Raw genomic sequence first — 70,789 nt, forward strand, 5'->3', positions numbered from 1 at the left:
TCGGGCTGCGGGCTGGGTCATAAGTACAAAGAATCTTTTTGCTTTGTGTTTCTAGACTTTGTTTTTGGGCCAGGATCTTGCCGTCTGGAGCCCGTTGGCCTCGAACTCCTGATCCTGCGGTGTCAGCCTATAGAGTGGCGCTGTCCCGTCCACTCAGCCATCCTCCCCAGCCACTGTCGTGTCTGGTGCCGGCTGTGTGTGAATGAATGCACGAACGACTGCTCGTTCTGGAGATCTCACACGCGCACACACACACGCACACGCACGCGCACATCGCCGCTGGCTGGAGAGGCTGATGGATGGGAAAGTCACTGATGCGCACGTTGTCATACGACACAGGGGGCTCTGAGGCCGGGGTGGTGTGGGGGAACCGGACCCTTTCACTGGGGCCCCAGCGGCCTCTCCCTGCGGCCCACGATCCCCGCCGGGCGCTCAGCCACGCGGGACGAGCGTCTGGTGCAACCGCCCGCGTGCCTTGCGTGGAGGGAAAAGGCGGGCTGAACCCAGAGCCTCGGGAGCCGCGACTGCTCCCGGCACCTCGTGAGCACGACCAATGGGGAAGCGAGCCCCGTGAACACGACCAATGGGGAAAGCGAGCCCCGTGATGACACCCAATCACCGCCGGGCCCGCGGGGTGGGCCAATAGGGCGCCGGCTGGGCGCTGGGAGGGGCGGGGCGGGGGCGGAGCCGGCCGGGCCTCGCTCCGCCGCGGGGGACGCGGGCCGCCACGCGCCCGTCCTCCCTCGCCGGCTGTCCGCGTCCGCGCCGCGCCGCGCCGCCATGGACGTCCTGAAGCAGGTGGTCAACTTCGGGCCGGGGCCCGCCAAGCTTCCGCGCTCGGTGAGTCCCCGGGGCCCGGCGGCGGCACGGGCACGGGCACGGGGCACGGCGGGCTCGCATCCCGCTCGGCTGGGCTGCCGGGACCCCGGCCGGAGAAGGGAGCCCGGCGGCGGGGCTGCGGGGCGCGCGTGCGGGGGGCGCGGGCCGGGGCGGCGGGGCGCGCGTGCGGGGGGCGCGGGCCGGGGCGGCGGGGCGCGCGTGCGGGGGGCGCGGGCCGGGGCGGCGGGGCGCGGGCCGGGGCGGCGGGGCGCGGGCCGGGGCGGCGGGGCGCGCGTGCGGGGGGCGCGGGCCGGGGCGGCGGGGCGCGCGTGCGGGGGGCGCGGGCCGGGGCGGCGGGGCGCGCGTGCGGGGGGCGCGGGCCGGGGCGGCGGGGCGCGCGTGCGGGGGGCGCGGGCCGGGGCGGCGGGGCGCGCGTGCGGGGGGCGCGGGCCGGGGCGGCGGGGCTGCGGGGGGCGCGGGCCGGGGCGCGCGTGCGGGGGGCCGGGCGGCGGGGCGCGCGTGCGGGGGGCGCGGGCCGGGGCGGCGGGGCTGCGGGGGGAGGCGCCCTCGTGAGTCCGGCTGGGGGCGCTGCCGCGGGAGGCCCCCGGGGTCCGCACCCCAGCGGGTCTGGGACGCCGCTGGCCCGCAGTCCACACTGGGAAGCTCTGCCGGGTCGCCCGCCCCCCCTAGGCTGGCGGGGACCCGCACTGTGAAGGCCTCGGTCCCAAAGCCAAGTTTGCTGCTTTTGGGGGCGAGGGAGGAGGGCGGAAGGGGTGGAGCTTAAGCCCAGGCCTGAGCACTGTGCCCCCCTCCCCCCACTCAGGCCTGAGCACTGTGCCCCCCTCCCCCCACTCAGGCCTCAGCACTGTGCCCCCCTCCCCCCACTCAGGCCTCAGCACTGTGCCCCCCTCCCCCCACTCAGGCCTCAGCACTGTGCCCACCCCCTCCCCCCCACTCAGGCCTCAGCACTGTGCCCACCCCCTCCCCCACTCAGGCCTCAGCACTGTGCCCCCCTCCCCCCACTCAGGCCTCAGCACTGTGCCCACCCCCTCCCCCCCACTCAGGCCTCAGCACTGTGCCCACCCCCTCCCCCACTCAGGCCTCAGCACTGTGCCCACCCTCCCCCCCACTCAGGCCTCAGCACTGTGCCCACCCCCTCCCCCACTCAGGCCTCAGCACTGTGCCCACCCCTCCCCCACTCAGGCCTCAGCACTGTGCCCTCCCCCCCCACTCGGGGTGGGCACTCTGCCCCCTTGAGCCGCAGCTCCACCCCGGCCTTTTGGGTGGTGAGTTGGAGATGAGAGTTCTCCAGACTTGACGTTCCCTCTGGCGGCCCAGGCTGGGTTTGAACTGTGATCGGGAGAGTAGCCAGTGATAATAGAATTATCGGCGCCCGGCGGAGGCCAAGTTCTCTTCCAGTTGGTTCTGGGACGAAGATAAGGTTCTTCTCTGGGCCACACACAGAGCGAGCACATGCCCTGCTCCTCCCCTCCTCTACACCCAGCTCCCCCAGACCCCCTCCACCTGCCAGGGGACCTGGGCCGCTTCTGGGGTCCCAGGGGCCGCCGAGCAGCTGCTGCTACCAGCAGAGAAGACCCAGGGCTGAGCCAAGAGCTGTACAACTGTCTATTGTCCTGCAGGGGAGATCTCCCCGGGACACCGCCTGCGGGGAGGATGAGGAGTGGGGGACGGCGACGGGGGGGGGGGGGGGGGGGGGGGGGGCGCGGGGAACAGGGCTCTTGACCCTGGAGAGGGAAGGGACTGCTCACCTTTTAGGGCCAGGCCTCCAGGAGCAGAGGACAGGGCTTGTTTTGCTACCACCATGGGAGCTGTTCCTGCAACGCCCCTTCCCTCCTCACTGTAGTGGATTATGATGATAGCTGACACCAATAATACAAGTATAGTATTTTTCTCTGTGGGAGGTTTTTTTTGTTTGCCTTTGGTGCCTTGTGAAGGAAGCTGGCTGGGGGAGTAGGGGGGTGGATGGGTGTTGCTGCTTTTTAGGTATCTGACTTGGTTGAATCCCAAAGACTTAGGGAGACTTTCACAAAGTTTTTTCTTGACGGTCAACTCCAGTGGGAAATGCGTCTTACAGAATCCTGAGGAAATGCAGCTTTAGTTTAATTCTGGATGGCATGCACTGTTTTGTATTCTAGTCTCCTCCAGTCTGTTCTGTTTTGTTAGGCAGATTACTTGTGGCCCACAAAAGCAGTTGCTTTCTGTAGTTTGGGGTAAAGAAAAATCCACTCCTCCAAACAAAACAACACGAAACCCACTGGATTATTAAAGGGGCTGTGGTTTTTAGCTAGAAATCTTTTTTTAAAAACTACAGTGTTTTTAGTTAGAAATTTTTAGGTGCTTTTCAAGGAATGTTGTCTGTATGAAAAAAATGCAGTCCTAAAAGCGGTTTGGATGCTGTGTGGGACTGGGGCTTAGCTTGGCAGTGGAGCGCCTGCCTGGCATTTGCAATTCCAGGCCCTGGGTTTAGTACTCAGTTCCCTCCCCTTCCTTCCTGTCTGCCTGGAAGAAAGAAAGAAAAAAAAGATTCTATCACAGTTTCTTTGACCACAAGAACAGATTTACCAGTGCGCACCAATGCTTACTTTTCTTTTTAAATTTTTGATTGGTGTGTGACACTTGCATATATTTATGGGATTCCTCAACACGGCTCACCGCCTGCACAACCTGCGCCACGGAAGATCAGCCAGTGCTGACAGCAGCCAGCAGTTCAACTAACAGTGACATGTTTTTAAGCTCAGTCGCCAAAGCAGTCCCTCCCTCCCTCCCTCCCTCCCTCCCTCCCTCCCTCCCTCCCTTCCTTCCTTCCTTTCTCTTTCTTTCTTTCTTTCTTTCTTTCTTTCTTTCTTTCTTTCTTTCTTTCTTTCTTTCTTTCTTTCTTTCTTTCTTTCTTTCTTTCTTTCTTTCTTTCGTCTCATGGAGTTTCCTGCCTGGGCTGGCTTGATCCTTAGATCTCAGCCTCCTGAGTAGCTAAGATTAGAGGCTTGAGCCAAATGTTGCTGGCTTAGAGATTTTCTTTCTTTCTTTTTTTTTTTTAATTGTGGAAATTCTGAATTCACAAAGGTAGAAAGAGTTATGTAATGAGCCTTCGGGAACCTGTCAGACTCTATTAACATGATGCCAGTGTTATTTAAGCATCCTGGGATCTTTCTTGATTTCTTGATTTCTTGCTTTTCATTCTTTTGCCCCTTCCTTTCTTCCTCCTCCTTCCCCCTTTTTTTGTCATGAGTTTGAACGCTGGGCCTGGGCACTGTCTCTGAGCTTTTTTGCTCAAGGCTAGTGCTCTACCACTTTAAGACACAGCTCCACTTCCTGTTTTCTGGTAAGAGTCTCCTGGACTTTCCTGTCCAGGCTGGCTTTGAACCATGCACCTCAGATCTTAGCCTCCTGAGTAGCTAGGATTATAGGTGTGAGGCATTGGTGTCTAGCTTTTTTAAATTTAATTTCTTTAGTAGTGTTATTAAGCCCAGAGTTTCTTGCATGCTGAGCAAATGTTATATTATTCAGCTGCACATAGAGCCCCAGGCTCTGGCATTAATCTTTCGCACATTTTTTGAGACAGAGTTTACTTATGTAGTCCAGGCTGGCCTCAAACTGTGATCTTCCTGTCTCATCTGCCTGCGTGCTGGGATTACTGGCACTAGCCCTGACTTGGGATGCATATTAACTCAGCAGGTTTTCCCTTCTCCTCTCTCCACCTGTTGAGATCTAGCACTTTCGACCAAAAAAGACCAGAAAGTTGATTTTCCTGTATAACAGGAGCCTGTTGGTTTTTTGTTGTTCACTGAACTAGGAAGTCTACGCATCCTGTACTTTTAGCTTTAAGCAAGTTTACAATGAGATTTGTGGAGGAGACATTTTCTAGGGAATCAGCAAATTCACGCCTTTGGAACAAGTCTAAGTTATGTTGTCTAAGTTCAGGCTCAGCTTTTGTGTTGGTTGTCTTGGTGAAGGGGAAGGAGTTTTGTGGGAAGGGGAAGGGGGCTGGCTGGGGTGGGGACTGTATTTGGGACTTCCCTCCCCCCAGTCCTTGCCAACCTCCAGTGTTTAAAGAGAAACCTGTGCACAGTGCGTTGAAGCCAACTTCTTTCTTTTCTTTTTTTAGGTGTTGTTAGAGATACAGAAAGAATTATTAGACTACAAAGGAGTTGGCATTAGCGTCCTTGGTAAGATTTGCTTTTGATTCTTGAATGTCCTGGTTTCAAAGTCAACTAATTTAAATGCATCCAGTCTAGAATTTCTACAGGGTCTTCCTGTTGGACTTTGTAGAAACATTTTTAATCTTTAGTAACTTCAGTTACATGTTTGCAAGAAACTTTTTTCTGGTTTTTGTTTTTGTGAAGCTTTATTATTCAGCCAAAGCTACCCTCAAACTCAGAATCTCCTTACCTCTGCCTTCAGAGGGCCGTACAAACTACACCTGACTGCAGAGGATTTCATGATTGTTTCTTCTGAGAGCAGAAGATACTACACGTTTGTATCATAATGCCATTAGGCATGTATTGCTTCACATCTGATAGGTGTGTGTGTGCGCGGGTGCGTGTGCATGCGTGCATGTTAGTAGTGGGGCTTAAACTCAGGACCTGGGTGTTGTTCCTTAGCTTTTTTGCTCAAAGGTGTGTTCTACCACTTGAGTCATAGCTCCATTTCCAGCTTTTTGCCTGTTAGCTGGAGATAAGAGTCTCAGAGGCTCTTGCCCAGGGTGGATTTGAACCACCATCCTCAGATTTCAGTGTTCCAAGTGTGAGCCACCAGCATCAGTGTAACTGCTAGTTTTTATTATGCTTATATAGAAATTTAACTAATGCAGGGTGCTGGTGACTTATGCCTGTAATCCTGGTTACACAGTAAGGAGGCTGAGATCTGAGGACTGGGTGGGCAGGAAAGTCTATGAGACTCCAATTAACCACCAGAAAATTGGAAGTGGCTGAGCTCAAAGTGGTAGAGCACTAGCCTTGAGCAAAAAAAAGTCCAGGGACAGCTCCCAGGCCCTGAGTTCAAGCTCTGTGACTAATAAAAAAAAAAAAGAAAAAAGTATCTTAACTAAAGGTTAAAATATACAATAAGCTTCTATGAAGCCCTTGCACATTAATAACCGTTTATTGTTGAGGAACAGAACCTATGCATTCTGAAGTTCACTTTCTTCTTACAATTCTTTTTTTTTTTTTTTTTTGGGTCCGGTCGTGGGGCCTGAACTCTGGGCCTGGGCGCTGTCCCTCAGCTCTTCAGCTCAAGGCTAGCGCTCTACCACTTGAGCCACAGCGCCACTTCCGGCTTTTTTCTTTTTGCTTATGTGGTGCTGAGGAATCGAACCCAGGGCCTCAGGCATGCAAGGCAAGCGCTCTACCACTGAGCCGTCTTCCCAGCCCCTCTTCTTACAATTCTTAAAAAAAATTGTTGTGGGGTTTGAACTCAGGGCCCGAGCACTGTCCCTCAGCTCTTTCAGTCAAGGCTAGTGCTCTTCCACTGAGCCACTCCTCCACTTCCAGTTTTCTGCTGGTCAATTGGAGGAAAGTCTCACAGACTTTCCTGCCTGGCTGGCTTTGAACTGTGATCCTCAGATCTCAGCCTCCTGAGTAGCTAGAATTAAGATATGAGCTACCAGTGTCCAGCCTATTTGCTTCTTTTCTTGAAAGTTGCAAAGGTTGCGTGGTATCATGGGACTGTAGGGATAGTTATATTGCTCATTTGTATTAACTTCTGTTTTTGAAGGTTTGGGGGCATATACTTAGATTTCTTTTTCCTTCCCTCCCCATCCATCCTCTTCCCTCCATTCCCCTCCCTCCCTCCCTCCCTCCCTCCCTCCCTCCCTCCCTCCCTCCCTCCCTCCCTCCCTCCCTCCCTTTCTCCCTCCCTCCCTCTCTCCCTCCCTCCCTCCCTGCCTCCCTGCCTTCCTGCCTTCCTGCCTTCCGTCCATCTGTTGTGGGGCTTTAATCCAGGGTGGTCTCTCTGAGCTCTTTCACTCAAGGCTAGGGTTCTACCACTTTGAGCCACAGCACCACTTCTGGTTTTCTGGTGGTTAATTGGAGGTAAGAGTCTCATGGACTTTCCTGTTCAGGTTGGCTTTGAACAACAATCCTTAGATACCAACCTCCTGAGCAGTTAGGATTACAGGCATGAGCCACTGGCACCGGCCCTCTCCCTCTCCCTCTCCCTCTCCCTCTCCCTCTCCCTCTCCCTCTCCCTCTCCCTCTCCCTCTCCCTCTCCCTCTCCCTCTCCCTCTCCCTCTCCCTCTCCCTCCCCTCCCCCTCCCCCCTCTCCTCCTCTCCCCCTCCCCCTCCCCCCTCACCCCCCGCCCTCTCCTCCTCTCCCCCTCCCCCTCCCCCCCTCACCCCCCCCACCCTCTCCTCGTAGGTTGTTGGGCTAGAACTCCAGGGCCGGGGTGCTGTTACTGAGCCTCTTTGTGCTCAAGGCAAGTGCTCTACCACTTAAGCCACAGTGCCACTTTCGGCTTTTGAGTGGTTAATTGGAGATACGAGTCTCATGGGGGCTTATCTGCCTGGGTTGGCTTTGAACCGTGATCCTCAGATCCTCCTGAGTAGCTAGGGTTACAGGCACCTGGCTCTTTTGGGGGGGGGTCAGAGCGGATCCAGGCTGTCCTTAACCTACAGATCTTGCTGCCTCACCCTCCTGGGTGCTGGGATTGTAGGTGTATGCTACCATGTCTCGCCTATACTTAGATTTCCGTGAATTGAAATCATAATGTGGAGTTGGGTGCTCTGTCCCCGAGTCCGCATTTGTGCTTGGATTCAGGTTTGTGAGAAAGATATCTTGTGAGGAGTGATGAGAACTTGATAATGAGTTACAAAGTGGCTTGTTAATTGAATGTGATACTTGAAAGCTCATTCTGTAGTGACTGTAAGACTAAAGCGTTCATAATCTGAGAATCAGTTTGACTGACCCTTACACCAAGCCAGGGTGGGCCCAAAAAAATTGACATTTTTTTTTATGTTATAGCTTTGTAAATTGTGTAGATGTTTGGTATTGGACTAAACTTTAAAAAATTTGTTTCTTTCTTTGTACAGAAATGAGCCACAGGTCATCAGATTTCGCTAAAATCATTAACAACACAGAGAATCTTGTGCGGGAATTGTTGTAAGTTTAAAAAAAAAAATTCTATTACTTTGGTCCAGTGCACCATAAATCTGAATGTTTGTTACCTTGTTTGCTCTCCTGTTTGTCCAGAATATTCTATAATTAAAAACCATCTCTTGGAGCCTCTCCCAAATTCACTGTTAGTACAGAAACTCTTAGACTTGGGTCCCGGCCTGCATTTGTGTGTTGTCGTTTTCATTATAAGTTGTATTCCTACAGGTGCTGAGCCATTGTGTGTAGAAGGTGGCTCTCTCCGTGACGTGGCAGGGGAGTTCTTATCTAACTCTGGGGGCTTAAATATGGCCTTCTGTCATCTGTTAGTCATTGGTTGAGGGTAGAGATGAAGAAGTTCAGGCAGGTGCCAGTGGCTCACACCTGTAATCATAGTTACTCAGAAGGCTGAGAATCACAGGCAGGAAAGCCTGTGAGACTTTTATGTCAAGTTAACCAGAAAAAACGCCAGAAGTGGAGCTGTGGTTTAAGTGGTAGAATGCTAGCCTTGAGCAAAAGAACTCAGGGACAGCACCCAGGCCAGGGAGTTCAAGTCCCAGGACTTGAAGGGCCTAGCATCTGAATGAAAGATCATAGCCTTGCCCTCTGGTCCTTTCGGCTGCTAAGAATCTCACGGTGGGAATCCTGTAAGTCCTGCCAGGATGCTTTGCTGTTTTTCTGAGCACCCGGCATAGGCCAGGCACAGTTCAGAGCAAGATATCTTCACAAAAACTTAATTCCCAACACGTTACCACCTTGCTCTGCCCTTCCTTAATTATTTTATTTATATGTCTGTGCGGAATTGTCCCAGTCCATTCTGCTTTCTTAGATCTTAGTGTAGTGGCTCATGTCTGTTAAGTCCAGCTACTCTGGAGGAGTGAGATTCAAGAGCATCTTGGTCAAAAGTTATCAAGACTTTTACCTCAGTAAGCGAAGTGTGGTGGTACATATCTGCGGTTCCAGCTGTGTAGGAGGCCATATGCAGGAATGTGTAGGATCGTGGATGAGGTTGGATTATGGGTGATAGCCTACCTGAAACATAACTAAATACCATTTAAAAGGGCTAGAGGGGCTGGGAAGGTGTCAGTGGTAGAGCGCTTGCCTTACATGCATGAGGCCCTGGGTTCGATTCCTCAGCACCACATAAGCAAAAAAGGGAAAACAAAACAAAACTGGAAGTGGCGCTGCGGCTCAAGTGGTAGAGCGCCAGCCTTGAGCTGAAGAGCTGAGGAACAAGTGCCCAGGCCCAGAGTTCAGGCCCCACGACCGGACCGAAAAAAAAAAAGTGGGGGGGCTAGAGATGGGCTCAATTAGAAGCATGCTTTCTTAGCAAGCCCAGTGCCTTGTGCTCAAATCCCAGAACACTCACACACAAAAGGTTTGCCACACAGCCAACAGGTTTTATAGGATGAGCTCCTACAGGAATAGAAAAAACCCTTCAGAAGAGGCCTTGGAGCCAAGGTCGCAGAACTGAACCCCATTGGCCAGCTTGGGTCAGGTGCTCATCTCCAGCACTTGGGATTGGCTACAGTTGAATTCTGTGACCGAGCAGCAAAAGGATGATTCCTTACAGCAGCGGCAGGGTGTTGCCTGCCACAGGAGGAAGTGCTTCTGTTCACAGGAGTGGTAGCCCCCTCCTCCCCCGCCAGGGCTGTCCCAGGAAGACAGAGCGGGATGGGGACTCTTCTGTGTTTCTGGTGCTAGATCTACGGCAAACCACGACGAGGAGCATCTTCACTGCATGCACTTGTGTATTTATTGTTCCCTGTGCTTCTGCCCAGAGCCGTTCCCGACAACTACAAGGTGATCTTTGTGCAGGGAGGCGGGTCTGGCCAGTTCAGTGCTGTCCCCTTAAACCTGATCGGCCTGAAAGCCGGACGGTGTGCCGACTACGTGGTGACCGGAGCCTGGTCGGCCAAGGCCGCTGAGGAGGCCAAGAAGTTTGGGACTGTGAATATCGTCCACCCCAAACTTGGGAGTTACACGAGTAAGTCTTGGGGGGGCCGAGCTGAGTGGTGAGTGCTGATGGAGGTCACCCTGGCCTGCACGTCTGTGAGCTCTCCCCTCTAGATGGGGTGGTGCTGGCTTGCTTCTGTGGGAAGAGTACCCCGAGGCTGGCTCATTTAGCAGAAAAGCCCGGGGCTTCCACCAGAGAAGCCGGGTTCGAGTCTCTGTTTTTCCTCCGCTGTGGCTTCATGGTTAGGAAGGCAGGCGGTCTCTCTGGCTGCAGCTGCTCCCCTGACCTTTCGTCTCTCAAGTTCTAAGACCTTTGCCAGAATGTTCCCAGCAACCTTCTGCCCCGTCCCCCAGTCTGAATCGGGCCCTGTCTGTGCTGGAGTCACATCCTGCCTCTGGCTCCATTGGAACCACACGGGCTGAGTGAGGGAGAGAGCTGGGGGCCCGGGAAGATGTTTCTAGACAGAAGACACACGTGGGATAGATGGATGCTGGGTCACAGGGGAAGACCCCATCTGTATCCTGCATGTCATCTTTGATGCCCCCCATTCTAAGTGGGTGACTGCCCCGGTGCTGGGCTGCGGGTAGCGATGGCGATGGGTCTGTCAGTGTGAGGTGTCTGGGCTCACCTTTCCCTGACCAGCAGCATCAGTTCTGAATTTCAGTGTCTCCATCTTGATTTCTTGTGATAGAAATTCCCGACCCGACTACCTGGAACCTTAACCCCGACGCGTCCTATGTCTATTTCTGCGCCAACGAGACGGTGCACGGCGTGGAATTCGACTTCATCCCTGACGTCAAGGGGGCAGTGCTGGTCTGCGACATGTCTTCTAACTTCCTGTCCAAACCAGTGGATGTTTCCAAGGTGCTGTATCAAAGAGGGCTGGGTGTGGGGGGGTACCAGGGACTCGGTTTATCCAAGGGGTATTGGTGTACCAATACAGGACAGGCCAAGGGAGTGGGGGGCTGGCAGAGTCCCTGAAGCCCAGGCAAAGCCAGGGAACAGGCTTTGGACCTGCCTTGTAGATGTGATTGCCTCCCCCTCCCAGTCCTCAGGGGAAGTGATCTCCAGGGATCCATAGCGATGACCAAAGTCATTACAACCTTTTATCACTGGAGAGTTAAAGATAGGCCCAGAAATGGAGGGACAACGGGTGAACAAATGCCGCAGTGGCCTGGAGACACTGTGTTCAAAGTGAATCATACACCTTGTAGGTGGGAAACCTGGGGGAGAGCAAGGGAAGGAGTGACACTGTCCCCAGAGGAACAGAGACGCACCCTTCACCTGACTCACGGAACCGTGGCCCCTCTACATCACCTTTCCAATGACAAAAGATAGTTAGAGATATTAAAAATGGCATAAATTGTACAATAGGCTTTCTGTTAGCTTCTGTAGGTTTGGCCTTGGTTGCCAAGAATATCTGGAAGCCTCATTTTGTGAGTTTGTTCTTGGTTTTTGAGATAGGGCGTCACTGTGTATAATAGCGTGTCTTTGAAGTGGAGATCTCCTGCCTCGGCCTCCTGAGGGGTGTACCCCCACGCCTAGTGTTTCTGTTTTACTTACTTTGTGGTGCTGGGGACCAAATCCAAGACCTTGCATGTGCTAAGCAGATGCTGCACCACTGAGCTACACCCACAGCCTAGAGGGGCCATTTTACAGGTTGGTTTGGATGTAGAATGAGGTGCGCCATGGACATGTATCAGGCCTTTCCATTGCTGGGCGTGGCTTGCGGTTCCAGGATCCTAGAGAAGCGTAGGAGGTGGGCCTCTTCTCCACGGAACACCGTGCCTGGGAAAGCGGTTGAGAACTTGCCTTCCACTGCTCATGAATGACTACAAGTGATTCTAAAGTTGCATGTCTTTCTTTCTTCTTAAAGTTTGGTGTGATTTTTGCTGGTGCTCAGAAGAACGTTGGCTCGGCCGGGGTCACGGTGGTGATCATCCGGGATGACCTGCTGGGGTTCTCCCTCAAAGAGTGCCCCTCGGTCCTGGAGTACAAAGTGCAGGCTGGTAACAGCTCACTGTACAACACGCCTCCGTGCTTCAGGTAACCCTGGGAAGTAGCGGATTTCCCTTCTGGGTGGAAGGCCCCCAGCAGCTTCCAGCGGCCCGGTAGCATCCGCTGCGCGGCTCACCTCTTTGCTTGACCCCATGTCCACAGTCTGCTCAATTCTTGTTGCCTTGTATTATTTTTTGTTTGATCCTGGTAATCCGTGACCTGGCCGTTCAACCATTAACCCAAGGCTCTCTGTAGATGAGCTCTCTGTAGATGAGGTCCTGTGTGCTGCTTTTCAAACAAATAGTTCAGGGTCGGGGATGTAGTTCACCAGTAGAGAATGTGGGTTGATCCCTAGCTCTGTGTGTGTGTGTGTGTGTGTGTGTGTGTGTGTGTGTGTGTGTGTGTGTGTGTGTGTGTGTGTGTGTGTGTGTGTGTGTGTGTGTGTGTGTGTGTGTGTGTGTGTGTGTAAATGTCTCCCACACCATTTAAGAAACAAAGGGCTGGTAGGCACTAGTAGCTCATAACTATAATCATAGCTACCCAGGAGGCTGATTGAGGATCTAGGTTCAAAGCCAGCCCAAGCAGAAAAATCCATGAGACACTTATCTGTAATTAACCACCAGATGCTGGAAGTGAAGATGTGGCTCAGTGGTAGCATGCCAGCCTTGAGTGAAAAAGTTAAACAAGAGCCTGAGGTTCTGAGTTCAAGCCCTAGTTCTGGCAGAAAAAAGGAAGAAAGGAAGGAAGGAGAAAAATCGTTTTCAAGGTTAGAAGGGTGATGGACGTTTCCTCTGGGTTTTGTGCAGCCCTCGTGATGCCTGATTTTGTCCTGATTTTGTGCCCCGTCTTTCCCAGGGACGGGGATCCTGGTGCTCATTTGCTCTGATGCTTCTCGCACCCAGACCGACAGAGTTCTGAGTGATACAGGCTGGTGCCTGCATGAAGTCTTTTGAGCTCAGCAGGGTTTGACAGTGGTTCGGTGAAACCTGTCTCACGGGCAGGTGAACAAAGTCCTGTCCCTCCTCTGCGCTGGACTGTAAGGCCCGCAGGAACCAGAGCCCTGCCTGTGTCCTGCACACCGAGCAGGGGAAGCCCCTCTCTGAAGAGATGCTGTGGTGTTCTTTTTCTCTTCTGTTCGGTTTGGTGTCTGGAAAGCTGCAGTCAGGTGTTCTTTTAATTCTTGTATTTTTTTGTTTGGCGTGGTGAGAGCTGGAAGGCCTAGGGCCCTTCCTTGCGTCCTTGTTTAACTGTGCCGGATCAGCCGCGCCACAAATAGCTGCTCTGTTGCCCTGAGAAGTGAACTGGGTTGGAATAAAGGGTCGCAGTGCGACTCTCTTCAGCCCTGTGGTAGAGCACCCTGGGCCAGTTAGTGGGTAGAGATAAAGATGCCTAAACACCCCTGATAGCCCCCAAACGTGTGTGTGTGTGAAGTGGTGCTATGGCTCAAGTGGTAGAGCTCTAGCTTTGAGCACAAAGAGGCTCAGGGATAGCGCCCAAGCCCTGACTTCAACCCATTTTCCCCATTTACATCTGACTGAAGCCCTGATCATGAATTTGTTGTAGCTGCAATATGAAGAAAGGTTACACACTTGTGCTTGTTACTTTTAGTTCAATAAGAATTAGAGGCGAAGGATGTACTGCCCAGTCTGCTGTTCTTACTGGACTGGGGGGAGATGGTGCAAACCCCGCCCCTCTCGGGCTTGTGCAGAAGGCTTAGTGCCTGGCCGGCTGCCTTCTCCAGCGTGGGAGGAGTGAAGCCTGAGTGTACACACAAGGAGTGCCGGGGGGAGGGGGGTGTGGGGAGACCAGCTGTCCTCTGTGCTCGGCTCTGTGACTGACACCTGCTTCCCAGAAAGCAGTTCATCAGCCTCCAGCCAGAAGCTTCTGATCAGCCAGGAAGATGTCCTGGCTGCTGTCCAGGGTGCTTTTCTAAGCCCTTACGTATGCAATCATTTGTATTGCTTGAGAAAGTTTATAAAAGTAACATAGTCTTAGCCAAAGTTTCCAAGTGAAGCTGGGCGCAGTGGCTCGCGCCTGTCATCCCGGCTACTCGGCAGCTGAGATCTGAGCATCACGAGTCAAAATCAGCTTGGGCAAGAAAGTGTGAGACTCCTATCTCTATGCACTAAAATGCCAGAAGTGGAGCTGTGGCTCAAGAGGTAGAGCTCTGACCTTGAGCAAAAAAAAACACCCAACAACTCAGGAACAGACCCTAAGTTCAAGCCCCAGGTCTGGCTCAGGGAAAGAAAAAAAATTGAAGGAAGCAAAGTAACCAGGGCAACTAGTGTAGCTGCTTGCTGTGGATTCTCAAAAGACCCTTCCTGGACATCTGCGAATCTAGCCATCCCCATGGCTACCAGAATTCTCCGTCAACTCCCTTATATAATACAGCATAGTAATTAGAGATGCCCAGGATATGCTCCAGTCATGTCAAGATTACTTAATGACATCTAGGGGAATATAAACCATGTAATGGTTCTTACTCTATTGCATAAGGAGCAGGAGCAAGAACAAGTATGTCCATGTTCATTATAGACTCTTTTCCCTAATTTCGTCCAAGTGGTTTTGGTACTACGTATTTTTTTTTTTTTTGTCAGTTGTGGGGCTTGAACTCTGGGCCTGGGTGCTGGCCCTCAGCTCTTCAGGCTCAAGGCGAGCACTCTACTGCTTGAGCCACAGTGCCATTTCCGGTTTTCTAGTGGTTCAGTGGAGATGTCTCATGGAGTTTCCTGACTGGGGTGGCTTTGAACCATGATCCTCAGATCTCAGCCTCCTGAGTAGCTAGGATGACAATTGTGAGCCACCAACTCACAGCTGGTACCAGGTTTTATGGATGCTGAACCTGCAGACAGTGAGTGAACGCAGTCATATTTAATCATGGAAATGGAATGTGAGCTGAACAATTCAGACTGCATGAATTCTTTTTTTTTTTCCTTCCACCCAGCAATATGCCCTGGTGCAAATTCCTCCCTTAGCTGTTCTTGTAATGCTGTATGGTATTTTGCAGAATCAGACTCACTGCTTTCAAAACTGAAGAGGCAGGCTTAGATGATACAGCCGTGTGTTTGCAGTTGGCTCTTTTAGAAGTGAAGCTGTGACTCAGTGAATGGTGATGCGTGGATGGTGGCAGGAATGGAGAAAGTAGGCATGAGCCTTCGAGACTCCCGGCCTTGTAAGATTTCGGCAGGAGGAAGTGGAGCATAAAGGAGTAGGGATTGCCAACCCCAGGGCTTCTGTGAGTGGAGCCACGGAGTCCGGAGGTCAGTGCCGGACCCCTGTCCAGCTGGCTAGTAAGGCTCAGGAGCTTCCACTCCAGGGTCATCTTTTCCCTGAAGGGCAGCCTGCATCCTTCAGCTCTAGCCACTGCTCGCTCGGAGGGCAGCCCGCGACAGTGGGCATGCTTTCTGCCGATTCTGCCCGCTCCGATCCCGTGATGCAAGTGGGCGAGGGTGAGCGCAGCTCTGCTTGGATCTGTGGCGCGCACGGCTGGTGTGTGGTTTGTGGGTGTAGTGGAGGAACAGTTTGGGGTTGAACGGGACACTACAGAGTGTTGTTTTGGAACGAGGGCAGGCAGCAGCATTTCTAGAACTCACTCATGTATATTTTGCTGCAAGTGTGCTCTGTGCTCCCGGAGTGGCTGGCTTGGCCTCTCTGATTGTGATGCTTGTTGACTGCCCCCAATAGCAGTGGGCTAGACGTGCGACCTGAATCCTGACTTTATCTCCCACTTCGGCTGGCTCTCAGGTATTATCCTCAGAAACAGACCAGAGTGACTGTCAGAAAGCTCACTACGTGTGTGTGTGTGTGTGTGTGTGTGTGTGTGTGTGTGTGTGTGTGTGTGTGTGTGTGTGTGAGAATTCTGGATCATGAACTCAGGGCCTTAGGCTCCAGTTTTGGCTTTTTGCTGTTAATTGGATAAGAGTCTCAGATTTATCTGTGCTGGTTGAAATCTTTAGCTCTCAGTCTTCCGAGTAGTTAGGATTAGAAGCATGAACCCAGTGCGCGTCTGCTCTGGTTAGTTCTGAGATGTGCTCTTGCTTTTTGCCTGGCCTGTCCTGCACAGTGATCCTCCTGTTTTATACTTCCTGCCATAATGGGGTGATGGGGGCCACCATCACAACCAGCCTGCCTCCACCGTTAGGCCATGGAAGGTACTGAGCGTGGACCGTGGGATGGACAAGGTGAACAATGGGAGCTTCTCGCCTTCCAGAGCTATAAGTACACAGAAGAATAAAATAAAGGAACACATGATAGAATGGGTAAGGGGGTTCAGGAAGCCAAGAGTGAGGGGACGGATAATTCTGCCTCAGGGTAGGGAAGGGTGCTACATGTGTGTGTCATGTTTGCGCGGGGTTTAGAGGGACAACTGTAGCATGCATTGAAGGGTCCTCATTAGTCCTCTTTTCCACGGGCCCTGGTGGGCCTAGAACTGGGATGACCCAGCTGGGTGTAGTGACATACCTGTAATCCCAGCACTGGCAGGCTGAGGCAGGAGGATTGCCAATCGGAGGCCAGCATGGCCTGGTGAGACCTGTTTGCCAAAACAGTGACGAGCAAAGGAAGACAGAATCATGTTGATGGGGCCCTGTTTCCTGCCCTTCTTGTTTACAGGCTTTTATCTCACCTGCTTCTAACCATGTCTTCAAGTCCTGTCTGGAGGCAGCTGGAGCAGTTGGCTGTGAACTCAGCTGGATTTTTCTTGTAACCCCTTTCAGCATCTATGTCATGGGCGTGGTCCTGGAGTGGATTAAGAACAACGGCGGGGCGGCCGCCATGGAGAAGCTGAGCGCCATCAAATCTCAAATGATCTACGAGATCATCGACAACTCTCAAGGCTTCTACGTGTAAGTCCCTGGCTTTCTAGCTCACATTTTGCCTCTTGTGAATGGAGACCTGTCGTCCTTTCCCTAGGGCACTGTTGTGAGTGCTGGTGGTCCTGTACCCGGTGGCGGGGGTGATGGCACTGAGTTCTGCCCTTCCCCCATCTCAGGAAGTCCAGGTTTTAGGACCCATGTCTGGGAGGGGGAGAAAGGGTAGTGACATTTCTAACCCCAAACAAATTCCCTGGGAAGAATTCATTTTCTCCCAGGATTAGAGATGTTTGCTTGTCATTAGGGTAAAAGAACCTGGGCTGGGAATTGTTGACTTTATTTATCTACGGCCTCTTTGGGTATAAGCACCCACCTCTGGCCCCTTTCCTTTACAAAAGAGTTTATTGCTTCTCATTCCGACCCGATACTCTGAATGGAGTTGCTTATGGGAGAGCTGATGGCTGGTTCAATGTTTATAGGACAGAATGATTAGTGAACGTGTCTTGACTTGCCCAAGATCCATATAGAGAATGTACGTATCGTGCGTTAATTTCCTAGGGCTGCTGTAATAGAGTAACTCAAACTTGGCAGCTTAGAGCAACAGGAATTGTTACCCTTCTGGGGGCCGGAAGTTGAGAATCAAGGTATCCCTAGGGCTTGTCCCCTCCAAGGACCCCAAGGAAGAAGCCATTTCTTGCCTGTTCAGCTTCTGGTATCCCTAGGTAGTCCTGGCTGGTGGCAGTTTTCTGACTGTTGTCATAACCTCCTTCCAGCTCTGTCTGGTTTTCTGTCTCTTACAAGGACAGATCATTTGATTTAGAGGCTCCCCACACCCCAGGACGGCCCAGGATCCTTTCGGTAATTATGTCTGCAAATAGAATTTTTTCCGTATATATATATATATATATACACATTATTATTTCCATATATATTATTATTTCCATATATATATATACACATTATATACACAATATTATTACACACATACGTGTGTTCTCAGTTACTAAGCCAGGACTCTTCATTCTGAGTGTTCAGTATACTTGGAGGTCTACTCTGTTATGGTAGACATATCTGCCCAACAGCAATGAAGGGAATTGGGTTCCCTTTGAGAATCCCATGCACCGTAGAGAATAGAAGAAAATGAAGCCTTGCTCCTAACTTGGAATTTTTAAGGCCAGTCTTCTAATAGAAGCATGCCTCTGGCTCCCTCACGGGGGTGTGCTCCTTGGACCGCCAGCAGCTGCTGCCAGCACTTTGCCTGCTTCGGTGCGTGCCTGGCCTGCAGTGGCTGCAGCCCCAGGCCCTGAGGGAATGGCCCTGGCTCGAAGCCCTGGCCTTTGGCTTCCTCTCCACATGCCAGCTGGGGGAAGGGGGCTCACTGCACATTCCTGTCTGTGCCGTGCAGTGGAGGGACGTGCCAGCTGGGGGGTGGGGACGGTGGTTGAAGGAAGTTTTCACCCTGGCCCCGATGCCACGCTGAGAGGAGTCGTGGAAACCCCACCGTTGCTTGTTGGGACCGTTCTTTTTTTTTTTTTTTTTAATTTAATTTAATTTTATTTGTGAACATACTGTACAGAGGAGTTACAATTACATGGGCAGGATAATGCGTACATTTCTTACCAAGCATTGCAGCCTCCTCCTTTGTTTACCCTTTGGGACCGTTCATTTTCTAATTGTTATTATAAAGGTATGTACAGAGGGGCTGCAGTTACCTACGTACCTTTTTGGACAGTTCACCCCTTCCCTTGCTCTCCGTTTTTCCCTCCCATCCCCACCCATAAATTGTGTAGTTTGTTTTCAGCATGGCGTCTCGTGAGTATTGCTGCTGCCTTTGTTCACCTTTGTCCCTCCCTTTCTATGCCTCCCTGTGAACAAACAAGAACAAACAAGACAAAAAGAAAGCAAAAACAGCAACAAAGGAAAAAGCTCTTGTTTCCATTTCCTGGAGTTCATTTTGATAAAGATTATTTTATATGCTCAGATGAACATAGGCATTGAACCTTTGTGCTCCTCTCCTCAGAGTATTCCCCTTTGGTCTCATTGTGTGTGACTGTCTAGATGTATAATTCACCATGTTCTAGAGTATATTGGTTCTAGCTTCCATATATGAGAGAAAACATGCACCATTTGCATCTCTGAGCTTGGCTTACCTCACGTAGCGTGATTTGTTCTAGGTCCATCCATTTCCCCTAGGTGACATGCTGTTATTCTTTCTAATGGCTGTGTAAAATTCCATTGTGAAGAGGCACCACATCTACTGGAACCATTTTAACACGTAAGATTAGGAGTAGTTGGTCCCAGGATCAGAGCCAAGTGCTAAAAAACGTGACATGGCCTTGAACTGGGCTGTTGCTATTGGGAAGGCTTTTGGAAGTCCCTTTGGGGTGAGAAGAATGAGAGGGCAGCAATACTTCTGGGCACTTCTCAGAAGGCAGGGACAGCCCACATAGGCCTAGAGAGAAGAAAGCACAGTGTGTTTGGAGAGCAGACAGCATGTTGCCTGGTGTGGGTGGTGGATGCTGGCATTGGAAGGAAGGTATGGAGAGCACTGAGGTCATCTCTGTTCATCTCTCCACCCACTTACACCCGTCCGTCCGTCTGTCCATCCATCCATCCATCCATCCATCCATCCATCCATCCATCCATCCATCCATCCATCCATCTGTTCATCCGCCCTGTCAGCCACCCAGTCAACAAATGGCTCCTGAGCACCCACTCTGGGCTAGCCTTGTTCTAGACTCCCGGGGCTCCTAGAATAACTAGTCGTCCATGGCTCCCCCCCAGAGTACCCAGAACCTGAGAGTAAGTAAAGCACCTGGTGGTTATTGTAGAAGAGAGACCGGTTTTTACTGTTGGTGGGCTTCCATGTATTTCTCAGAAGGTGAATTAGACACAAAATTAACAGGATGGAGGGATGGTTACCTCTGGAGAAAAATCTGGGGAACTTGAAACACAAGAAGGGTAGAGAGAAGGCTGGGGATCTGCTGAAGTCGGTGGGGGTTGGGGAATCGGGTCACCCTCAGGCCCAGAGCTCCTCCCTCACGCAGGAGCAGCCCCGACCTCCCCCGCCGCCTCTTCACAATCAGCCTCTATCTGGGAACTCCTGTTCGCCCTGTTGGCTGCCTGCCTAGAAAGTCTCATTACCAGAGTCAGGAGCAAATGTTAGTCTCCCTCTGTTCACCGCTGAGTTCTCAGGAAGTTCTTCACTTTTGTTTTTTTTAACAAAGCCCCCACAGGGGGATGGGCAGTTGTGGAGGGGGCGCTGAGGCCTCCATTAGTCTTAATGACGTCGTACTTACTGCCTGTGCTGCTTGGGTTTTGTTTCTGATGTCTGCCCCCTCCCGCGCCCGCCTTGTGTTCTGGAGGGCAGCATTTTTCCTACGCAGGTTCTAGCTGGTTGCTAGGCCTCCAGCAGCCCCGTCACTAATCCCCAGTAGAGAAGTCTGAGACCAGACAACCCAGGAAGTTGACACGTTCATTTCACAGCCTGAGCGCTGGTGAGCGGGAGCTGAGCCCACGGGCCATCCCGGGGGAGCAGAGCATTCTGGGCCTTAAAAGCAGGCCTCACCTTGAGCACGTGGTCTGACTTCCTAAGCCTGGGTTTTCATCTGTACAGCGGAGGTCACAGATTGGCTTCTGGGATGGTTGTGAGAATGGAGTGGAAATGTGTGATTAACACCTAAGGGTGAAGAGCATTTTTCATTGTTAACTCTTTGTGGCTGTCGTTGTATAAAGTGCTTTGGAGGCTGCTGACACACAGGGTTGAGGACATAGAGTGTACTGTTTTGTTGTAAAGATGTCCAAGTGGCAGATCCCTTCTGTATGGAAGGGTGCTGGCCTGAGCCACACCCAGCTTGGGACCCACACCAGCCTTGCAGTCAGTTTTGGCTCTTGTTTCTCCCATATCCCTTTAGCCAGTTAAAAGTGACCCCTCCTGAAGTTTCATGGTAAGCCTGGCGGGGGCGCGGTGGCTGATGAGCCCACAGTGCTGCCTGCCGGCCTGCGCTTACTATTCAGAACACCTTTGAGCCAAGGTTGGGATTTGGGGAGGGACTTAGGAATTCAGATTTCTTACTTCTTAACCTGTGTGTCTCTGAAGCTGGGCCAGAGACATTGTGTGACCTGTGCTTTTGTTGATTGGTTTTTTTTTTTGTTTGTTTGTTTGTTGGTGCCAGTACTGGGACTTGAACTCAAGACCTTGCATCTTTGCTTGGCATTTCCACTGAAAGCTGGCACTCTACCACTTTGAGCCACAGCTCCATTTTTGTTGGCTAACTCAAGAGAAGAGTCTCGTGGAGTTTCTTATGAGGGTTGGCTTAGAATCCTGTCCTTCCCGAGAGGCTGGGATTAGCGGTGGGGCTTGTGTTTTGACAAAAGACGGGAGCTTACCTTTTTCAGGAAGTAAAGACCTGTCATCCATGCAGGATACACGCAACCAAGGCTGGCAGTGGTTATTCATAGAAGCACTGGGCACTGGAGTTTGTGCTCCATGCTTGAAATTCCCGGTGCTGTGTCTTGGGACAGGCCTTGGTTCTTTTTGTTGTTGGTGGTGGTAGTTGTGGGGCTTGAACTCAGGACCTGGACACTGTTCCTGAGCTTTTGTGCTAGTGCTCTATCACTTTGAACCACAGCTCTACTTCCCATTTTCTGGTGGTTCATTGAAGATAAGCCTTTCCTGCCTGGGCTGGCTTTGAACTGTGATCCTCAGAACTCAGCCTCCTGAGTTGCTAGGATTATAGACATGAGCCACTTGCATTGGCTGTGTTTCTTTTGACCAAGGAAGTTCTTAACAAGAGCTTTCCAGCAGCCTCGTTAGATTTCCTGTGTCTTCAAGTCATGGCCTCTCATTGGCCAAAGGTTCAGCTGGGTTCCCGCAGAGTTTGTCCACAGGGCCTGCCATGGGTCCAGTCCCGCCTCTCCTAGCCATCTCTGGCCAGAGGCCAATACAGCGGCTAAGTCAGAAGCTTCTGTCCCTCTGTGGTATGTATGAGGTATCTTTCCTCCTACTTCTGGCCCTGTCTGCCCACACATCCTCCCTCTGAAGCCTGTCAGAGTTGTGAGCCAGCACCGGCTGACACCCTATAGCCCTGTCCAGTTAGTGGCCCTGAGACTCCCTTCAGGGCCGACACCCTATAGCCCTGTCCAGTTAGCGGCCCTGAGACTCCCTTCAGGGCTGCCCCTGCTCGCTTGGGAGCCTTCCGCTCTTGGATTGTTTTTCTTTTTCCTCCCCTGTTAGTGGAGACACAGGGTCATTGTGCTGTATAAATACCTGTTGCATGGTGATTTAATCCTCACTTTCTAGTTTTTATGACATGATGGTTTGTGTGTGGTATTTTTAGTTCCACACTAGGATGGGTTCATTATGGGGTGGGAGTGTGGTTAACGTGGTCCAGGTTCTTAATTCTTCCTCCTTTTACTTTACTTTGTGGGCCAGTCTTGGGGCTTGCACTCAGGGCCTGGGTACTACCCCTTATCTTTTTTGCTCAAGGGTGGCAGTCTACCAGGTGAGCCACATCTCATTTCTGGCATTTTTGGTAGCTGATTGGAAATAAAGATTCTTATGGATTTTCCTGCCCAGGCTGGCTTTGAACTGCCATCATCAGATCTCAGCCTCCTGAGTATCTAAGGATTATGGGCACAAGCCATATGGGCACACAGAGCTCTCCCTCCCCCCCTCGCTCTCTGTCCTTGGTTGTGGGCTTGGACTCAGGGCCTGGGTACTGTCCTTGAGCTCTTTTGCTTAAGGCTAGCGTTCTACCCTTTGAACCACAGCTCTACTTCTGTTTTGTTTGTTTTTTTAAATAATTTTTTTTATTGAGATTAAGTAATTACATAAATCTCACAGATTTCACAGTATTGTGGGATAATGAAACTTAGTTAAAGTCACAAACACATTTTAACCTTCACAAGGCAAATTGTCATTATCATGGTCTATAAAGTTTGTCAAATCTATAAACTTTGACAACTATTTCTTCCACATCGGGTGACACGTACGTTTCTTTCCTTTTGCTTAGTGTGCTTCTGTGTTTTGAGTGGTTAATTGGAGATAAAAGTCTCATGGAATTTTTTTTTTTTGCTTGGGCTGGCTTTGAACCGTAACCCTCAGATATCAGCCTCTTGGGTAGTTAGAATTATATCTGTGAGCCACTGGTGCCTGGCTTCAGCTGTGTGTGTGTGTCTGTATGTCTGTGTGTCTGTGTGTCTGTCCTGGGGCTTGAGTTTAAGGCTTGAGCACTTATCCTTGAGCTTTTTTTGCTCAGCATTCTACCACTTGAGCACAGCTCCATTTCCAGCCTTCTTTCTGTACTTAATTGGAGATTGGAGCCTCACAGGTTTTCCTGTCAGGCTGGCTTCAAACCACAATCCTCAGATCTCAGACTCCTACATAGTGACAATTACAGGTATGAGCCACTGGCATTTGGCTTTTTGTTCTTAAGTGTGCGTATTAATGCAGCACTTCTATGCCTAGACCCTCACACTGGGAGCTCTTGGCGGCAGGGTATTGAGAGGTTGCTGCTAAACATCTAATTTCAATGTCAGCCGTGAAGCCTGCTGCCCGTGAAAGAAAGGGGCTGGGACTCAAGCTCAGTCTCTTCCAGATACTCGGCGGCACCTGACTCCCAGGAATTAGGGATGTGTGTGCTCAGGGTGCTTCTAGCTCTCCCTTTGTTGGCTGTATATGAGTGACTCCCTGAAGGAGTATAAGAATTTCAGAATTGAGAAAGGGCTGGTGCTGGCGGCTCTTGCCCTTAATCCTCGTTACTCAGAAGGTTGAGATCTGAGGATTGCAGTTCAAGGCCAGCTCAGGCAGGAAAGTCCGTGAGATTCTTCCCTTCAATTAACTGCTAGAAAACTGCAAGTGGTATTTTGGCTCAAAGTGGTGGAGTGCTAGCCTTGAGCAAAAGAGCTCAGAACAGCACTCAAGCCCCGAGTTCAAGCCCCCTGGGAAAAAAAGCAAGAATGAAGAAAGAGACAGAACAGAATTACATGATGGACTTCTTTTTATTCTATTTGTCTCCTTTGCTTGTTGCTGGAGGATCATTTGTCTGCTTTTCCCCCAACTACTAACCTTTCCTAGACAGAAATACATTGGTCATTTATTTCTGATAGTCTCCATGTTCCTTATGCAAGGGGTTTGGAGTTAAACAATGGATATAGCAGCAGCCTTGAGTCGGTGGCTCATGCTGTGGCTCACGTGGTAGAGTGCTAGCCTTGAGCCAGAAGCAGCTCAAGGACAGTGACAGGCGCCGAGCCAGGACTGGTGCGTGCACGCGCACACACACACACACACACACACACACACACACACCCCTCCCCCCCCCAAAAAAAAACAGATGGATGCAGCATTTACTATGTTCTAGGTCTTGTTGCATTTATTTTAATTTTATTGTGTTCTGTGATTTTGTGATATTCTGGTTATTCTTGCGGTGCTAGGGATGAATCCAGAGCTTTGTCCTGCTGAGTCAATGTTCTCCCACGGAGCTGTTTCTCCAGCTCTGACAGTTTGGAGGGGTGTCAGCTCCATTAGCTACCTAGCTCTGCGGCGCGGAGTGCCCAGCACTTAATGATCGCTTTCCTGTGTCCTGGCAGAGCTCGGCTGGGTGCTGCTTCTGGGTTCTGGCCTCTCGTTCAGCTGGGTCGCCTGAGGATCCGGTAGAGGCCGATGCTTTGGCGTAGTTGCACGTGCCTGGCGCCTGGCGCTGGTGTTGGTTGCTAGCTCAGGCTTCCACATTCTTCAGTGTGGCCTCCCCCAGATTCTTTATCGGTATTGACACTAGAGACGCTTGCTTGCTTTTTTGCTTTTGAACAAGGTCACACTGAGATTTGCCCACATCAGCTGGGATGACAGGTTCCCCGCCACACAGACTAGTGTGTAGCATCTCTTGAAGTTGGTTCTGTCGGTATTCCCACTGTGTAGATGAGAGAGGTTAAGTAAGTTCTTCAAGGCCACGTGGCTTGGGACAGAAGAAGAATACACAGTGACGCGTCTCGGTCGCTCTTAAGCGTTCACAGCATGGTGAGAGCCAGCTTCTTAGTCTCTTCAGCCTGGCAGAGGAGGGCTGCTGGGCACGGGAGGCTTCCTCCAAGCTCCGGCACTGAACCATTACCTCTAGCGTGACGCTAGCGCTCCGCCTGCTATCCAGATGAATGGTTAAGGCTGACAAGCTCAGTGCAAGGGTTCCCTGGCCTGGCTTTCCTGTGCAAATAGCCTGGGAAGTTCTTTGGTTTTTAAATTGAATCTCCTATTACCATCTAGGAGAAAAGTTAAAAGCCCCTAGATTTATTAAGGACAGCCCATGCCCTTGGGAAAGTATCTGCAGTGACAAACAAGTTTTTTTTCAGATGTCCAGTGGAGCCTCGAAGTAGAAGCAAGATGAATATTCCTTTTCGTATTGGCAACGCCAAAGGAGATGACGCGTTGGAGAAGCGGTTTCTGGATAAAGCACTTGAACTCAACATGATCTCCTTGAAAGGGCACAGGTGAGCCTACCTGTAGTCTCAGGCTTCCCAGCTTTTTCCAGATGCAGAGTGGGACCACTGCGGCCCGCTCAGGTTGCGGGCCAGCCTGCGGGCACCGTTGCCATGGGGTGCGTCTTCCCGTTTCCAGCACACGTAGCACAGTGCCAGTGTAGCACAGTGCTTACAGCCAAGACCAGCAGCAGCAAGCTGCATAGTCCCCGCCGTCCAGGTTCCCACCGTCCAGGTCCCTGTGGTCCAGGTCCCTGTGGTCCAGGTCCCCGCCGTACAGGTCCCTGTGGTCCAGGTCCCTGCCGTCCAGGTTCCCACCGTCCAGGTCCCTGTGGTCCAGGTCCCTGTGGTCCAGGTCCCCGCCGTCCAGGTCCCCGTGGTCCAGGTCCCCGCCGTCCAGGTCCCTGTGGTCCAGGTCCCCGCCGTCCAGGTCCCTGTGGTCCAGGTTCCTGTGGTCCAGGTCCCTGCTGTCCAGGTCCCTGCTGTCCAGGTCCCTGCTGTCCAGGTCCCTGCTGTCCAGGTCCCCGCGGTCCAGGTCCCTGTGGTCCAGGTCCCCGCCGTCCAGGTCCCTGTGGTCCAGGTCCCCGCCGTCCAGGTCCCTGCGGTCCAGGTCCCCGCCGTCCAGGTCCCCGTGGTCCAGGTCCCTGCGGTCCAGGTCCCCGCCGTCCAGGTCCCCGCCGTCCAGGTCCCTGTGGTCCAGGTCCCCGCCGTCCAGGTCCCTGTGGTCCAGGTTCCCGCCGTCCAGGTCCCTGTGGTCCAGGTCCCCGTGGTCCAGGTCCCCGCCGTCCAGGTCCCTGCGGTCCAGGTCCCCGCCGTCCAGGTCCCCGCCGTCCAGGTCCCTGTGGTCCAGGTCTCCGCTGTCCAGGTCCCTGCGGTCCAGGTCCCTGTGGTCCAGGTCCCCGTGGTCCAGGTCCCTGTGGTCCAGGTCCCCGCCGTCCAGGTCCCCGTGGTCCAGGTCCCCGTGGTCCAGGTCCCTGTGGTCCAGGTTCCCGCCGTCCAGGTCCCCGTGGTCCAGGTCCCCGCCGTCCAGGTCCCCGCCGTCCAGGTCCCCGTGGTCCAGGTCCTTGTTGTCCCTCTCTGTCCAGTTGACTTCTTCTCCGCCTCATGTAACGGTTGTCTTTGTCCTAAGTGAAGAGTTTGCCTGAATGCATGGAATCATAAGGCGCGCCTCCTGTGGGTTTCCGGGTGGGAGCGTGGCCGCTGTGGTCATGGTGCTGCTCCTCTAAGGCGCGGTGCTGTGAGGTCAGCACCCATGGCCTCACTCGGGTGAGGCAAGCGCTCTGTCACCAACCTACGTCCTGGTCCAGTGCGTGCTTTGCATGCCTGCCTTCCTCCCCTTCCCCTTCCCTCCCTTCCCCTTCCCCAGACTTGAATAGGATTCCCTAGGCAGGTGCTCTGCCAGTTGAGCTACACGCCCAGCCTTTTTTTGCTATGGCTATTTTTCAGCTAGGGCTTGCATTTTCCAGGGCTGGTCTAGCTCAAACAACGGTCTTGCCACTCCTGCATAGCTGTCATCTCAGGCGTGTACCACTGTACTCATTTTACTGAGTGAGATTTTGCTCAGAGTGATCTTGAACCACAGTTGTCGCGTAGTTCTGCCTCCTGAGTCCTGAGTGCCTAGGATTACAGGCACGAATGGCTCTTTGCCTAGGCTTTTTTTTGGGGGGGGGCAGGGGCAGGGGTGTAGAGACAAGAGTTGTTCCATACAGCCCAGCCAGACTGTATGGCGGGAGTTATGTCGTATTAACTTAGAACTCACCATCCTCCTGCCTCGCTTCTCACGTGCACGGATTACAGGCACGCACCACCGCCTCCAGCTTGCTGTTCCTCACATTGGCTCTTGGTCATTCCAGGTCAGTGGGTGGCATCCGGGCTTCTCTGTATAACGCTGTGACGGTTGAAGATGTCGAGAAGCTGGCCACCTTCATGAAAAACTTCTTGGAGATGCATCAGCTATGAATACGCGGAATCAGCCTTTGACCAACGTACAGCGTTTAGAGTAATTTGGGAATGGCTACAGCAACTCTACTGACGCGGTGGTTTGTTTTTCTCTGAATGAACGTACTTGTGATAGAGTCTCCTTTACAAAGAATAACAGCAAAATAACCAGCTCATGGGACCACTAGCCAATGACTACCTTCATTCTAACTTGAACTGGAAGCATTTCAGAAAAAAGCCTTCTTGTTGCTTTTTTAACCAATTCCAGGCTGTTCTGTCTTTGCTGGCACGTCTTTTTCTAGCTAGATCTAGTCTTTGAACTTGCCCAAGCTAAACTCTGCCAGGTGCAGTTAGCTGCAGTTTGAGTCACACAAACTCACCACATGAAGGGTGGGGTTCTCAAGGTGCTGAACATAGAGGCAGCGGTGGGTCTCCCCAACTATTGTGGGGGGAGAGAGCATCCCAACTATTGGTTGAGGTTGGTGTTGACCATTTGTGAGTGTTTTAGGGTTCCAGACAAAGGGAAAAGGGTCGATCTTTTTACTGTTACACTCATAAAGAGATAAAAATGATTTGCTACATAAATGTTGATAGGGTGAGGTCTTTTTAAAATCCCAGTTTATATGTCTCAGCCTTTGTGTTTCTTATAAAGCCATTCTCAGTGATGAACGTAGAGGCTTCCGAGTTTGTTACAGCCCTTTACATCGACATCATAGCTTCTGCTAACATCGGATGTGTATGCCCCTCCCCCCATCTTCTCAGCTACTTCATAGACAGTCCACAAGTTACACCTTCTCCTTTCAGTAGGTGGAAGAAATGGGTTTGTTCCTTGTTTTCCAGTTTTGCCTTGACACTGAACTGTGTTGGACCGACTGGTTTCTATGTAGAGTTTGACAGTTTTGCCATTCTACAGTCTTTCCCCCGTTGTGTATCTGGTGTTGGTATTTCATGTTGACTATGTGAAGAACATTAAAAGTTCTAAATCATTGAAGCCGTTGTCAGTGAGTTCTTCCACCCCCCTTTCAGACCAGTGCTCCTTGCTAAGTGTTAGGCTGTGTTGGGGGTGTCTCAGGATAGTGGGTGTCGCATAGGAATTAAGCACAGCAACTCAGAGAGAACTTGGAAAGGCAACGTTTACTTCTGCAGAAGGACCGTCCTACCCACAGGAAGCCGAGTAAGTGAGTGTGCCGGGTGGGCAGCGTGCACAGCTTTGTTCTGATTGGTCAGAACTTAGGTTCACAGTCCTGTGTGATTGGCTCGTTTGAAGGGGGTCAGAAGTTTCTGAGCAATCAGCCAAACTGGGATATCTGGCCACAACTTGTCAGGAAAAACAACTCTTACTCAGCTGGTACTTAGCACTTGCTTCATGCCTCCAGCTCCTAGAACACTAATAGCTGTAACAGGACGTGACTGAATTGAAACTGCTCTTCTGTGAGAGGGAGGTGCCCTTCAGATGTCATACAACCGCTTAATAGTCTAACTTCTACCATGGGGAAATGAGTCTAAAAATAGCCCGTTGTGAGAGTCAGATTTAGATCTTGTGCAAGCATGTTTTGAAAGTTTGAACCAGCGTGGTAGCTTGTCATTGGCTTTTGGAATGGACACCATCAGCAAACCATTTTACAGTTCGGCTCATAGCCTGAAGTTCTGTCATCTCCGTCCCTTTGCCCTAGAAGCGTGCTAGCAGGATGGCTTGGAGCTCTTCCAGTGCCATTTGATTGTGTAATAACGACGCACTGATTCCTTTTCTCCGGGTCCCTGCGTTGTTGTGTCCCCAGGACAGGTTTCAGCCTTTTAGACTTGGTTCTCAATTGTAAAAGGAAGATTGAACTGACTTCCCTGCACACCACAGGGCTGGATGCAGGATATAAGGAATGACCACTAGGAAGCCGTAAAGTAGCCAGAGGCAGCTGGTTGGGGCTCCAGCCATGTGTCCACATTCAGTGCTTGGGGTCTGGCCTTCCCTCTTGTGAACTGATGTCTGCGATCAGGCCACACTGCTCCAGTCCCAGCCTGGGCAGCTCTACTGTGTCAGCCCTGGCTAGATTCCATCAGCAGCCTCCTCTCTGCCCCCTGTCCATCCTTTCTACCTTAGCCAATCGGATTATGACTTGCCTTGTGCTCTTTGTTGATAGCATTCAGCAAACAAGCAGAAACCCCCACTCAAGCTGGGCTAGATGGAGTATGCCTGTAATCCCAGCACCTGGCAGTCTGAAGCAGGTTGATAACATCTCTCTCAAACACAGGTACACGGGTACAGGGGCTGCCAGAGTCAGCCCCTGAGTCCCAGCTTCGTGTCATCTGGCCTGTGTTAGCTGTTCCTGGAATGTGACAGGCCTATGCCCATATGAGCACAGAGGCCTAGAGTTCTTGCTCTTCATGATGCCGGCCAGTCTATCCTTGTTTGTGTGTCCTCTACTGATTCAGTTTGTTTTCTTCTGCCCTAGGTGAACACTTCAGGCACTCATGGCTCACACCTGTATCCTAGCCACTCAGAAGGCTGAGATCTGGATCTTGGTTTGAAGCCAGCCCAGACAGCAAAGTCCATGAGACTCTCATCTCTAGTTAAATCGCCAAAAAGAAGCTGGAAGTGATGTGGCTCAAGTGGTACAGTGCCAGCCAAAAGCAATAAAGCTAAGGGGCAGAACCCAGTTCCTGAGGTCAAGCCTTAGTATCAGCGAGGCGCACACACACACACACACACACACACACACACACACACACACACACACACACACACACACACACACACACACACACACACACACACACACTCTGCAAACAACAAAAAACAAACTAAAGAACCCCCCCCCACACACACACACACTGCAAACAACAAAAAACAAACAAGAAACCCCCACCTTCTTTCTAGTGCTGAGTTGGTGGCTTATCTCTCTTCTCTATAAAGCAGTGTGGAGAAACCGAGGATCTTCTGCCTTGTCTTGCCCCTGGAGATGATGAGTCATCACCCTGTGAATGCCGAGTCTTTCCTGCTTTCCCAGTCCTGCACCTGGGCTTGGAGGAGGATAGACAGACAATAGATAGACAATATGCATGCATATTGTCTTCAACTTTCAAAAGCTTCGTATACAACACAACTTCATTTTCTACTTACAGGGTTAAATCGGACTCCATAGTTAAATCTTGAAGTCTGCCTTAGAACTATGAACCCCAAAGCCTTGGGATATGCTGCACAGCTTTGTGTGCACAGAGATAGCCACTTATCGGGACAGGCGTGGGTTTGGAGGACAGCGGAGACTTCAGCTTGCTTGAAAGCGTTTGTAAGTGTGCCAGCTTGCCCTCGTAGAGCTGAGTGGAGGGCCGCGTTGCTGGCCAGTCGGTTGGAGGATTTACTGGGGTTTCCAATTCAATGAGGCATGCAGACATGTTGTGGGGGACCTTGTGGTTGCGGGGAGGGGGGCTTCTCTAAACTGTGTCTCTTCTCCCATGTTGAATTTGAAGTTTTCTCTCAGAATTCTTCATTGCTTTTTTATGCTGGGAGTAGGGCTTGAATTCGGGGTTTAGGGAACTGTCCTGTAGCATTTCTTTTTCCTCAGGACTGGTGCTCTTCCACTTGAGCCACGGCATCACTTCCAGCTTTTTGGTGGTTGATCAGAGATAAGAATCTCATGCACTCTCTTGTCCAGGCTGGCTTCAAGCCATGATCCTCAGATCTCAGCCTTCTGCGGAACCAGGATTACAGATGTGAACCACCAGCACAGGGCTTCTCCACGTGATTTATGACCTCCTCATTCTAATATCATCCCAAAGAGGAAAAAAACCCAGCAACTTAGAAATTTGTTCCTGTGTTCCTTACCTCCATGTGGGTTTATCTGTAGTACTGACGTTCTGCTTGTCTGTACAAAAAACAAAGTTGGGTCCTGTCCCCAGCGCCTTTTTCCCTTGCTAGACCGTTTACTGACGTACCTGGAGTCTGCTCAGGCATCATGGACTGTCTGGGATGAAGTAGGCAGGGTAGCGTCATTATTCCACCTCTCTTCTTCAGAGCAAAGCAGCCACTGAGACCATAAAAATGGACATGATCGTCGATAGGTTACAAGTCCAAGTCTGCCAAAGGTGTGGCCGAATCTGGCCTTGCTTCCTGTTTTTTGTGTTGTGTCCTTTGAGGGACAGACCATTTCCTCACATTTGATTGGAATGAGCATCCTTAAAAAAAAAGTGAAATGCCACTGAGTCTGCTAAGAAATCAATCACTTTAATTGGAAAGAAGATTCTTCGCTTGTGTCGGTAATTGGGCTCTTGGTAATTTAACACTGAAATCCCTGACAGTTTTTGATAAATTGGCTCCTTTTGGGCTAAAACAGGTAAGAAGTTCTAATTACCTCTGGATTCTTCCAGAGTGGATGGAAAATTTTGATGAAAGAGATACTGAGAGAGAAAATGAGCAGTGAGCAAAGATTTACGAATTTTATTTTTTTAAAATAAGCTTAAGAGTAAAAACAATCCATTTGATGTGACAAAAACAGTAGCTTTTGTCTTTGAAATCCTGGACATATAAATTGGATTTTCTAAGAAAGTAGGGACCTCAATCTACTCTTTATGTTATATGGTTATTAGTTAGAACAGTAGTAACCATAGCTTTGGGCTTCTCGGGAGATGAGAATTTGTATGTTGAGGTTTTGAACAAGAGAGCCTGCACCAGGTTTAAGGAAGTCTGAAATGTTTTATTCCAAGTGAAAAAATTAGTTAATAGAAAGATAGACAGATAAGGACCTGGTATGGTGACTCATATCTAATCCCTACTACTCAGGAGCTGGAGTTAGGAGGATCACAGGTCAGCCTGGGTAAGCGTGTGAAACCTTATCAGACGAACGAAAAGCAAAGGGATTTGGGGGTGGGGTGGGGTGGGGAGGCTAACAGGTTGAACACATTCCTAGCAATCTTGAGGCTCTGAGTTCAATTCCCAGGACTGCAATAATAGTAATAATGGAAATAGGACCAAGATGAATAAATCCACTGGTCCCATGTCTGTTGGTGTCTAGCTGTTGATTCTGTATGTAGGCCTCGAGGTAACTAATGAGCAGACTGGACTTGAGGTTGCTTCTCTGGGCCATAGGTTTGTTTAGAATTGTCTGTGTTTGTTGTATAAATCTATATTACTCATAGTGTCTCTATCAATATATATACGTGTGTGTGTGTGTGTGTATAAATGTAGATAGAATTCTTTTGGTACAAAATTTGCTAGCTTGGTAGGGAGGGCTTGTGCCTGTTTTACCTAGAGTCACCATTATTCACGTTTGGCATCATAGGCTTGGGATTTGCCCTTTCCGTGGAAATAGATCTTTTCTGCACTGTTGAGGGTGCGTTTGAGGCACTGTGCCCTGTGTCTGCTGCCCAGTGTTTACTTCCTAAGTCCGAAGGATGTTCTCTGACGCGGTCTACAGCAGAAACCTCATCACGGATGCCTTTGCCTCCTCTACAGCCCCTCTCAACGTGTGCCAGCACTGTGAGCGCAGCCTTCGCCGCTGTTGCTCAGCCCCGTGTCCACACCACAGTCCTGTGCTGCCCATTTCCTTGTCTTCATTGAGACAAGCCGGTTCTTTAGCCTTTTGTGTGTGTCAGAACTGGGGCTTGAACTCAGGGCCTGAGCACTTTTCCTGAAAAGCTAACACTCTACCTCTAGAGCCACAGCAACACTTCTAGCTTCTGTGATTAACTGCAGATCAGACTCTCACAGACTTTCCTTCCCAGGCTGATTTCGAACTACGATCCTCAGGTCTCAGCCACCTGAGTAGCTAGGATTATAAGCGTGAGCCACCAGTGTGAGCCTGGCTTCTTCAGCCTCTTTATGTTTGAGTTCTTGACAGTTTGGGAAAGTCTCTGCAGGTCAGTTGTGGGGAAGATTTGCTCTTGATTTGTGTGTGCTCAGGTCTGTTACCTGTGACCTGTCAGGCCTGCATTGTCGGCAGGGACTCTGCAGGTGGGACGGTCTTCAGAGCATGTGGGCAGGTGGCTCTTGATGCCGCCATCTTAGAGGTTGGGTGAGGTCTGAGGCTTCCCTGCTGTCCACTTATTGCTTTACTGGTCTCTTTGCAATGAATAATTAAACTACATACATATTTAGTTATATATATATAGTGTTATATATTTAGTTATATAGTTACATAGTTATATAGTGCAACTTCATATGTAATGAATGTAATTTAACATGTGAATCAATGTGGTTAGTCCACAGTACGTAATACTATATTAAAGGCATCAGTGAAAAATTCTTGCTTTAGATCATGTAATATTATATTCAGTATATAATGTTACATATTACGAGATATTTTGAGACCTGTAAAGACCCTGTTCTTTGTTCCATAAGTTTTAAGTATAACCTTAATGAAAAGGATCACATAGGTGGAATTATTTGATGGAGAAAATGAAATGATTTAGGACTTCTGTTTATAATCTTCAAAACAACCACCTACCTGAAAATGTAAGAGGAAACGGGGATGCATTCCAGAAGCTGAGACCAGGAGCAGTGTGGCCGTGAACGCTGAGCTCTGAAGCACCCCCTTCTTGCCCAGGGGTGGGAAGCGTGGTCTCCAGCCTTTGACAGGCAGGTGGGCTCCCTGGGCTCCGCCCTCATCACTGCTGGAGTGGTGCCTCGTGGGCTGCTGGGAAGGTGGGGCCTCATTGGAGCACGTGGGCTACGGAGGATGTGCTTCTCGGCTGCACAGATGAGCAGCTTTGCTTCCTAATGCAAGGGCTCCCGGCCGGGAGATTCTGTCCCAACGCAGACCCAGAGACTGCTGAGCCTGTGGATAGGTGAAAACTTATGGCCATGGATTAACACTTTCGAAAGAGCCAGGCACCTGTGGCTCACACCTCGAATCCCAACTCAGGAACATAGGAAGATCGCATTTCAAAGCCCGCCTGAGCAAGAATAGCGGTGAGACTTAAGTTCCTTTTTAAAATGATCTTTAAGTAGTTGTGCAAGTGAAGTGTCATACAACAGAGCCGTTCAGAGTTGCGCCTTTAACATTCTCGGCCCTTCCCGCCCCCTCCCCTTCCCTATCTTAATTTTGTGGTATTTACAGTGAATTCTTGACTGCATTCTTCTCCTCCCCGCCCCCCCCCCTTTATCTGCCCCTCTCCTCTAGTCTCCATGCTCCTCCCCCCCCTCCCCCCCCCACCCTCCTGCTGTTGATTATGTTGGGCTGTGACATAGTCTTTCTACAAGATGATACTGTTTGAGCTCTCCATAGAATCAATTATAGTTCAGTTAATTCATTTGGAACCCCTTGCATACTGCTCCCCAGTGTGTTTATGTATGGATTTAGAGGTCCATTCTGTCTACCACAGTGAGACTCTTAGCTCTAGTTAACCACTCAAAAAGCCAGAAGTGGCACTGTGGCTCACGTGCTAGCAAGCTAGCCTTGAGCATAAAGTCTCAAAGATACTGCCCAGGCCTTGACACAGAAAAATAAATAAAACCTTTTGAAACTGAGTCAAAATAAACCAATTTTTTTTTTTGGTCACAGTGCTGAAACTGACACAGTGGGTAGGTGTGCTTTTAGTGAACTGGGAAAAAGGAGAAAAGGGTACAGGCAATTCAACGTGGAGAACTTGCCTTGTCCAGACAAGTTTGCTTAGGTCTCAATAGTTTCCAGTCGCAATCTTTTAACAGCTTGCTCACGAGCCCCACGGTCTGATTGTCCTTTGAAAGATGTCACCGGACAACATAAGGTCAAAGTTGTCTCTGATAATCCCAACTTGGCAGAATGGTTCCCAATAGCAAAACAAAGCCTTGGTTTTCATCTAGCCAGTGTGGAAAGCAGATGTCTTCAGTGTCTGAGAAATGAGACTTGGAAGTGTAATGGTAAGTGGTGGGGAGGGGAGAGGGAGTGTGTGTGTGTGTGTGTGTGTGTGTGTGTGTGTGTGTGTGTGTGTGTGTGTGTGTGTGTGTGTGTGTGTGTGTGTGTGTGTGTGTGTGTGTGTGTGTGTGTGTGTGTGTGTGTGATGCAACAGTAAAAGGCAACTAGAGACTGAATTGTTCCTTTCTGCTCCCTCCCCCTACAGGGTTGACGCAGAAATCTTCAGGAGTCCTTAAGAAATGACAGGTAAGCAGGTTGCTAGCCTCAAGTAACAGTCCTGCTACAAGGCATGCTGGAGAAAATGCTTTGCATTTCAGATACATTTCAATCTAGAGCAGTTATCATATATATATATATATATATATATATTTAGGAAATAGAATTGGTGCTTCTATAGACTCTCACCTCCATTAAGCAGGTATTCGGTGTCTTCTGTGAGTAATACTATACTGCAAGGAACAAAACAAATAAGATTTCATATTAGGGTTTTGATGATCAAGGTAGACAGGAAACTTGATACCAACTGGCAAAAGCAGCAGAAAATCAGGAAGTTGGGGCTGGGAAGGCGGCTCAGTGGTAGAGCACTTGCCTCGCATGCATGAGACCCTGGGTTCCATTCCTCAGCACCACATTAGCAGAAAAAGCCAGAAGTGGTGCCTATGGCTCAAGTGGTAGAACGCTCACCTTGAGCACAGAGAGGCTCGGGGACAGCACCAGGCCCTGAGTTCAAGCCCCAGAACTGGCAGAAAACAACAACAACAAAAAAATAGAAAATGAGGAGGTTGGTGGTGGTTATGGTAGATCCAAAGGCAAATCCCGTGTCTGGCGTGGCTTGCTCCAGAGGCTCTCCCTTCCTGACCGGGGGTTCTTGGTGGGCGGCTCCCAATCTCAGGTTTCCCAGATGAGCAAACAGGTCTGTATCTCAGCCTTCCTGTGGGGGCCAAGGTACCTTCTGATTGGGCCATATTATCTCCAGTTCTTACTCCCAAGCAAATAAGGAGGGATATGCTGATTGGCTGGAATAAATCAAGGCCCACCCTTGGAGCTGTGTGCTGGGTCAGCCCCTCTAAACTATATGATGCTTTTATATAGAAACCTGGGTGGTTTGCAAAAAAAAAAAAAAAAAAAAAAAAACAACCAAAAACGTGTGTTAGAGCAGTGTGGTTGTGCATAGCTTTAATCGCAACACTAGGGAGGCTGTGGTCAGAGGATCGGGAGTTTGAGGCTATGCAGGGCTAGCATGGTAAGACTCTGTCTCAAAACAAAGCAGCAACCGTTTCTGCTGTCCCTTTCCCCCATGCTGCCCCTGTAGGGACCTCAACAGTAAAGAACTTGAGCGATGCTTGTACCATACCTCGGAAGAGAACACAGAGCAGTGACACCGTGTGTCCAAGGGCACCAGTTAGGAAGCGACCTTCAAGCCAAGAGCTGAAGGTAGTAAAGTGGGGCTTAAGGAGAGAGACAAGGGAAGCGTAGACATCCTTGGGGAGACATTAGTGTGGATAACTCAAAATATTCAACGTCCGGTCATGGTCCCTTGAGAGACTGCAGTTTTAGAGAGCGGCCGCAAGAGGGCGAGGTTGACGGTAGGCGTTCCCTCTGCTGTGTTTCCTGACTGACAGCCTGAGAGCTTGGCTCCCTTCAGCTGTGAGCAGATCATGTGGTGCGTGTGTGAGCACCGCGAAGCCGAGATTCAGCCTTCAATGAGCAGATCGTGCGGTGCATGTGTCAACAACGCGATGCGAGACTCAACCTCCAATGAGCAGATCGTGCAGTGCGTGTGTGAGCAATGCGATGCAGAGACTCAACCTCCAGTGAGCAGATCCTACAGTGCATGTGTGAGCAACGCGAAGCCGAGACTCAACCTCCAAGTAGAGCCACTCACTGACTGTGCTGTCTTTAACTATCTAAGCCTGTGTTTTCCCAGACGTGGATTTATGACAATGGTATGCCAGCTCCACTCCTTGCAGGTTGAAAGTGTTGTCTGAAATACAGTTAGTGACCTGACGTAGCCAGTGCCATAGCTCAGCAACGCAGCACGTCGAAGGATACTGGCTGATAACCCCTGTGACAAAAACCAAAATATCAAAGTTAGCTGGGTGCCAGTGGACTATGATTCTAGATACATCTGAGGATCACGGTTCGAAGCCAGCCTGGGCAGGAAAGTCTGTGAGGCTCTTATCTCCACTTAAATACCAGAAAATGGGAAGTGGAGCTATGTAGCTCAAGTGATAGAGCACTAGCTCTGAGCAACAAAGTTCAAGGACAGTGCTGAGGTTCTGAGTTCAAGCCCCAGGACAGATACTGCCCCCCTGCCCCCCCTCCCCCCGCCCAACACACATGGTCAGAGTCAATGGTTGAAGTACAAAGTCTCCTGAATTTGTATTGCTTTTGTACTAGGTAAACAGAAAAATCCCTTCTAAGTGGAATCATGGTTAAGTCAAGCAGCACTGTGTATTAAAGATGCTATGATTTTGGATGTATTAATGTGTTTACCTTCAATTTCAGTTTTTTCCCTCTCCAGTCACTGTTGGACTGAGGGTTTTTTTGTGTGTGTTTTTCTTTGTCTGTTTTCTGTTTTCTGGTGCTGGCTCTGAGCCTGGACTTGGACCTGGGCACTGTTCTTGAGCATTTTTTGCTCAAGGCTAGCATTCTACCTCTTGAGTCACAGCTCCACTTCAGCGTTCTGCTGGTCAATTGGAGGTAAGAATCTCATGGACTTTTCTGCCTGGGCTACCTTCAAATCATGATCCTCAGACCTCAGCCTCCTGTGTAGCTAGGCATACAGGCATGAGCTGCCGGTGCCCAGCTTTGAGAAGCAGTAGCATCTTCTCTCAGCAGCATTGGTCTTATGCTCCTGGGGCTTAGTTCCTTGTTGGTTCCCAGCCTGCTAGCTACTCAAGAGGCTGAGAGCTGAAGATCAAGGTTGGAAGCCAGCCTGAGAAGAAAAGGCCCTGCCACTTCATCATGACTTTCTCAGCTGGAGGCGTGGTTCAAGTGCTAGAGTACCAGCCCTGTGCAAGCAAGCTGAGCAAGCTTGAAGCCCCGGATTCAAACCTTGGCAGCAGCAGAAACAAGTAAATGGGTGAGCAGGCAAGCAGACACCCCTCCTGCCCTGGGAGTTGCTCCTCAGGCTGAAGGGTGAGTGGAGGGCGGGCTCTCAGCGTGGCGGAGGGGCTGAGTGGCTGTATGCCTGTCACCCTCCAGCTGTCCCCTGGGGGTTGTGCTTCTGTTAAACCTGAGCCCCGAAGGGGAGACTAATGGGGATACTCCGGAGGGGCCCACATAATTTCTTCTCCATTCTTTGGCCAAAGCAAGTCAGAGACAATTGGGATGGAAGGGCTGGTACAACGCCACGCCTCTTGATGGGAGGAGCTTTCTGACGTCACTTCTCAAACAGTGACACGGGGCGGGGCTGGCTGGGGACTCATTGCATTTTGTTTTTTGTTTGTTTGTTTTTTTGTCAGTCTGGGCGCTGTCCCTCAGCTCTTCAGCTCAAGGCTAGCACTCTACCACTTGAGCCACAGCACCACTTCTGGCTTTTTCTGCTTATGTGGTGCTGAGGAATTGAACTCAGGGCCTCCTGCATACAAGGCAAGTGCTCTACTACTGAGCCACCTGCCCAGCCCTCATTGCATTTTTGGAAGGAAACTCTACTTCACTCAAGGTTGTTACAACATTTTTATTTATTTATTTATTTATTTTGTGCCATTTATGGGGCTTGAACTCAACCTGAGTGCTGTCCTTCAGCTTTTTTTTTTTTTTTTTTTTTTTTGCTCAACAACAGCACTCTACCACTTTGAGCCATAGCTTCATTTCCAGTTGTCTGGCCGTTAATTGGAGATAAGCGTCCCATGGGTGGACTTTCCTGCCTGGGCTGGCTTTGAACCGCGATCCTCAGATCTCAGTCTCCTGAGTAGCTGGGAGGATAGGCGGGAGCCACTGGTGCCTGGCCCTTTTGGCTTTTTAGATATCTCAGATTCCTTTATGCTTCTGTCTTTGGCGTGTTGGTCTGGAACGTTCTCCATCTGTTTTCTGTGACAAGCGTTGTCTTTCTCAATGAGTAGCTTTAACTCTGACACGCTGTTCCTCCTCATCCATTATTTATAAAGTTTTGTGGTATCTCTGTGCAATTATATTCTGAGAAATAAATTGCCCAGGACTTCCCTCTCTCACCCCCTAGGGACGCGATAGCGGCAGTAAAAATGTCCAAATTTGTGAGAAATTGGAATAATCAAGAGTCACCTGGATGGGATGCTATTACTGTGCGCCATTCACACTTGGCTACCTTTCATCGGAGCCTCTCCAGCGCTGTTACCAGATTAAAAGTAGTAAAAGACACCGATCTAGAGCATTTTCATTATCTTGTGCTCTGAAGACTCAGGTTTCCGTGGGTTTGAATGGGTCTGAAAATACATTTTTATTGCCAGGGGCTCAGAAGCCTCTCGGTGCTCTTAATAAAGCGGGCGAGTTATAAGCAACTGTTGGATGAAGGGTAAATGTACCGTCTTCCGTGTTAAGAAAAATATCATATAAAAGTCTTACCATGGAAGACAATCTTTAGATGATCTTTTAAGCAAACTTGGAGCAAAATAAAGACATGACACTATATTAAATTTAAAGCCAGTGCCTTAGAATCCAAGCCCTGCCCCGCCAGTCTGATGAAGCTACTCTGGCCTGCTCACATCATAAGCTTTTAGGGCGCATGGAGAACTCCATCTTGATAGAGCACTGAGCAAATGCGCCACGCGCTTCTCAATAAACAGGCATTAAAAGCGAAGCCTGGCGGGGACTTTGAGATGCCCTCTCTCCTTACTCCAGCCAGGTTCGAACCAGTCCCGAAAAGACCGAATTCAAAGAGCCCATGACACCAATCAGCAGCTTCTTATGCCTGCTTTCTGTCCCCTCCCCCCTCCCCATCATTTGTATTGTGGTCAAAACACATAAATGCATCATCTTTTTATTTTTTAATTTAATTTTATTGTAAAGATGCGGTACAGAGCGGTTAGTTACGAGAGTAAGGCAATGAGTACATTTCCTCTCGAGCATGGTTACCTCATCCTTTGTTGTTCTCCCATTATCTCTCCCCCCCAACATATCGTCTGTGGCTATCATTACAATGGGTCATCCTGTGTCCTTGTTTCAGTGTTTTGTTATTCTCCTCCTTCTTCCCCTCTCCTAATTAGACAAATGTATATATAAGACGTAGTCATCATCTTTACTAGTCTTAATCGTACTCTACAGAAGTCTTGATTGCATGCACAGTGCCATGCAAGGATCCCCAGAACTGTGTGTGTGTGTGTGTGTGTGTTCATGCCAATCCTGGGGGAGAACTCAGGGCCGGGGCACTGTCCCTAGACTTTTTTTGCTCAAAGCTAGTGCTCTACTACTTGAGCCACAGCTCAACTTCTGGCTTTTTGATGAGTAACTGGAGATTAGAGTCTCATGGACTTTCCTGCCTGGGTGGGCTCTGAACTGAAATACTCTAATCTCAGCCTCTTGAGACACTAATATTACAGGTGTGAGCCACTAGTGCTGGTGTGTCAAAACATTTTCATTTTGCTAAAGCGAAACTCTACACCTATTTAATAATCCCTGCCCTTTTCCCTCCCCCACCCCTGCCCCATCAACTACCGCTGGGCTTGCTGTTTCTAGACACTCGCTGAAGTGGAATGAAGCTTTGTAGCGCTGGCTTATTCCACTCAGGATAACGCCCTCTAGGTTCATCCATGTTATAACATAGGGCTAGATTTCTTTCCCTTTAAGGGTGAGTAATATTCCATCAAGTGTCCAGACCTCATTCATATTGTTTATCCATCATTTGTTAGTGGACTTTTGGGTTGCATCTACCCCTTGATTATTGTGGTTAAAGTTGTTAGAAGCATGGGTGTAGCACTATATCTTTACCTCTGCTCTCAATTGTTTTGGTTTTATACCCAAATATGAAATTGGTAGATCACACTGATCTCTCTCTCTCTCTCTCTCTCTCTCTCTCTCTCTCTCTTTCTCTCTCTCTCTCTCTCTCTCTATCTATCTACCTACCTACCTACCTATCTATTTTTACTGGTACTGGGTTTGGGCATTGTCCCTAAGCTTTTTTATTTTTATTTTTTTGTGTGCTCAAGGCTAGCATTGTATCCCTTGAGCCCACAGCTCCATTCATGGACTTCCCTGCCCAAGCTGGCTTTGAACCATGATCCTCAGATCTCAGCCTCCAGAGCAGCTAGGATTACAGGTGTGAGCCACCATCACCTGGCTGGTTTTAAGGTTTTGAGGTGGCAGTGTGCAGCTCTCTGTGTGGACATTCCTGTTATTGGTGCACCAGGGCTCCAGTTTTTCTACGTTCCTCCCCAATGCTTGTTGTTTGATGATTTTCTTTTAGAGGGGGAATGGTAATGGATATCCTAATGGGTATCCTTGCGGTGTTGATTTGCATTTCCCTGTTAATTGGTGATAGGGTGTATCTTTTCATACACTTGTGGACTGTGTATATATCTTCTTTGGAGAAGTATTTATATTTAAGTTGCTTACACACAAACACACACACATATATAACATAAATTATATGTAATTTAATTAATTTCTTGAGGAGGATATTGTTATGTTGCAAAATTTGACCTTGTACTCCTGGGCTCAAGTAAGTCTCATACCTGTGTCCCAAGAAGCTGGGACAATAGCACAATCCACCATACCCAGCCTATTTGCCTGCTTCTGAACTGGTTGTTTGGGTCCTTTCCCCTTTTTGTTTTGATAGGGTGGAGGCAGTAAGGATGGAATATAATATTTGACTTGGATTGTGTAAAAAGGATAATGAATGATTTTAAGATAGAAATGTAAGTGTGCTTAAGACTTCCCTGGTAGCTAAGTGGCTATTTTAGCTAGTAACTATGACTCTGTAACTGTAACTCTCTTCTGCTGTTTTCTGAACAATGCAAACCCTAACCCAACCTGAGCCATCACCACCCTTTGTTCTAGTCCCCTGCCTCCCACCAGCAAAACCTTGGCGGGAAATTTAAACTTAAGGTTCGAATTTCTTGTAACAATCATTGGCTAAAACCAACACCCAGCCTCCCCTTTTCCCCACCTTAGCCCAAAATGCTTAAAAGCCGATGTGGGCTGGGCATTCCGGGCTGTTTCCTGGGATCCTGACTCCAGGTGCGGTCCTGGAGTGTCAGCACTTTTTGCTCAATAAAATCTTTTACATTTTTCGGGGCTGGGAAGGTGGCTCAGTGGTAGAGCGCATGCCTTGCATGCCAGAGGCCCTGGGTTCGATTCCTCAGCACCATATAAGCAAAAAGAAAAAAGCCGGGAGTGGCACTGTGGCTCAAGTGGTAGAGCGCTAGCCTTGAGCTGAAGAGCTGAGGGACAGCGCCCAGGCCCAGAGTTCAGGTCCCATGACCGGACCCAAAAAAAAAAAAAAAATCTTTTACATTTTCATGGAGGACTGAGTGGTCTCACCGCCCCTTCCTACTACAGTTCGTTTTGTATGTGTTGAGTTATTCTTTTTATTTTCTAGATATTAGCCCTTTACCAAAGAGGTGATTTGCAAGTATTTCCCTCATTTTGTGGATTGACTTTTTTGCTCTACTGATTATTTCTTTTGACGGCAGAAGTTTTATAAGTTTATCTAATCTCCTGTACCAATTTTTGCTTTTGTTCTTTCAGTGTCATATTAAACAAATCATGTTAAATCTAATGGCACAAAGCCTTTCCCCTGTTTTCTCCTTGGAGTTTTATTGCTTTAGATCAGTCTTATCTTCAGGTTCTTAATTCTTTTTGACCTTTAAGGTAAGGGTCAAAGTTTATTTTCTTGCCAGTTTCCCCAATATCATTTGTTGAATAGTCTGTCCCTTCCCTATGGTGGGGTTTGGGAACTTTTGTTGAAGGTCATATATGGCTTATTGCTGGGCTCTCTATTTTTGTCTCATTGGTTTATACATCTTCCTGCGTACCATACTGTTTTAATTATATTGCTTTGTAATATGCTTTTAAAAAATTAAGCTGCATTTTTCAGGAAAGATTTTATTGTGATATTTCTACACAAATACAAAAGTATTCTTCTAAATCTCCTCCTCATAAAACCTCCTTTTCCCCCTGCCCCCAGGTGAATCACTCTTCCTCTCCCCTGCTCTTAAAGCAAATCCAACAGTGTTTCGTTCTATTTTCATCCAAGAAAATAAACTACTTCAACCATATTTATCATCACTCTCTCTTTCAAATGCTCACCCTCTGCAACATGCTTTGACAAGAAATACCATTAAGATTTTGATAGAAACTGCATTGAATCTATTTTTTTTTTGTCAGTTGTGGGGCTTGAACTCAGGGCCTAGGTGCTGTCTCTGAGCTTTTTTGCTCAAGGCTAGTACTCGGCCACTTTGAGCCACAGCTCCACTTCCACTTTTTTGGTAGTTAATTGGAGATGAGTCTCACAGACTTTCCTGTCTGAGCTGGCTTTGAACTGTGATCCTCAGAGCTTAGCCTCCTGAGTAGCTAGTATTTGAGGCATGAGCCACCAGTGCCCGGCTTTGCATTGAAGCTATGATGGCTTTGGAAACTATGAAAATCTTAGTCATATTGTGCTTCTAAATCCATGAACATGGAATGTGTCTCCTCTCATTTGCATTATCTTTACTTCATTCAGCATTTATTGTTGCTTCCTTAGTTAATCCCAAGTATTAAAAAATATGATTACAATTGTTTCTCTTGACTTCATGGCTCACACCTGGCTTGGGTACATTATTCAGTGTCTCTGCGCCTGTTTCTCCCTCAGTTGTATGGAAATAATAACAGTCCCTTCCTCGGGAGTTTTCTGTAAGAATTGTATTAGCTCTTGTTCCTGCTGTGACAAAACATCAGACATAGACCAGGCACCTGGGCTGCAATCTTCACTACTGGAGGATGAGACCTGGAGGACGGAGGTTCAAAATCACTCTGGACAGAAAAGTCTGTGTGACTCCATCTCAATTCACCAGCAAAATGTCAGGCTGGATGTAAGACTTAAGTACAATGTTGGCCATGAGCAACAAAGCCAAGTGAGAGCAAGAGGTTTTGAGTTTAAGTCTCAGTACTGGAGCACACGCACGCACTCACACACACACACACACACACACAAACACACTACCACCACCACCACACACACACAAACACACACTACCACCACCACTGCCACCTCCACCACCACCAAAAAACAAACATAAACCACGTAAGGGAAAAAGGGCTTATCTTGGGTGAGGATTCCACAGCTTTCACTCCATAGGCCTTGATGTTGATTCTGGGCCTGAGATGGAACTAAACATCATGTCATGGTAACGGGAGATTGTGGCAGAGGCTACTCACCTCATTGTGATCAGGGAGGGGACAAAAGAGAGAGACACACAGAGAAAGAGACAGTGAAAGACAATGAGAGACAGAGATACAGAGAGGGACAGAGACCTAGTAGGCAGAGACAGTGAGACAGAAAGAGACAGAGACACAGAGACAGAAAGACAGAGAGACATATTCACAGAAAGACAGTGAAAGGAGAGAGGGCGTGAGCATGCCGGTTCTCACCTAAAGTTTCCAGAACCTCCTATAATACTCCACCAGCTGGGGACCAAGCCTTCAATACCTGAGCCTTTTTGAGGTCACATGGTATCCGTATCATCACGGGGTTTAACTGAGATGACAGATGCATGGCTATAGCCGAAGGATGGCTTGGTTCTTGTCTTAATGAGAGAGGTGTGGTCAGGAGACCAGGCCACAGCCAGACCATCGGCCTTGAGCCTGGGGCTGGGACAGGCAAGCAGGCGACGGGGAGTGGAGGAGTAAGACGGAAATGCACTTGGGGTTGATGTGCCTCTCGCTAACAGATCAGAGTCTGGCTTCAAGGGCCAGGAAGTCAGTTGGGGTCCCTCAGGACTGGCCTTTGATTACTTCCCACTCTGTGGGCAGAATTCCTTTTATTTGTAAGAACAATGAACACGAAAGCAGAAACAGACCTCTGTCTTCTTGGAACTTTCCTGATTTTATTTTTAAATAGTAAAAGCTCCTCACCCAGAGAAAGGAGGCCACTCCCGGTGGAGCTGAACTGGCTATTAGAATACTGGAAACGGTTGTCCTCTGGCTGCTAACCACGGCAGGCATTCATAGCCCATTAAGACAGCCTGTCACTGCGTGGCTTCCCAGTTAAGAAGGACTGGTTTAGGTTTAGGGGAAGAGAGCCATTTATGTATTGCTTCAGCAACGAGTGGGAAAATAACAGTGCAGCTCATGCCTGACACCACAAATGACCGGGTCAGACAGTCGGAAGGTCAGCATGGGTTTTGTTTGCTCAGAGTTCACCTCATGGGGAGAATGTTGCAAACTCAACCCCACACTGGAGTCAGAAAGTGAATTTTGATGGTGTTGTCCACTCCTGAGTTCCTTTTAGCATCTCAAAAGTTCACAAAGTAGAAAGAAGGGAAGGTAGGGCAGATTAACTTCATTCTTTTTTTTTTTTTTTCCCTAAGGTTGGCATACTATCACTTGAGCCACAGCTTCACTTCTGGCTTTTATTTTTTGTGGTTAATTGCAGGTAAGAGTCACACAGCCTTTCCTGGCTGGCTTTGACCTATGAACCTATGATCCTCAGGTCTCAGCCTGCTGAGTAGCTAGGATTACAGGCATGAGCCACGGGCGCCTGGCTTAGCTTCATTCTTGTCAAGCTGAGAAGTTCTGCCATGTGCAGTTGGGCAGATTGTACACTGTACAAGAACTCTCCCTGAGGGCAGCTGAGTGATACCATAGGTGGGTCATTCATGTACCTTGCTGACGGATCAGAGCAAGTGTCTTGAAGCATTATCTTTTTGTTGCTCTTCTAGGGCAGACCTGTCTTGGAGGCATTGTTGTCCACGCTGAGATGTGCAAATGTACTTTCTCAGGCCACATCCAGTCTGGGGAAGGGCGTTGAGGTCCTGCATAGGAAGTCATCCATGAGCCAAGTGCATGGCTCACACGTGTAATCTCAGCTCTGCAGGAAGCAGAGATTGAGAGGGGTGAAGTCCAAGTTCCAAAAGTTAGTGAGACACCATCTCAACCATCAAGCCAGGCCTGGTGGTATACATCTGAAATTCTGCCACCCCACAGACTGTAGGTAGGGGGTTGAGGTCTCAGGCTGGCTCTGAGCAAAAACGATCTGAAATATAAGTCAGGCAAAAAGAAAAAACATAAAACCAAAAAAACCTACAAAACCCCAAACTGGCAGGAGGTTTAGCTCATCATAAAGCGCTTGCCTGACAGATGTGAGACTGAGTGCACACCCTAATCCCAGAAACAGAATAAAACAACATAACCTGCCAAATATTATCTAGGGAATGGATAAGGAAAATGTGATATATATATATATATATATGTATACACATACACATATACAGACATATGACATATACACATACATGTATATATATAAACATGAATAGTGTATATGCAAATGTACACACACACACACACACACACACACACACACACACACACACACAAAGTTGTTTTATTTAGCCACAAAAAAGAATGAAGTCAGCCATCGATGGCTCACGCCTATAATCCTAGCTACTCAGGAGGCTGAGATCAAAGCCAGCCCAGGCAGGAAAGTCCATAAGACTCTTATTTCCAATTAACCATAAAAAAGCTAGAAATGGAGCTGTGGCTCAAGTGGTAGAGTGCCAGCTTTGAAAAAAAAATCCCAGCGATTGGGGGGAGGATGGGAGGGGGAGAATGAAATTGTCACTTGCAGGAAAATGAGTGGAACTGGAGATCATAATGTTATTGAAATAAGCCAGACAGAGGAAGAGAAATACCACATATTTTCTCTCACTTGTGAAATCTAGGGGGAAACAAAACAATGAGATATTTGTTTTGCAGCCCCCCCAAAGAGGGCTACTAGGGAGGTAAAAGGGAAGGGAGAGAGGGAGAGAAAAGAGGGGGATAAGAGTGTAATGTGTGGGTAATTATGAGCAGAGTACATGGTATGCATGTTTGAAATGTCACACTGAACTCCATTAATATGTATGGCTGATAAACATTAATACAAATGTAAACAACAAAGAGCCACCTGGGACTGGGCATGGCGGTGGGCTGTCTGAATCCTGGCACACTGGAGGCTGAGGAGGGAGGTTTGCACACTCAGGGGCAGCTGGCCTACCTAGTGATCCTTCTAGGCCATTCTGATGCTGAGGAGTGAAGGTCGCTGCTGGAGAGGAGAGCAGCAAAGGTCAGGCTCGGTGTCAGTCAGGTGATGGATCTATGCATGGATTCCTAGCCCAAGCTGTAAAGACCTGAGTTCGAATCCCTACTGGATCCATTTTCTTCTTCATATGATCCATTTTCTTCAGCACCTGCTTCATAGATCTGTAGAGTTTTGTTTATTTGTTTTTGTTTTTGTTTTTTGGTCGGTTGTGGGGACTGAACTGTGGGCCTGGGTGCTGTCCCTCAGCTCTTCAGCTCAAGGCTAGCACTCGACCACTTGAGCCACAGCCCCAATTCCAGCCTTTTCTGCTTATGTGGTGCTGAGGAATTTTTTTTTAAAGCTAATACTTATACATCATAACAGTATGGGCCTGGCTGGAGGCCGGGAACTGACTTCTGGGCTGTCCTCACGAGCTGGTGATGTGGCAGATGGAGAGAGGGCATCAGGAAGGAAACTCAAAAGATGCTTTCTGAAAGCCGAGTGCTAGTGGCTCTTGCCTGTAACCCTATATACTCACGAGGCAGAAATCTGAGGATTGTGGTTCAAAGCCAGCCAGGGCAGGAAAGACCATGAGAAGCTCATCTCAGTTAATTAACAAAAAGCTGAAAGGGGAGATGTGGATCAAGTGGTAGAGGGCCAGCCTTGAGTAGAAAAGCTAATATAACTACTTTGGGGGATTCAGTCTATAATTATAAGACTTGGTAACAATATCAAGCGTGACACCAAGTGAAACAAACCCTCGGATCTCAAGAAGATTCCTCCCCTATTCTCTTCCACTTTTCGGCGTCAATTCAGACCTGAGACTCAGGTTCTTCTCCTGCCCCGATGTATCTTGGTGTCAGTAAATGGTGGAAGGCCCCTCTTCTCATGCTTACTAGTCACTTGGGGTCTTTTAGAGCCACACGAAGGAGTTGATTACATGCCTTAGATTTTTCTGGACAATCATGGTTTCAAAGCTTTGACTCACCGTCTAACCGAAGAACCCTTGTGTATTTCTCAAGTACTTTCCAATATTACCTTTAGAAATCATATCCCTGGTGTCACCATGATTATGTGGGCCAGTTGGGGGCAGTAGGTAAAGGATTAGCAGGTCACAGGTGGGCAAAGCCAGAAGCCAAGAGATGCAGGAAAGTCTGTGACTCTAGAACAAGTCTGCGAATCATTATTGCTTCCAGTAGCCATGAGTACTGACTGAGTTCACTGCAAGATCCACTCTCCACCTCGGCACACTCAATCCAAAATTTCCTGGCTGTGAAGAGAAGCAGCTCATACCTGCTGGCTGTGTTGGAAGGTTATTGCATGAAGTAATGCTAGTATCAATGAAACCCCTGAACCACCAAGGAGAGCAAGTTGGAAGGTATTAACTCTTCCTATGTAGCCAGCAGTGCTGATTGGGAAGGGGTCTCTGGATCCTGAAAGATGTGAAATGTGTCCATTCATTGTGTAGACTACTCCTGCATGCTGCCTGCAAGCAATTATAGATCAAATCTTGGGTCTCATCTGGGAGCTACTGCCTCAGAGAATCAAATTGGTATAGATTATGGTCTCCTTAGGGGTTTTTGGCAGCAGATTATAGATTATCTGCTAAAGGCATTTGCTAATTGGCCAGCAGATTCTGAGTAGCAAGAACCATGACTTGTTAGCTGGGGGGAAAAAAATCCTTTGAACCATCAACAGCCACAGACAAGGCAGAAGCTGATTAGAATGTGGTTTGTATTTTGGACAATAAACTCTCTTTATGATAGCCCCCAGGTCATTAAGTATCTCTGCCTGCTATAAGAGGAAACTGAAGTGATTAACTTCCCCCAACAGAAGCTGGGGGGGGGGGTAAGGGGGGGGAGAGGAGGGATGAGCGATCGTTTCTTTTATAAGCAGAAGGGAAGGTTCTGCTCAATAAAGATCAATTAAACATCTCTGTTAAAAGGCTGCTGGGGAGCTGGTGGCGATAGAAATACCGTGGCATTAACCCCTTGAGTGCCCATCTCCCCCAGCTCCTCCCACCTTTGTATCTTGCTCTGGGGAAGAAGGTGTTGTTGGAAATGGCTCAGGATATTGGGGTGTCACATAGGAATTAGGGTTCCAACTGGAAAAGAACTCAGAAAGGCGAGCTTTCACTTCTGCAGCAGGGCTTTGTGCATGCTGGGCAAGCACTCTACCACCAAGCCGCCTTCCCAGCCCTCCAGGTGCACTTTAGACCTACCTTCCATATATGAGAGAAAACACTGGCCATTTGTGCCTCTGAACTTGGCCTGCCTCATTTAACATGATTTGTTCGAGGTCCGTCCACTTCCTTGGAAATGGTCTATTATTCTTTCTGATGGATGAGTAAAATTCCATGGTGTATATATACCACATGGCAAAGTCATCCATCTTCAGCTGGTGCTCTACCACTTGAACCACGCCTCTAGCCCCGAGAAAAACAATTCTTAGACTGTGGCTTCACTAGCATAGCGTCACGGAAGACCGTGGCTGCTACCCTTAAAATGGCATCACTATGTCAGGAGACCGCTTTGGCAGAGAAGGGTCTAGTTCCCACAGCGTTAGGGGCACAATGGCTGTTGGACGTACTGGAAGGTGACATCCGTCTCCGCTGGCTGCACACGCGCTCCTCCACCCCGAGTGGCTTTGGATGAGCTCAGAAGTGACATTCCCTGGAACAGCAGGCAAATCCAATGCTTTGCTGGGTTCCACCCAGGCTCCCCAGCCATTTTCATGAGGGAGGAACAAAGAGTATGATCATTGCTCCCCCCAAAAGAGTACGTGGTGGTCGGAATGACAGATCCTCAGGCTTCAGGAAGCTCAGTCCTGGAGGGTTTGTGGAATCGAGAGAGCAGTTGGAAGCTCTCCACGCTCCCAGACCTTTCCACTTGTTACCTCTTCCTTGACTTTTAGGGTTCTGCATGCTTCCATTTCCTGAATCCTCTCAGGTAAGGTTCATTAATGTGTGTGTGTGTGTGTGTGTGTGTGTGTGTGTGTGTGTGTGTGTATGCATGCATGCGTGTGCACTCATGTGTACGCATGTGCACTGACCCCAGGGCTTTGTGTTCTCACTCAGCTTTCTTGTCCATGGCTGGTGCTCTACCGAGCTACTCCTCCAGTTCAGCATTTTGCAGAGTAATTGGAGATGGAGTCTCGTGGACTTTTCTGCCTGAGCTGGCTTTGAACCTCCATCTTCTATATCTCAGCCTTCTAAATAGCTGGGATTACAAGTGTGAGCCACCAGCACTTAGCTCAGCTTTCCTTGTTTGGAATGAATTACTACTCAGTGTTTTGAACTCTGATACTGTCTCCTTACGTGTCCATTATCGTACTTACACTTAAAATTTCCAGTATCAGTCTCTCTTCACAGAGACGGATAGCATCTCCTCTTGCCTGTCCATCTCCAAAATCCACTTTGAGGCTTTGTTGTGTGTTGTCACCAACCTGTAAGTTGGTCTGGATGGAGCCTCATTCCTTTTTTTCCCCCCTGTATCATCCCTTCCCTCCCATCTCCACAACTACACTCCCCCCCCAAATTGTAAAGTTCGTTTTTTGACATAGTGTCTTGTACATCTCATTATTGCAATGGGTCCACCTGTATCTCTATTTAAACATTTTGTTTTTTCCCTTCCCCTCCACAAATTATACCAACATCAAATACAGTGACAACAGGGGTTGTACCGTGGGGAGGAACATACAAAGAAACAAAAAATTACATGGTACCTTATAAATACATTAGAAACAATAGCAAGAAAGAAAAAACCACTTGTGTCCTTATCTTCGGGTTCATTTCGCCTAACATCATCTTATCTGACCTTTTTTGCTTGTCTCAGACATATACTAGTTATTGCAAATAAGGGAAACCATGGGACCTATGTTTTCTTTGGGCCTGGCTTACTTCACTTAATATAATTTTTTCCAAGTCTTTCCATTTCCTAACAAATGGGGCAATGTCATTCTTTCTGATGGAGGCATAGAATTCCATTGTGTATATATACCACATTTTCTTGATCCATTCATCTACTGAGGGGCATCTGGGTTGGTTCTATATCTTAGCTATGGTAAATAATGCTGCAATAAACATAGTTGTGCTGGTAGCTTTAGTGTGGCCTTGTTTGTGATTATTTGGGTAAATGCCCAAAAGTGGGATTGTTGGGTCATAGGGGGGCTCTATGTGGAGTCTTTTGAGGAAACTCCATACTACTTTCCAAAGTGGTTGAGCAAGTTTATTCTCCCACCAACAAAATTTTGGCACAGGCCAAAATTTTCTTAATAGAGACCCAGAAACAACAGATCAAAGAAAGGTTGGACAAATGGGACTGCATGAAATTGCAGAGCTTCTGCATGGCAAAGAATGTAGTTAGAAAGATCAACAGAAAGCCCATGGATTGGGAGAAGATCTTCACTAGCCATACAACTTACAAGGGTCTCATATCTAAAATATAACTGGAACTCAAAAAATTAGATTCCCCAACAACACATTTTCAAAGAAACAACTGCCCAATAAATAAGTGGGCTAAAGACTTAAAGAGAAACTTCTCTGAAGAGGAAAGAAGGATGGCCAATAGACACATGAAGAAATGCTCAACCTCCCTAGCCATAAAAGAAATGCAAATCAGAACAACACTGAGATACCACCTCACCCCAGTTAGAATGGCTACAATCAAGATCTCTAATAACAACAGATGCTGGAGGGGATGTGGTCAACATGGAGCCTCATTCTTGATAACCACACTCCTATAAGGAAGGATGTGTGCTGGCCAGAGTTCTGTTTGTAACTCTGATTTGTCTTTATCATTAACAAATGATCCAGATGATTCTTACCACCAGGGGATTGTGGGAAAGTTCTCATACAGAGGTCAGCAGGGTAAAGGACCAGAGAGTACTTTTGTCTCTAACTGTCGCCATTAAAACCAGAACGGTCTTGGACTTCATTATTACAGTACGAAGGCAGCCAGCCAGTCCCTGAGCCTACCGCAGGCCCAGCCCGCTTAACTTCGGAGAGCAGACGGAATGAATTCCAGGAAATGCAAACATGAGGGTTTATGTTATTTTGCATCTTCTTTTCTTTGTCTCCTTTGTGGCTGTCTTTGATTTCTGTACCTTTTGTCTGGTAGGTTTATCTGATTTGGGGAGGGGAAACAGTGGGCCAAAGGATGAACTAATTCAGCATGATACTCACTAGAGACCATGTTGACAATGAACTACACACCTGTGGGAGAGGGGGGTGTTGGGAGGGAAAAACGGAGAAAATGAGGGAGGGGATGGCACTGTTCAAAAAGAAATATACTGACTACTTGACTTCTATAACTGCAGCCCTTCTGTACATCACCTTTATGATAGCTATTTTTTTAAAAGCCCTAGGCCTGCCTGCTTTCCTTTGCCTTTTCCTTGCAGAAAACAGCCACACACTTAGCAGCTGAGGCAGCATTCATTCATTACTTCTCAGTCAGTCACATTTCTTGTCTCAAGGCTGTCTTTAATTCTAACTCCCTAAGAGAGACTTCTGAATAGAGACCAACACTGACTCTCACTTCTACTTGCTGCTCTCTGATTTGTCTGTTGACCTTTACACCCAAGTTTAAGCGAGCAATTGTGATCACTTTAAGTGGTTAATTGAAGGAAGATGGGTAAGCACTAGGAAGGTCACGTTGGAGGTCATCTTGAGGACATTTGAGGGTTCTAATTACCTGGGGGGTGCCCTATAATCCTAGCTACTAAGGAGGCTGAGATCTGAGGATTGTGGTTCAAGGCTAGTCTGGGCAGGAATATCTGTGAGTGTTTTTTTTTAATCTGATGGATTTTATTATTTTTTAAAATTTTATGTCAAGATGATGTACAGAGGGGTTCCAGTTACATACATAAGGTAGTAAGAGTACACTTGTCAAACTTGTTACTCCCTCATTTTTCTCCTACTTTCCTTCCTCCCCTCACTCCCCCCCACCCTGAGAATCTTGTCTCTAATAAAGTACTAAAAGAAAAGTGAAGTGAAGCTGTGGCTCTAGTGGTAAAGCTCTAGCCGTGAGCAAAAGGAGCTCAGGGACGGAGCTGAGAGGTCAAACCCCTGGACAGGTACAAAAACAAAGAAGAACAAAAGAACTGTGCTCACCATCCACGTCACCATCGTGTATTGACGTCCCTCAGCTTGTGGCTGGCTTGCTACTGGCCCTGTGCAGTTGTGTGATGGCTTGTGGAGTTCACAAATAGGAATCTCACTTCTAAAGTGTTGCTACCTGAAGCGCAAAGGAAGGACTCACCTTGACTTCATCCCTTGATGCTTGTATAGACCAGCTGACTGATGGAGACCCCACCTCGGAGAGAGACCAACAAGCAGGGATGTCTTCTTGAACATGGCACACTAGGACCTCAGCCACTTGCTTTGCAGAATAAAGTCCTGGATTACACCCAGGCCCCTCATTGCCACCTGCTCCTGGCTGGAAGTTGAGCAGTCGTGATAGAGACCTTGTGGCTCACAAAATGGAAGCCACTGTCTGGCCCTTTACCCTGCGGACCTCTGTGTAGGCCTTTCCCACAATTCCCTGGTGATAAGAACCACCCGAATCACTTATGAAGGATGAAGACAACCCAGAGTGACGGATGCCGCTGTGGCCAGTGCGCCTCTTTCCTCTAGGGAATATGGTTGTGACGCTGTCAACACAGTGAGGTTTATCAGGACTAGCTCACAGGCAGAGTTCAAGACACCCGTCATGCTCCAGGCCTGAAACCAGAAATGGGAGGTGGGCCGGTGAGCGGAGGGGAGAAGACATCACCTGAAGCGCAGCTGACCCGCATCTCCAGGTGTTCGGGGTTTGGGAGATGGCGTTGTACACCAGCAATCCAGGCGGCGCGTCTCCACAGGAGTACTGGCTTCAGCTGTGTCTCCCTGTCAGCGGGGCGACCTGGGGTTTGCCAGCACTCAGCGCGCACACTGTCTTGGGTAGCTGCTGCCTGACACCCTCGCCGTCTCTGGTGAGTTCCTTTTTCCCCTCACTTTCTCTGATAACCGAGTCGAGGACGGGCCTTGTTCGTATGTGCGTGGGTACAGCCGCAGTGCTCGGTGGGGCAAATCTCACTACATGGTAGGGAAAAGCAGCTGCTTACCAAGAGCCTCCAGTAGGGCCTGGACAGCAGTGTGCTATGGTGCGTGTGTGTCTGTCTCCTGTAAAGCGGTTTTTCTGCTGCAGAGTGCATTCAGGGCAATGGAGGCCCTTTCAAGGCACAAACCTGCTTGCAGACCGTGGAATCTGCAGACGGGCATCATGGAGTAGGATATAACTGAGTTTGTCGAGGGATATTTAATTTTATGATTGAGGACCCTGATACCGAGCCCAAAACCTCTTCCCACCGTATCTCTGAGGTTAATGCTTTTCAGCATCATTACTGGGTGAGCTCATGCAAATTCAGCCTTCTCTATGGCTGAGGAAAGTTTTTTTTTTTTTGTAAATTATTATTTGAGATAAATTGTTCTGCCTTTGCCACATAAATCCTTATAAGATACAGGACACCAATAATACTTCAAGTTAGCAGGGAGTTTCATATTTTACTAAAAGGGGGGAAAAATCAATCTTGAATCTCTTAGTGCAGTGACCAAAGAGTCACTCCATTGATTTTGTTCAGCTACTCAAGGTGTGTGAGCAATTTATCCTGATCTGATCTGATTTCAAGTTTACTTTTTCTGGGAAGCATTAATTCAAGTGTTATATGGACAGTACTGTAATGTGAGGCTCTCTTCACAGACACTTTACCAGCCTATAGAAACGTCCTCGGCTAGAGTTCCTTCTGAACATTGTTTCCCCAATTTTGGTTTTGTGTACATGTGTGTGTATGCACATGTATGCACGTGCACGTCTGTGTCTGAGGTGCGTTATTCTATTTCTCAACAGAAGAGGGAGGCAAAGCCTCATCTAAAGTGGGAAACCAGCAGCCTAGTTCCATGAAAATGGAGTCTCTCTAATTTTCCTAGAGCACCGAGGACCAAGGAAAGGGTGGATTTCACCAACTATGATAGAGATTTACGAGGGGGCGGGGGGGAGCACAATTAGAAAGTAAATCTGTTTCAATTTCAGTGGTCCCCCCCCCCCATAAAAAAAGTACCTGTTGAGAACCAAGAAAAATAAAGGTAGGGGAAGAGTTATTTTTGGTGAGGTACGTCGTTGGGATTTTGCTAGTACTCTCGACCATGGCTGGACAAACAAGTTGCTGCTTGAATGAATGCTCAGCAAACTTCAGGCCACCCGGAGCTCCTGACCCTTCGTCCTGCCTGGGGAAAGGAGAGGTTTTGCAGGTGCGCGAGATCTCGTAGGGATTGTCGGACTCCTGGAGAGTTTCTGTGGTCCACCTGGTGAAAGCAACCGCCAGGGCCCTGCTGCTAGGCCCCCGTGGGAGCTGGAGCTAACAGAGATTTCTAAACTGTTGTTGTTTTTCCTGAGGGTTCAGTCATCTTGGCTAGAATTCAGTGCCCCTGGGCCTCCGTCTCCCAAAGACGGGAAGGGGCCAGATAAAGACACAGAGACTCACTCCATGGGAGACAAGATCATCAGAGTGAAATTCACTCCAGACTCATTTTTCAGAGCTAGAAGAAAATGTCAAGTGTTGAGGGATCTCTCTGGGTGGAGTTCATGATGTTTATCAGCTTCGTGGCCCTGAATTAGCTCCTCATTTTTCTGTATTTCTTTTTTCTGCTTTTTTTTTTTTAACTGCTTTACAGTACTTGTCTTTCTCAGAGGTTAGGAGAAGAATGAGTGGAGGTGCTATCCTGAATTGTTGGTGTACTGTATGTAGCGTGTGGTCCGTAGAGACCTGGCTAGAGTTGAAATGAAAGTATGGTCACAGGAAGACGCTTGTCAGGGCCAGAGCTAACTAAGATGGGACAAAGCCTGTGGTGGGCAGAGTAGTTCTGGGGGTGTGCTGCGCACCGGTACTGTTATGTTCGCTCTGAGTGAGCAAGCCATTCCACCTGCCTTACGTAGCCTGTTCTGAGCGTACGTAAAACAATGTGCCTATTAGAAGGATGAATGCACTTTCTGCAAGGCAGCCAATTGTGCAGAGGTGATCACTGAGACAATTTCTCGGGCCTCTGGCCTTGCACTGTTCATGCAGTTGCAACCTCAATGCCCAGAGACACGCAAAAGCACGGCAAACCGGATCCCCAAGCCTGGCTGGATGTTCTAGCTCTTCCTGATGGGATTAACTGGGAACTCTGACTGGTTCACTGGTGCCTGACAGGAAAACACACTTGACCTCCTCTTCACCCACCTCTCTTGTCATGGTTGCATTTGTGTGACAATCTCTCTCAATCTTTCCGAAAGCTCTGGGCATCCTTTTTCCTTCTATTTTCTGGCTAGCTGCCTCTCTCCACCCATGACTTCTTTCCTTATGTAAGACAATTTTGGCCAGCTGAGAACAGTAAATCTGTCTCTTCCTAGCTCCTGGATCAGATCCATAAAAAAAAAAAAAAAATCAGAGCGGTAAGAAAGCACTCTTCATGGGGGGGGGGGGCGGAGATTACTGCCCAGGGAGTTTTGCTTTGGATGCATCCATATCCTCCACACTCTTGTCAGGGCTTACGTTGGATGGAAAGATGGCCATGTTTTTAATTTTTTTAGTTATATTTTTTACATTAAGAAAATTCTCTAGTTTTACAAATGGCTTTTCATTCATCATGTCTATTTATTGCATGCGATATATCTTGCTCAGGATCACCCCTTCCATCATTTTCCCTCCTCCCGGGTGTTTTCATGGGTGAATGTCATGTAACCCATCTCTGAATCTCTGGGATCTTCTGTAACAACCCTTAGAAGCAATCCTCGGTGTTTGTAATAGCTGCCTATATTCTACAGTATATTGCAATGAATGATTTCTGTACTAGTAGATGTTTATGTTGCCTGTCCACACTGGCAAATCAACCCTCCTGCATACTTAGAAGTTCAAAGAGGATTGCGTTTGGCTGGATTGCCAGAGGTACTGCGAGTGCTGTCTAGCATGGGATTTTTCTTTGCGTGAGCATGCTCTCCTTTTCATGTATAATTTAGGGACGGTAAGTACAAACTTGGAAGAGGTATTTTTTTTCTCTCCCCTGAAAACCCTTCAGTGAAGTATAATGTCCCAAATAGTGCTGTTGTGGGACCCCTAGCCTCAAAGGGGGGTTTGCCTGTGGAATTCACGCCTGGTGCAGAGGCCTTGGCGGGAGGTGGAGCCGTGCGGGGGGTGGCGCCACCCAGTGGTGTCGGGAGAGGATGGCTTTGTTTCCAGGTGCAGAGGGGGGAAAAAATCCCGGAGGGGCTCCTAAAAAATGCTTCAAGGGACATTTTCCTGGAGCCTGCACAGCAGGGGAGATGGGAGCCAGTGACATTTTGGGTTATTGCTAAAGTGACTCGACGTGTTGGCGTAGGCCGGTGCCTGGGGCACTCGGGTTACTGGTGCTTTTGGAGGAATTTGCATTTTCTGTCTCACAGGGTATCTACATATATGAGGTCAAAAGAGAGGCAATGACTGCAGTGGGAGGCAGCCTTCCTGCTCTCCAGGCAGTGCTCGTAGAACTCTGAGTCCTCTGCCATCACTCTTCGGTCCATAAGTTGGGAACCACTGGGATGGGATATTGAAAAGTGGAGTGCAAATGAAATCATTAACTCACTGGCAGGGGGAGCGTGCTCTTGAAAGGAATCCCAGGGAGACGTCTCGCCACACGGAAGGAACTCCCGTCACTCCCTCCAAGATCCCGGAATAACCCCCCTGGGCAGCAAATCAAGGTCTTGGGCAGCTTATTAGGCTTCCTTCCCCGGCCTCTGCGGGCTGCCCACGGCCCTGGGTCAGCACGGGGCTGCGTGGCTCTCAGCAAACACCCGGCCTAGCCCTGCTGCAAAAACCTCAGCTCTGCATCGCTACCTCTCTGAAATGCACCTCTGTCCCTTTAATGATCCAAAGCGCACCTCATTTCAGTGCATCTTTAAACTAATTAATGCTTTGCAGTCCCCTAACTCCACTTCGTGTTTGCACGTCCAGCACTGGGCTGTGTCCACCTGCCTCAGTGCAGGCCTGCCGTGGCCTGCAGTGCCCTTCCCACCGGCAGACATCTGACGTTTGATTCTGAGGTCCTGCATTGTCAGGTTCTCCAGTCTGGGGTTTCTCCTTCTCAACTGAATTCTCAGTGATGTTCAGCACTTCTGAAAGCAAGTTGTTAGGTGCAACATAGTGTAATATGGAATTTATCTTGCCACCTAATAAAAAAAGTGAAGCCGGGTGCCAGTGGCTCATGCCTGTCATCCTAGCTACTCCGGAGGCTGAGATCTGAGCATCGAGGTTCAAAGCCAGCCCAGGCAGGAAAGGACATGAAACTCTTATCATAAACCACTCAGAAAACTGGAAGTGGCGCTGTGGCTCAAGTGGTAGAGCGCTCACCTTGAGCTAAAGAGCTGAGGGACAGCGCCCGGGCCCAGAGTTCAGGCCCCATGACCGACTGCCCCCCCCCCCCAAAAATGAAAAGCCCAAGATTATGGGGGTAAACTGTAATCTTCTAGGTTGGCTGTGCTTTGTGATTTAAAAAAATGTTTATGAACCTGGCACTGGTAGTTCATATCTGTAATTGTAGCTACTTAGGAGGCTGAGAGCTGAGGCTCATGGTTTGAAGCCAGATGGAGACAGGAAAGTCTGCGAGACTCTTATTTCCAATTAACCAGCAAAGAAATCCATAAGTGCAAGTGTGGCTCTAGTGATAGAGTTAACTTGAGCAACTCCCCCCTCCCCCTCCCCCGCCCCCAAGCCTCCTAAGCAAGATTGTGAGGCTCTAAATTCAAGCCCCAATACTGGCATCCACGAAATGTTTATGATCTCTCACTCATCATTCATAGATAGTTGGCTCTCTCCATCTGTGGGTTTTGTACCTATGATCTAATTGTGGATTAAAACTGGAAAAAAATGCATCTGTACTAAAGATGTACAGACTTTTCTTACCACTTCCTAAATAATGCAGGGTCACTATTTGCATAGCATTTGTATTTGGTATTGTGAGTAATATAGAAATGTTTTTAAAGGATATGGGAGGATCAGTGTACGACACGCAACAATAACATGTTTTACAGATGGGAGGTGAGCATCCTTAGATTTTGGTACCCTCAGGGGGCACTGGACCCAATCCCCATGGGACCTGCGGGAGACTGACTATGAAGTGATGATTACATGCCAGTCTCATCCTTGTTTGGCAGAGTGGAGAAAAATTCTAGTTTCCTAAAACTCAGATGAATGGGAAGCCCGGGCGCGGTGGACAGGACTCTCTGCCCAGCTCACAACGGCTTTAGAAGATGAAGGTTCCTTAGCTGTGTTTGCCCTCTCCATCCTTGTCCCCAGATTTTGTCCTCTAATGTTCTTAACAGTGCCCTGCCGACCTCCATTAAACGCTTATAGGAAGCAGGACAAAGCTATGAGGTAGTATTTCACTTTGAATGAGCAAAGCTTGCTAACCAATGTGGAAAATCGAGCCAGTTGCTCATGAACTGGAGCCAATTTGCTTAGATAAGGGATGGAGCACCCAGACTGCTCCGATCGTATATCTCTGTGTTGCTGGCCTTTAGGAACTCCTTACACAATCTGTTGAGTGAGTGGTCACCAGACTTCCATTCGGTTTGCTCTGCAGCAGCTTGACTACTTCTTTGTGAACTGTGTTTCTCTGGCCTTTGGGTTAAGGGTAGTTATTTAATGTACATGGGCCAATGGGCAGCTGCAAAAGGGTAGAAGTTTAGGGGACTTAATATCTTGGGAGGATTTATACCAATTATTTAACTGCCTGAATACCAAGTGCCTTTCTATTATCTCTCTAATCAGATGATCTAGGTCTCCCATTTATTTCAAGAAGACAGGCTTATCCAAATCATCTACATCTCAGCAGCAGTACCAAACTCCAAGCTTCAGAAACACATTTTAAATAATTCTTCGCCATGCCATATATTTTAAGTATCATTAAAAAGCCATTTTCTTACTTTAAAAAAATATGTGTGCAATATATTTTATGAAACCTATAACAAGTCTATGAAAAATTGATTATTTTTTTCCCCACAGAGATACGTTCAGTGATTCTCATTCTGCTCACCCAGCTCGGGGGGGTGGGGAGTAGAATCTAGTGTGTGTTCTGTCCTCTGTCTCATTACTCCCTCTCGTGTATATAATTGCTGTGTTTCCAACAAAGAGAAATGGGTTCCTCTGTTTGGGTAGCCAAATAATTTCCTGTGGTGGGTAGAGGAGCTGATGCAGAGCTAAACTTAGGAAGCGAAGATTTCCCTATCAAATAGTGTTTTCCATAGTCTTTCTCCTTCCTATCAAGTCAGGTGCATGGGGTCAGGGTGAATTGTGAGTAGTCACGTGGGTGCTGGTAGGATGTCTACAAGATGGTGGAATGCACGTGTGAGGGCAGGGCGTTGCTCTGGGACCCAAAAAAGGTGTGTACTTCTTTACAGGCGCAAATGGTTGTTCCCTCCTTTAGCATGATCATTCAATCAACCATGTAAATGCCCCCATGTACTTTCTTCTGTGGTTCTCCGGTGCATAACGTTGCAAGATGTTTAGAATAGAAGCTGCCGCTTTAGTGTCCTCTCTCTTTCCTCTGTCCTAGCAGCCCTCGGTGTCCTCTGCATCAAATCTCTTCCCAATCACTCCCCTCACTTTCTGAAGCTAGGTTGGTAAACACCAGGCCCAAAGTCCAGGAGTGCCAGGGCAGTGCCTGCTGCCACCCCCCAGTGCCAGCTAAAGAGACGTGGGGGAGGGCAGGGGAAGGATCGGACGCGAGAAGATGGCGCTTCAGGACGTTTTCAGCCATCTTCAGGGATACAGCTGTTGGCTTCAGGTGAAACGGGGAGGACTTGGGCAGGGTGTGAGTTAAGACCATGCCAGGCCCCAGGTGGGGCCAGGTGAGCTCGGTCTCCTCCAAGGAGGAGTTCCAGAAAATGGCTACCATGTTACTTCTGGGACTGAACAGGAACAGGGACGTCTCGAGCTGTTGGCTGTTTTGAAGACCGGAAATCATTGCCTGTTTGCGGAGTAATCTGCCTTGTACACAGATGTTTATCTTTAAGTCTCCTTTTTGTTTGGAGCCCTAGGTGGTTGGAAGGGGACCGAGGCAGGGACTAGCTCAGATCAAAGGGTACAGATGCAAAGTTGGAGGCCAAAGTCAGGGCTCAGCAAAAGCATCTTGCAGGTTGTCTCTAGTACTGGTCATTGTGACACTCTGTGAACTGAGCAGCTTGGAGGAGCGATGCGGTGAAGATAGAGCCTCACTTTAGGTGGAAATGGAAATGGCTTCTTGCCAGGGTACAGCTGAACACACAGCCCATTTCCTGAACACAGAGGGTACGCAGTGTGCAGGCTCTTCCCCTGCGCTGAGGAGAGGAGGAGAAGCAGGGGAGCGGTCTCCATTGAGATGTAGCAGCAACGCTGTCCTCCACACACTGTGGTGCCTGATCCACATGGAGAGGCGGTGAGCTGTGCTGAAGACATGGAAACTGGGAGAGTCTCCAAGGGCCTGCTTGCAGGAGGAACTGATTGCAGGTGGGGGCTACAAACTAGCGTGCGTGTGGGCATGTGTGCACATGCCCCTCAGAAGGCCTCAGCGCTGTCCCTGAGATATGCTTGCTCAAGGCTAGCATTCTACCACGTGAGCCACAGCTCCATTTCTGGCTTTTTATAGGTTACTTGGTGATCAGAGTTTCATGGACTTTTCCTACCCAGGCTGGCTTTGAACCACAATCCTCAGATTTCCACCTCTTGAGTAGTTAGGGTAATAAGCATGAGGCACAGGCACCCGGCTTTCTCAAGGAATTTTCAGACTGAGAATTTTTGAGAGTGTGACTTGATTGGAAGCTTCCAGAATCATCCCAAGAGAACTTAGAAGTTGGCATGACTAGTGGTTTGAAGGGTGGACTCCGGGACAGACATCACAGGATCAGTGGGAAAGAAGACAAGATCAATTCAAGGGGTATGCACGTGCTAAACGACCTGATATTCCTTTCTTTTCTCGCAAACAAATCATACAACCTTACTATTTACCATCTTAATCGTTTTTTTTTAAATGGCATTGCTCTGGAGTCATGACTTCTTTCATTGGATCCTAAGCCATGTCCTTCTTAGACACTTCTATGTGTCCCATCCGCTTTCCTGCTTTGTCCCCATCCCCGTCTCTGCCAGCCCAGCTCTCCTCTCCTCTCTGTGGGACTCGCCTGACATCCACCTTCGGCTGCCGCCTCTGTGCGCCCCTGAAGTCTAAACCTCCGGTCATCAGACCTCCGCGGATACTTGAGTTCCTCACTCATGTTGCTGGTTCCTTCTGAACGATAATGTCTAGTTCTTGGTAATCCGGTGTGAGTGTGTGTGTGTGAGTGTGAGAGAAGGTATGTATGTATGTATGTGCAATCTTGATCAGGCAGGTGATCTGTCATTCTGTCTTCCTAAAATCCAGATTTGAACCTGTGGAGGCACAGTGGTGCATCATGGGAAGCTTAACACGGTGAAGAAATTCTAGTTACACTCGTTGGCAGGCTTTGTACCACTGTGTTTGTTTTACTGCGTAGGAGGGTATAAATGAGGGAAATGGCCTGTCTTTTGGCTTTCTGGCAAGGATTTGACTCTTGAGCCCTCGGTCCTTTGAAGATGCTGGGATCTCTCAAGGCTGAGACTGCCCATGCTATATGACCTCCAGGTAAAACACTTCAGGAACTCTTCCTGCTTTTGATTGTGTGGGAGAAGAAGTGGAGAGAGGAGTGGAATGTGGAACTGGGTAGTTACAACTGGACAGGGTTTTGTTGTTTTTTGATATGAACTTAAGAGAGGATTTCAACTAAGGAGCTGCGGGATTGGTTAAGTCATCCAGCATCACAGGCCCTCATAGTTTTGGTTGGGAAGAAGGTTTCATGGAATCTGAGGCCTTAGGTGTTGTCTTTGGAGCCTGTGAGAAGAGCTGGTGTTTTCTTCGGCTGTGATTAGTGCTCAAGACCTTTGAATGGGTCTTGGGGATGGAGGCGGGGGCGCTTTAGAATTAGCAGAAGAGAATGAACATGAAGACAAAAACCAATAAGTGGTCACGGAGCTGCCAAGAGTGAAGGCAGTAAAGAGACAGAATTAGTTCTTACTGACGGCTTGAAATTGCCTGGAACATTATAAAAATCAATCAGCCTGTGAAAAGCAGACGTCCAGTGACCACTGGATGTGTGGTGTTTGCAATTGGTCTGGACACAGATTTAAGAAGCTTAAAACCTGGCTTTTGGCTGGTACAAAGTTTTTTCTTTTTGTCATTCATGGGGCTTGAACTCAGGGCCTGGGCACTGTCCCTCAGCTCTTATGCTCAAGGATAGCACACTATACCACTTTGAGCCACAGTGCTACTTCTGGCTTTGGAGTGGTTAATTGGAGATAAGAGTCTCATGGGAACTTTTCTACCTGGTCTGGCTTCGAATCGTGATCCTCAGCTCTGGTCTCCTGAGTAGCTAGGATTACAGGTGTAAGCCACCAGCACCTGGCTGGTACAAAGATTTTTAAGAGAAGCAATGAGCTTTAGTGATGTATTTTTCCCTATAATTCTAAAGCCAGAAGAACTGAAATTACTTGATTACTCATTTATTTGAATCTAATATCTATTTGTCATTTTGCTCTCCTGATGATGCATTTTACAAAATAATGTTTTTTGTGAAGTTTTGTTTTTGTTTTTTGAGAAGGTAAGTGGATTGTGTTTTTCTGCTGTTGATTTTCTTTATTTTGGTTAGCTGTGGGGCTTACACTCAGGGCTTGGGCTCTGACTCTGAGCTTTTTCACTCAAGGCTAGCACTCTACCACTTTGAACAACAGCGCCACTTCCAGTTTTCTGGAGGTTAATTGGAGATAAGAGTCTCACAGACTTTCCTGCCCTGGCTGGCTTTGAACTGCAGTTCTGAGGTCTTAACTTCCTGAGACCTGGTGTGAGCCATCAGTACCTGGCAAGTTGCTTAACTTTGTGTGTGTGTGTGTGTGTGTGTGTGTGTGTTCGCGTGTGCATACATGTACGTGCACGTGTGCATGTGCACACACACATGTGCTCTTAAACCTATCATGTATGTGATTTGTGCTGCTTGTGTCAAAATGCATTCATTTAAAGCAGATAGCTGGCCTCAGTTTCCCCTCTGGGACACAGTGTCTGTCTCTCATGGACCACCACGGTTCCAGGAGATAGCTGGCCTCAGTTTCCCCTCTGGGACACAGGGTCTGTCTTCCATGGACCACCACGGTTCCAGGAGACGGATTTGTAGGCAAGCCCTCAGCTTTTTCAGTAGCAAGTGATATGTGAACAGACTGAGATAAGAGAAGCCTTAGAATCACGTGTCAGCCCTAGTAACTGTCATTCAGACGGATGCACATTTCACCAGCAGTGCCATGGGTTCCTTTCAGGCATGTGTGTGGGTTGTGAAAAGGTGCCGGTGCACATGGTGCACACTGAGGCGGCGTTTGAGCACCAAGGGCCTGGGGTCAGAAGAGCCCTGGGAAGGCTGTGTGGAAGTTCCGGCATATAGCAGGTTCTTACTAGTGCTTATCATCTGCCTGGTGAGTCAAGGACCTCCAGCCTGGGAGGTCCTGCATCTTCAGTTGCTCCTGCTGCTATGGAATGGGTCAGTCTAGACCATGGTCTCAACTAGGCCTGGACATGGAATGGGTCCACTGTCAGGGAGCTACGGCTACTGCTAAACCTCTTACAGGGCACAGGGCAGTCTGCCCTCCCATCAAAGATTCTTCCTAGGATGACAGAGATGTTAGAAAAACACATATGGTTGTAAGCTTACTTGCTCTATGGCTAAAATGGACAGAGAAAGCATAGTTCCCTCGATTTGCCCAAGGCTGGTCTGGTGGCCCTTGAGAACTTCATTTCCTGATTGGAAGAAAAAATGAAAGTGACGTGGTGTAGGACGTACTGTATCCCTGGGGGTTGTGAAAAGCCCCTTAAAAAGTGACAGTCTTCCTGGGAACCATTGCAGCATGCTGCTTCCTCTGAGCTCTAAGTTACTGGTCTCACAGCCTCATCTGATATCATGGAACCTCAAGGATTTTATTATTATTATTTTAAAGATGCACATTCTAGGTCTTGAACTTGGGGCCTGGTTATTGTCTCTGAGCTTTTTTTTTTTCTTTCTCAAAGCAAGAGCTTTACCACTGGAGCCACAGCTCCACTTCAGGCCTTAGTTAGAGATAAGAGTCTCATAGATTTTCCCTCCCTGGCTGGCTTAGAACTGTGAGCCTCTCTTCTCAGCCTCCTGAGTAGCTAGGATTACAGGCGTGAGCCACCTGCGACCAGCCCTAAAGAAGTTTTTGAAGTGTTCAGGAGCCATGCTGATAGAAGGAACTTCTATCCTGTGATTTTTCTTCCTTAATATCAAAAGTGGTTTATTAGACTCTCTAAATTTTATCTCTCTATCTCTCTATCTTTCTATATAATCTATCTACCTCTCTCTCTCTCTCTCTCTCTCTCTCTCTCTCTCTCTCTCTCTCTCTCTCTCAACTCTGGGTCTGGGCGTTGTCCCTCAGCTCTTCAGCTCAAGGCTAGCACTCTACCACTTGAGCCACAGCATCACTTCCAGCTTTTTTCTGCTTCTGTGGTGCTGAGGAATTGAACCCAGGGCCTCATGCATGCAAGGCAAGCGCTCTACCACTCAGCCACCTTCCCAGCCCAACTATCTAAATGTTAGCACATTCTCCTTCCTCATTGGTAGATATTTCTCTGAAAGCTTTCTTTCTTTTTTCATTAGATGTCCCAACAACCTTATAAAGTACACCTGTGTTTTTTTTTAAACCCAGTGTAGCTTGGCAATCATTTTTATTTTCTTTATATATTTGATTTCTTGTTGGATGATTGAGCAAGTGGTCATTTTACTGGACACCAAAAGAACTGGTTAGAAACATCACCAGGGCCAACTCCGCGGGCACGTGTGTCCTGTGACACGTCAGGCCTTTTTATGGGTATCATGACATTTGTTTTTAGATTTTGTGGCTGAGAATCAGGCTGCTCAAACCTTTTAGTCATGTCCAATTTTGTCGTCATTGTGTAGAGGTGGGTAAAAATCTTTCCATCATGGTCAATATGTTCTTAACAAATGCAGCAATTTCTTATTGAAAACTGCCCTCCTAAGGGAACATAATAGATTTCATGGCCCCCATTGAAGAGGAGCAGGGCTAACTAGCCGTGTGGCTCGAAGTACATCATTACAGTAACCACTTCCTTTGGAGGAATAAAGAACTGGTCTAACAGCCTTAAAATTCCCTTTAATACCAATAAAAAGAACAAATTTCACACTTATTCTATGGATAAAAATTCTTCCGTAATTCTTTCTCTATTGCACGAATCTCTTTAATAATATTTTCTTCACCTGTCTTCACCCATGAGACTAGGATACTATTAGAGGAGAGAAAGGTAGAACAAGGCTGGAAACGTTTCTGACATACAGGATTCGTGATAAAGCCAGTTGTGATCAATTCAACAGCAGCCAGTGTTTACTGAGACCTCAGGGTCTAATCATTGCTCTGAGCACTTCTCGATTAGCTCTAATCCTCACCATCATGTTTTCCACAGGTTTTATAATTTTCTGACTGTAAACTGAGCACAAGGGGGTCAATTACAGGTCAAGGTCATATCTGGTGGCGCTTGCGTCATATTCCAGGCATCTGATTTCCAGAAGCCAAGTACTTAACCAGCAGGCTTTCTGATCATCATCATTCTTCACTCTAGGCTTGAGTTTTCTGGCCTCTAAACTGATGGTTCTCTCTGCCTTAATGCTTTCTGGGTTATGATCATTCATCTGCCTGCACTGAAAAAAAAAATCTTGTCATCAGATTCCGTAAGCCAAGATTTGGAACATTGAGATCTTGAAAGAGCAAGGCAAAGTACAGCCAGGCACAAGGGTACATTTCGTGGCAGACTTGGCAAAAAAAATTCTTCTAATAATTGAGTGATAAGTTCCAGAATTCCTGTCACTTCTGATGATCACATTGTCACAGACTCGTTTCCCTGGATTTGGGTGATACAGATGTGAGTGCAGCAGGACACCGATTCATTTATGACCTTTTAAAGTATTTAAAGTCAGTGTTAGTGCCAAGTTAGTGGTGTGGTGGGTATGCTTACTTCTTTGCAAAGGATTAGAATAAAGGATACATAGCTGGGAGCTGGTGGCTTATACCCATAATCCTTGCTACTCAGAAGGCTGAGATCTAGGGAGAGTGGTTCAAAGCCAGCTGGGCAGGAAAGTCTATGAGATTCATATCTCCAACACACTTGTCAGACAAAAGCCAGAAGTGGCACCGTGGCTCAAATGGTAGAACACAAGCCTCGAGCAAAAAAAGCTCAGGGGCAGCACCCAGGTCCAGTTAAAGCTCCAGGACCAGCAAAAAAAGGGGGATACATAATTATTAAGTACAAATTATGTATCAAGAACTGCTAGGCATTTTGCTTCGGTTTTCTTCTGACATTGTTGGAAGTAACTGCCATTGCTATCTGAGGATGGATGCTGAATCTCGGGAGGGAGATGTGGAACTTGCTCACACAGCCAACGAAGAGTAAGACCAGCAACTGAATTCTGGGATAAATTAAAGAGAAGAACAACGCAAAGTTTAATAATTGTTGATTAGGGCGAATCCCATTGGGGCCACAGTAATGAAGAGCCCATGTTTTCCAACATGGAATACTAGTTTCAGAAGATGTTCCTTAAAGGGACAGGGAACCAAAACCATAGCTGTATCTACAGGCAGCCTTCAATGTCCGAAGGGTATTGTTCCCAGAATCCTTAGCAGATATGATGCCTTTTAATAAGGGAAACGATTATTTTTGTATTTGCATGTGAACCATGTGCATCATGACGTCAGATCATCTCTAGATGACTGATGACGCCTATGGCAGTGTGAACACCAAGCAAATAGCTATCACACGGTGGTATTTAGGGAAACACGAGAAGGAAAATGTTGGTGCCTATTCAGTACAGATGTATTTTTTGGCCCCCAAAGATTCGTTGGTGGCTAGTTGAATGCCCAGACACTGGGGGCTGTAGTGAAATCAGTGGGAGAAGCAGCGCTCCCATTTCCCTTAGAGAGTCACAGTGCTGGTTTTCCAGTTGCTTTTCATTATCCTTAAATAGTTGTACAAAGGAGTTGCCCTTGAATAAAGCGGCATCTTGATCAGTGTCACCCCCTTCAACAATCCCCCCCACCCCTTCCTTCCCTGACTTTTCTTAATTTCGTGTTGCAAACAATGAAGTCTCCACTGTGTTCTCTCCCTCCTTCCCGCCCTTTAGTCATCTGTCCTTCCCCCCAACCCCCTTGCCCCTCTTGTAAGTAGCCATTTCCTGGTACTTATTTTGTTGGGCTTTGACTTTGTCTTTCTAACAGATTATACGATTTGAGGTCTCCATAGTCTATTATATAGCAGTTAATTCATTTGTAATCACTTGCATGTTCCCAACGTCTTTATTTATAGATTTATAGCACATTCTTGCTATACCACAAAGGAGGCAAACCATGCAGCCTTTGTTCTCTGCGTCTGACTGACTTCATTTAGTACCATTTTGTCCGTCTTTCCATGCCTTACAAATAGTCCAATGTTGGGCTGGGAAGGTAGCTCAGTGGTAGAGCGCTTGCCTTGCATGCCTGAGGCCCTGGGTTCAATTCCTCAGCACCACATAAGCAAAAAGAAAAAAGCCGGAGTGGTGCTGTGGCTCAAGTGGTAGAGCGCTAGCCTTGAGCTGAAGAGGTGAGGGACAGTGCCCAGGCCTGGAGTTCAGGCCCCAGGACTGGACCAAAAAACAAAACAAAAAACAAATAGTCCAGTGGCATTCTTTCTGATGGATTAGTGACATTCCCACAACAATTTCTTGACTCCACTGCTCCTAATGCTCTGCAGGAGTTTCTGACTCCATAGAATCCCGCCAGTTCCCCACATTTCCTGAGGAAGCGTGAAGAGAAGCACACTAGCTTGTGGGTTGAAGGAGCAAAGCCTTTGGCGAAGCAAGTTACAGATAACCTGCCCCTGAATAATTACACTCCCATTTCATTGATAGTGGGACCCTCTAGTGTCCATCTTGGTTTTCAAGGAAGAAGAAAGTAAATTCAGGCAGCCAAATGCCTCCCTGGCCTGGGTGGTATCACATGGAAAGTCGTACTTGGTGCCTTGGAAAAAGATGTTTTCTTATCATTTTCATTCATAACCTATGAAACCCACCATTTAAGTATGTGATTCAATGATTCTTTTTTAGTGTATTTGCATGTTGTATAATCATTCGACTAATTCCAGAATGTTCCGTCAAGGAAACCTCATGCTAGAAGGTCTCTCCTAATCTCCCGCTGCATTGGTAGCCATGAATCTCCTTGTTGCTTCTTACTTGCCTGTTCTGGACATCTCACAAATACTGAATCACACGTTCAGTAGCTGCTGCGGACCGGGTTCTGTCGGGACGACGGAGGATACCTAGGGGAGGAACCTGGAATAGGATGGGGAGATGGCAAACAGACAACTCACACACAAGAGGAGTGGATGCTGAGTGCTGAGTGCTGAGTGCGATTTAATGCAGAGGATAACAAACTTTTATAACAGAAGTCTTCATAAGAAAAGGGGCAAAAGGTTACACAATCTTGCTGCAAGGCTTCATTCTTGGATGGTCACCAGCTGGTCGCCTGAAAGGGCAAAAGTTTACACAATCTTGCTGCAGGGCTTCATTCTTAGTGGTCACCAGCTGGTCACCTGAAAGGCACTTGTTTCCGGCTTATCTCTAAGAAATATAATGGGTTTCGACGTTTGACACCATCTCACCATTACCTTATTTCTATAGAGGCCTTAATTATCCCATAAGATTTTTCCTGTTCCTTCTTTAATAGTAAGGTCACGGAGGCCTAGATCTAGCAAGTCTCTTAGTAAATGAGAGTACCAGGAAGTTCTTTCTCCTAAGTAGTTATCTCAGCAATTGCCATACATTCCTTCTGTTCTAGCCGCGCCTACAGCTTCTTGTAAATTTCTTACAATTCCTTCTGCTGGAGTGACTTTGTGAAACCCCCAATACTTTTATATTTACTTATAACTTGTCTACTAGCCTCCATAAGAGGGGTTTCAGGGTAGCACTTAACTCTGGTGAGTTAGTCATATTTTTAAGACACTCATCAGATATTGGAGTCGTCAACACTCTTAAGAAAGAGCTTTGAATAAGGGAACGTTGACAATGAGTAAGTACAATGAACAGCAGAAACAGTAAAAAATTAATAGGCACTCTTATGAGGAGAAGAAAGACAGAAACACATCTTTTCCCAGGGGTTTTTCCAGCCTTTTCCCAGGAGTAGGCCTCTTAGAAGCCCTATTCTCCGAGATAGACTTCGGTGAAGTCCCAAAACTTGGAGATAGGTTTCTGTAAAGTCCCATTCTCTGAGGTAGACTTCGGTGAAGTCCCAAAACTCAGAGATAGGTCTCGAAGCCTCTATCATGGTCTGATAGATGGTTTCCCATGCTAAGCAGACTCTACTGGGGTCGGCGTGGCAGGTAGCCTCTGTCTGGAGATGTTGGGCAGAGGTTCGTGTGGGCTGTAGTTGGTGTCGGTTCTCTGTTGCCGTTTGTGGCTCAGGAAGGTGTGTGACAGCCCAGCCCATCTGTGGTTTCAAAAAAGCAAAGCGCCTTAGGGGAGCCTGTTCTCATCCCAGGCTGGCGGAGAGCACGGGGCAGCTAGA

The 70,789-nt window shown here is 48.3% G+C and overlaps 1 protein-coding gene across 1 annotated transcript; it reads left to right on the forward strand.

Moving 5' to 3' along the window:
• Window positions 1-715: 715 nt before the first annotated feature.
• On the forward strand, window positions 716-28,077 carry Psat1 (phosphoserine aminotransferase 1). Its single transcript, XM_070035795.1, has 9 exons — window positions 716-840; window positions 4,943-5,003; window positions 7,864-7,933; window positions 9,706-9,911; window positions 10,573-10,745; window positions 11,758-11,927; window positions 16,595-16,723; window positions 25,034-25,171; window positions 27,013-28,077. The coding sequence occupies exons 1-9, from the start codon at window positions 781-783 to the stop codon at window positions 27,116-27,118; spliced, it is 1,113 nt and encodes a 370-aa protein (XP_069891896.1). The 5' UTR covers window positions 716-780; the 3' UTR covers window positions 27,119-28,077.
• The last annotated feature ends 42,712 nt before the right edge of the window (window positions 28,078-70,789 follow it).

This window comes from Dipodomys merriami, unplaced genomic scaffold (assembly GCF_024711535.1).
Source record: "Dipodomys merriami isolate MVZ:Mamm:240054 unplaced genomic scaffold, mDipMer1.0.p SCAF_26, whole genome shotgun sequence".
NCBI lineage: Eukaryota > Metazoa > Chordata > Mammalia > Rodentia > Heteromyidae > Dipodomys > Dipodomys merriami.

Coding starts and splice junctions, on each gene's coding strand:
- Psat1 (XM_070035795.1), top strand. CDS start 781: ATGGACGTCCTGAAGCAGGTGGTCAACTTCGGGCCGGGGCCCGCCAAG. Junction 5,004..7,863: donor AGTTGGCATTAGCGTCCTTG/GTAAGATTTGCT, acceptor TTCTTTGTACAG/AAATGAGCCACAGGTCATCA. Junction 10,746..11,757: donor AACCAGTGGATGTTTCCAAG/GTGCTGTATCAA, acceptor TTCTTCTTAAAG/TTTGGTGTGATTTTTGCTGG.